This window comes from Oncorhynchus mykiss, unplaced genomic scaffold, assembly GCF_013265735.2.
Source record: "Oncorhynchus mykiss isolate Arlee unplaced genomic scaffold, USDA_OmykA_1.1 un_scaffold_161, whole genome shotgun sequence".
Classification (NCBI taxonomy): domain Eukaryota; kingdom Metazoa; phylum Chordata; class Actinopteri; order Salmoniformes; family Salmonidae; genus Oncorhynchus; species Oncorhynchus mykiss.
In genome coordinates, this window is record NW_023493667.1 from 891,094 (window position 1) to 962,283 (window position 71,190).

Below are 71,190 nucleotides of genomic sequence, written 5' to 3' on the forward strand. Positions count from 1 at the left end.
GCCATCAATACCAGCAGAGTGGGAGACCTATACCAGCCATCAACACCAGCAGAGTGGGAGACCTATACCAGCCATCAATACCAGCAGAGTGGGAGACCTATACCATCCATCAATACCAGCAGAGTGAGACCTATACCAGCCATCAATACCAGCAGAGTGGGAGACCAATACCATCCATCAATACCAGCAGAATGAGACCTATACCAGCCATCAATACCAGCAGAGTGTGAGACCTATACCATCCATCAATACCAGCAGAGTGTGAGACCTATATCATCCATCAATACCAGCAGGGTGAGACCTATACCATCCATCGATACCAGCAGAGTGAGACCTATACCATCCATCAATACCAGCAGAGTGTGAGACCTGTACCATCCATCAATACCAGCAGTGTGAGACCTATACCAGCCATCAATACCAGCAAAGTGTGAGACCTATACCATCCATCAATACCAGCAGAGTGAGACCTATACCATCCATCAATACCAGCAGAGTGTGAGACCTGTACCATCCATCAATACCAGCAGTGTGAGACCTATACCAGCCATCAATACCAGCAGAGAGTGAGACCTATACCATCCATCAATACCAGCAGAGTGAGACCTATACCATTCATCAATACCAGCAGAGTGAGACCTATACCATCCATCAATACCAGCAGAGTGAGACCTATACCATCCATCAATACCAGAAGAGTGTGAGACCTATACCATCCATCATTACCAGCAGAGTGTGAGACCTATACCACCCATCAATACCAGCAGAGAGTGAGACCTATACCATCCATCAATACCATCAGAGTGAGACCTATACCAGCCATCAATACCAGCAGAGAGTGAGACCTATACCAGCCATCAATACCAGCAGAGTGAGACCTATACCACCCATCAATACCAGCAGAGTGTGAGACCTATACCAGCCATCAATACCAGCAGTGTGAGACCTATACCATCCATCAATACCATCAGAGTGAGACCTATACCAGCCATCAATACCAGCAGAGTGTGAGACCTATACCATCCATCAATACCAGCAGTGAGAGACCTATACCATCCATCAATACCAGCAGAGAGTGAGACCTATACCAGCCATCAATACCAGCAGAGTGAGACCTATACCAGCCATCAATACCAGCAGAGTGAGACCTATACCATCCATCAATACCAGCAGAGTGAGACCTATACCAGCCATCAATACCAGCAGAGTGTGAGACCTATACCAGCCATCAATACCAGCAGAGTGAGACCTATACCATCCATCAATACCAGCAGAGTGAGACCTATACCATCCATCAATACCAGCAGAGTGAGACCTATACCATCCATCAATACCAGCAGAGTGAGACCTATACCATCCATCAATACCAGCAGAGTGTGAGACCTATACCATCCATCAATACCAGCAGAGTGAGACCTATACCATCCATCAATACCAGCAGAGTGAGACCTATACCAGCCATCAATACCAGCAGAGTGAGACCTATACCAGCCATCAATACCAGCAGAGTGGGAGACCTATACCAGCCATCAATACCAGCAGAGTGTGAGACCTATACCAGCCATCAATACCAGCAGAGTGGGAGACCTATACCAGCCATCAATACCAGCAGAGTGTGAGACCTATACCAGCCATCAATACCAGCAGAGTGGGAGACCTATACCATCCATCAATACCAGCAGAGTGAGACCTATACCAGCCATCAATACCAGCAGAGTGGGAGACCAATACCATCCATCAATACCAGCAGAATGAGACCTATACCAGCCATCAATACCAGCAGAGTGTGAGACCTATACCATCCATCAATACCAGCAGAGTGTGAGACCTATATCATCCATCAATACCAGCAGGGTGAGACCTATACCATCCATCGATACCAGCAGAGTGAGACCTATACCATCCATCAATACCAGCAGAGTGTGAGACCTGTACCATCCATCAATACCAGCAGTGTGAGACCTATACCAGCCATCAATACCAGCAAAGTGTGAGACCTATACCATCCATCAATACCAGCAGAGTGAGACCTATACCATCCATCAATACCAGCAGAGTGTGAGACCTGTACCATCCATCAATACCAGCAGTGTGAGACCTATACCAGCCATCAATACCAGCAGAGAGTGAGACCTATACCATCCATCAATACCAGCAGAGTGAGACCTATACCATTCATCAATACCAGCAGAGTGAGACCTATACCATTCATCAATACCAGCAGAGTGAGACCTATACCATTCATCAATACCAGCAGAGTGAGACCTATACCATTCATCATATGATAGGTTAGAGTTAGATAGACCTATACCATTCATCATATGATAGGTTAGAGTTAGATCGACCTATACCATCCATCAATACCAGCAGAGTGTGAGACCTATACCAGCCATCAATACCAGCAGAGTGGGAGACCTATACCAGCCATCAATACCAGCAGAGTGTGAGACCTATACCAGCCATCAATACCAGCAGAGTGGGAGACCTATACCATCCATCAATACCAGCAGAGTGAGACCTATACCAGCCATCAATACCAGCAGAGTGGGAGACCAATACCATCCATCAATACCAGCAGAATGAGACCTATACCAGCCATCAATACCAGCAGAGTGTGAGACCTATACCATCCATCAATACCAGCAGAGTGTGAGACCTATACCATCCATCAATACCAGCAGGGTGAGACCTATACCATCCATCGATACCAGCAGAGTGAGACCTATACCATCCATCAATACCAGCAGAGTGTGAGACCTGTACCATCCATCAATACCAGCAGTGTGAGACCTATACCAGCCATCAATACCAGCAAAGTGTGAGACCTATACCATCCATCAATACCAGCAGAGTGAGACCTATACCATCCATCAATACCAGCAGAGTGTGAGACCTGTACCATCCATCAATACCAGCAGTGTGAGACCTATACCAGCCATCAATACCAGCAGAGAGTGAGACCTATACCATCCATCAATACCAGCAGAGTGAGACCTATACCATTCATCAATACCAGCAGAGTGAGACCTATACCATTCATCATATGATAGGTTAGAGTTAGATAGACCTATACCATTCATCATATGATAGGTTAGAGTTAGATCGACCTATACCATCCATCAATACCAGCAGAGTGAGACCTATACCATTCATCAATACCAGCAGAGTGAGACCTATACCATTCATCATATGATAGGTTAAAGTTAGATAGACCTATACCATCCATCAATACCAGCAGAGTGAGACCTATACCACCCATCAATACCAGCAGAGTGAGACCTATACCATTCATCCTGTGATAGGTTAGAGTTAGATAGACCTATACCATTCATCCTGTGATAGGTTAGAGTTAGATAGACCTATACCATTCATGCTGTAATAGGTTAGAGTTAGATAGACCTAAACCATTCATCCTGTGATAGGTTAGAGTTAGATAGACCTATACCATTCATCCTGTGATAGGTTAGAGTTAGATAGACCTGTACCATTCATCCTGTGATAGGTTAGAGTTAGATAGACCTATACCATTCATCCTATGATAGGTTAGAGTTAGATAGACCTATGCACCATTACAGCAAGATTCTATTTCTATGGAATATTTTAAACTTCCAATCTCTCTCTCATGAAAATGAGACCTGAAAATGAGTCCTTAAAAAGAAAAGTTATTTTTTTTAATTTGTCTGTACCCTTTTGGTTAATGATAACATTATGGATTTTTAAAGGTGAAACCACCACATCTAATAGTACAACAACAAAATAAGTTACTGCAAACAACTGTTTTTTCCCCTCAAATGTCGTTGTTGGTGCGATGGAACAGCAGAGTACTGCATCGTTTATGTTCATGCTGCTCAACGCAACTCACCTTTCGACCACAAAACAAAAAAACTATAACAAACGTGTGGACAGTGGCGATGCGGATTCCAGTTTTTTTCCAAGTGTTGTTTTTAACCTTAAAAAGTTTCAATATTTTTTGGGGGGCATAAAAGCGGGGGGTCATTTTGGACCCCAAATTAGTATTGCAAAGGGACACTGTACGTCAAGCACCTACACTTGTTTTATTTAATTAACATTTTGTAACACAATTAAATGGTTTCAATTCCCCCTGAATAAGCCTTTTAATTAAATCACATTTCTAGTCTAATTTGATGTTTCAAAATATATGTTTTTTATTTTAGTTTTCATGTTTTGAACATTTCAGTTTCATCCAAAGTCACTTTGTTACGAACGTTTGTCTGTTGTTCATTCAAAAATGTTGTGTTTCTGTAGTACTCAGAGGCTGACTCACCGGTACGACCTAATATGGCCACCGATATAGGCCATACGTGCGCCGGGGCCATACGTGCTCCGGGGCCATACGTGCGCCGGGGCCATACGTGCGCCGGGGCCATACGTGCGCTGGGGTGGCTCTATACCTTTTCAGGTACATACAAAGATACATACATCTACAGGTAATTGCGAAAATAAAGGAAACACCAACACAAAGTGTTTTAATAGGGCGCGCATAAGGTTCCAATAGTTTTTATGCTCCTCGAACCCTTCAGTAGCCAATGCTTTCAGTAAGACTTTTGTATTCCCCATTTACTCAAATGTTTCCATTATTTTGGTACCTTTGGTACCTCTGTACCAAATGTGGTGCTTTTATCACAAACTGTACCATCGAGTTGAGTTTCTTCTTAGTCTGAAGAAGAAAACATGACTGAAAAAGCGTAGCTGCACCACCAGGAAACAAAAGAGAGATTATTTTCCCTTCCTCCATATTAACACAGAAATCATCAGGTAAATTGTGTTTGTCGTTAACTAGGTGCTTGACAAAGTTCTACAATTTTAGGATGAAAAAAAATGGGTTCGAAATTCAGATTTTTTTTTACCCATTGGGGTCAAAATGTACACTTTTTGGGTTAAACTCAGGGAATATGATTAAATAGCTCTTGTTATCGTTTTAAATGTAACTGTTGTTATTTCATTGGAATAATTTTTTTATATTGTATTGATGTTTTAATGAATAAACATTGATTTCGTTAGATTTAAAAAAAAATGTTATTATTTCACTGCTTGTCCTATGTGCTCTTCCACTTCCAGGTCATGCCAATCAGTCAGCAACCTTTCAGAGAGGTTGGTGTTAAGGGGTGTGGAGGGCGTGGCTTGATATAAAGAGGGTGTGTCTTGGATGCCCAGAGGGTGTGTCTTGAGAGGAAGACGAGGTCATGCTATTTGGTTTGACAAATGCTCCAGCAGCCTGTCAGAGGTTTCTATTTGAGCGTGTGGCTAAGAGGCCAGGGGTGTGTCTTTTTGAACGTGAAGTGGGTGTGGTTTAGATACTAAGGGGTGTGTTTTGGAGGAAAATGGGTGCGGTATGGATGCTGAAAGGGTGTGGCTTTAGAGGAAGACAGAGATGCTGAACAGAACAACAGCAGTTTCCATGGTTTCATACAAACACCTAGCCTATTGTTAAAGTTTACTGAAAGTAGCTCAGTAAAGCTTTCAACCACATTCTCAAAAGAGTTACACAATGAAGTCAAGTTAATTATACCACAGAACAATATAATATTTGATTAAAAAATATATTTATTTCAGGTATATTCACCAAATACATCAGTAGCTGAATCTAAAATAGAAAATCCATTTGCTCTGGAGGCCACCATCTAGCGGGCTCAGGGATCCGAACCAGCAACCCTTCGGTTACTGGCCCAACGCTCTCCACCTGATCTGGATCCTGGTGTTGATCTCCAGAGCTCTGTTTCTGCTCCTGATTCCTGCTGTCTTCTGGTTGGGAAATACACGGTGTGACAGAACTAGTCTGCTACTCAGATCAGTTTGTGTTTTAACTCATCAACCAGTACACTGTCATCTCTGTCACCATCTAAACCACACCCTCTTAGCCTCTGCAACACACCCTTTGTGTGTGTGCGTGCCTGCGTGTGTGTGTGCGTACCTGTGTGTGTGTGTGTGTGTGTCTATGTGTGTGTGTGTGTGTGTGTGTGTGTGTGTGTGTGTGTGTGTGTGTGTGTGTGTTTGCAAAGTGCATGCTTAGGTGAGTCTGTGGTTGATTCAGCTCTGCTGCTGCTCAGTGTGGGCTGGAGGCTGCAGGCTGGAGGCTGGAGGCGTAGGAGGCCTGCAGAAAACCACAACTGTTTCCACTGACTTTATGACCTGTTTGATCTTAGCAAGTGATTAGATGAGACAGTGCATCAATACCATTCAATGTCCCCAGTAGAAGTACTATTAAAGGGAATGTCCCCAGTAGAAGTTGTATTAAAGGGAATGTATGAAGGGTAACCAGGCAACCAGATAGCAACTTAAACACGTTGTCTTGAGTGGGACATCGTCCAGCACCAATCTCCACCTATTCTGTATGTGGTATGAACAGACATGGGTTCAAATACTATTTGAAATCATTTCAAATAGTTAAATTGGTGCTTGATTGAGCATGCCTGGCTAAACAGACCAATAGAAGGGTCTCAAACCGCAACCATCTGGCACTCCAGGCAGGCCAGAGCAAACGATCAAGGTATTTGAAAGATTTCAAATAGTATCTGAACCCAGGTGTGGTGTGAGCTTCCTACACGAATGACTAAACGAGCATCAAGAGGTTCTACAAAGGTGTTAAATGATGACGGCCTCCTACCCATAGAGATGGGTAGAGGGCGCTTGTTGACACAAAGCATGTTGTAGCATGGGCAGTATCATTGAAGAAGTCCACGGAAACCTTGATGGCAGAAGCTAGGGGAGGGCCCTCTTTCTAACTCTATGCTCCTACGCTGGAGTGGAAATACCCCTCTGCTGTGCTACTCTCAGACAGTCTCCACCAGACCCTAGGATGAGAAGGCTGTTTATCGCTCTGATCACACTGTTAAGTGAGTAAACGTTTACATTAGTGGTCTATATTGATCAATTTGAGATGATAACATATGGTTCTCCATTATTTCAAGGTAAAAATGAGATGTATTAGTTATTTTGACAGAGTACAATCTGTGGTCTATTCTGTGTATTGCATAGCAGAGCATGTGTATTGTAAAGGGGCCTGTTTTTTAGTCTTTAACATTGTTGTAGCTACATAGCGTTGATCCTAACACTGTTCCTCTGCTACCTGTAGGTGCTGTGTCCTCCAGTCAGTTCATCCTAACACTGTTCCTCTGCTACCTGTAGGTGCTGTTTCCTCCAGTCAGTTCATCCTAACACTGTTCCTCTGCTACCTGTAGGTGCTGTTTCCTCCAGTCAGTTCATCCTAACACTGTTCCTCTGCTACCTGTAGGTGCTGTTTCCTCCAGTCAGTTCATCCTAACACTGTTCCTCTGCTACCTGTAGGTGCTGTTCCCTCCAGTCAGTTCATCCTAACACTGTTCCTCTGCTACCTGTAGGTGCTGTTTCCTCCAGTCAGTTCATCCTAACACTGTTCCTCTGCTACCTGTAGGTGCTGTTCCCTCCAGTCAGTTCATCCTAACACTGTTCCTCTGCTACCTGTAGGTGCTGTTTCCTCCAGTCAGTTGATCCTAACACTGTTCCTCTGCTACCTGTAGGTGCTGTTTCCTCAGGTCAGTTCATCCTAACACTGTTCCTCTGCTACCTGTAGGTGCTGTTTCCTCGGGTCAGTTCATCCTAACACTGTTCCTCTGCTACCTGTAGGTGCTGTGTCCTCCAGTCAGTTCATCCTAACACTGTTCCTCTGCTACCTGTAGGTGCTGTTTCCTCCAGTCAGGATGGGATCTCTGCAGCAGAGTTGGAGCTGAGAGTCAGACCAGGAGACAACGTCGTTCTTCACTGTGACGTCAGACACAACGTAGAAACAGTCTGGATCAGAAACTGTTCTGGTGGGAGTGAAACGTGTGAGGTGTCTGTCTTCAAGTCTCTACAGATCCCTGTCCCACGCTTCACCTTCCTACGGAGACGGTCTCTGAGATCCTATGACTTGCTGATTGAGAACATCACTGAGTCTGACCTGGGACTGTACTCCTGCAGCACCATGGGGAGAGAAGAGCAGAAGAGATCTGACGAGGTTGTGTATTACCTGGAGGTCTACCTCTATGGAAACATCACCACTCGGATTTCCTTTGGTGAGAACAGACTCCTTCTTCTTTACATGTTTCTGTTTAAACGGTTTTATTTGGAAAAAAGTCTATAAAAAGTGTATAAATGTTTTTTAAGTGACTAAAATTGATGGAAGAACATTTGTTTAACCTTTGTATCATCATACGATTTTTTAATGTCAACAATATCAGTGTAAACACAATATTTCCATTTACCTTGGTGCAATGTGTAAAGGGACACACTGATTGGTCGGTCTGAAAAGAACATAGAAAGTTGCCCAGTGATGATGTACCTCACCATTAAAACAGAGAACAACCAGGACACCCCTGAATGTGGTCTGAGCTGGGTCCTGGTACTGACCTCCAAATCTCTGTTCCTGCTCCTCATTCCTGCTGCCTTCTGGGTCGGAAAAATACACAGTGAGTCACGAGGACATTAGGGGGAGGGGGGGCTCCATTTCTACTGTTATCAGTTCGTTTTGTTACGTATCAAGGTGTTTGTCGTGTCAGCAGTTGATGTTATCCTTCAGGAACACAAACCCCAAAGCAAATCAGGGGGAGAAAAAAAAGTGGTTTATTCAAAGAGAACGAATCATAGATGTTATGCTGAGAAGTAGATGGTCGATGTTCCTTCTTCCCTGTCCTCAGTGATTCTCTCCTCAGTGATTCTCTCCTCAGTGATTCTCTCCTCAGTGATACTCTCCTCGGTGATTCCTCCACAGAACAAAGGGACAGGGTGTCATGTATAACCCTAGCCTGTGGTCGACCAATTAGAATTCCTTGCAGTAAAATTGGGCCAATGGCCAAAAAACAAGTATCCTGTTACAGGCTCAACGTATAGACGATTTGGACCAATGAAAGCTCGACGTGTAGACGATTTGGACCAATGAAAGCTCGCCGTGTAGCTATGAGTCCAGGACTGAAATTCCTTCAGATGTTGAACTGAAAAACAACTTATTGCCATTGATCATTAATGCCCTATTGACCTCTAGTCCTCTGTGTTGTGTTTTATCTGAAAATATTGTTACAGTCCCTTACTGAATGACATGTCTGTTCTTCTTCCCTACTGATTACGACGACTATCTGTTGACATGTGTACTAGTTTTAATGTTTGTTTTTGTTGTATTAGGAGCCAGAAGGAATGCCTGAAAATAACCAGAGACCAGTCAGTCTCCATGACACCACTGCAGTTGTTATTTTAATTAAATGGATATGCAGTGGGGCAAAAAAGTATTTAGTCAGCCACCAATTGTCCAAGTTCTCCCACTTAAAAAGACGAGAGAGGCCTGTAATTTTCATCATAGGTACACTTCAACTATGACAGACAAAATGAGAAAAAAAATCCAGAAAATCACATTGTAGGATTTTTAATGAATTTATTTGCAAATTATGGTGGAAAATAAGTATTTGGTCAATAACAAAAGTTTATCTCAATACTTTGTTATATACCCTTTGTTGGCAATGACAGAGGTCAAACATTTTCTGTAAGTCTTCACAAGGTTTTCACACACTGTTGCTGGTATTTTGGCCCATTCCTCTATGCAGATCTCCTCTAGAGCAGTGATGTTTTGGGGCTGTTGCTGGGCAACACGGACTTTCAACTCCCTCCAAAGATTTTCTATGGGGTTGAGATCTGGAGACTGGCTAGGCCACTCCAGGACCTTGAAATGCTTCTTACGAAGCCACTCCTTCGTTGCCCGGGCGGTGTGTTTGGGATCATTGTCATGCTGAAAGACCCAGCCACGTTTCATCTTCAGTGCCCTTGCTGATGGAAGGAGGTTTTCACTCAAAATCAGTGCTGTTTTTCTAGAAAATCGTGCAATACGTTTTGTTAATGGAGCCTTTAGGCTTTATGTCTTTTTTATTAAAGTTGTGTGTCACCCACTACCCAAGGTGTTTTAGAACAATTACATTTATTCCCTTCTCAATTATGTAAAAAGGTTATCTTTACTTTTATCTGTAGCGATGTTTTAGCATTTTATTTGAGAATATACTGCCACCAAGCAATAAATACTTACAAAACAATGAAACATTTGAAATGTTGTTAAAATTATTTTTAAAATTCATCATTATCAATGCATACAAAGTTTCCTTTCAATTAAGTATTTTAGTCCTTTTCTGGGACCTTGACTTGGTCAAGACTTTCTTTAGATATAGTTGACTCTATCCTAGACACCCAAGACTTTCTTTAGATATAGTTGACTCTATCCTAGACACCCAAGACTTTCTTTAGATATAGTTGACTCTATCCTAGACACCCAAGACTTTCTTTAGCTATAGTTGACTCTATCCTAGACACCCAAGACTTTCTTTAGATATAGTTGACTCTATCCTAGACACCCAAGACTTTCTTTAGATATAGTTGACTCTATCCTAGACACCCAAGACTGTAAAACAGTCAATAAAATACATTTTATTTAATTACCAAACAAGTAAAAGATGTCATGAAAAAACATTTTTACATAAAGGTTTTGAGAAACTATCCCCCCAAAGTATCCCCCCTTCAAACCCAGTAAACCAATCACCTTGAAAAGAAAAACTGGACTTCCACAAAGACGAAGAACAGAACAATTCTCAAAAAACAAGCTAATTTAAATTAGATACATTTTGTTTAAAAAAAGCTCAGTTACAAAAGAAACCAAAAGCAACAGGTCTGGTGGTTAGAGTGTTGGGACACTAACCGAAAGGTTGCTAGATCAAATCCCCGAGCTGACAAGGTAAACAACCTGTCGTTCTGCCCCTGAACAAGGCAGTTAATCCACTGTTCCTAGGCCGTCATTGTAAATAATAATTTGTTCTTAACTGACTTGCCTAGTGAAAAAAAAATGTAAACACACTTTTCAACTAATTTCCAGATTTTCCCTCTTGATTCTGGGAATCTTCTTACCAGGATTCAAGGAAAACCTGGGAAACCTAAATGTTGCAACCGTGCACATACTAGAAATCTCCCCCCAAGCAAAGCTCTGTGACTGCACTGAGAACAAGGTGTAGGAACCATTGAACAGCACTGTGACTGCACTGAGGAAAAAAGTCAAGGAACCACTGAACAGCACTCCCCCAATCCAAATAAACTACAGTTGCTTCTATCGTACAGGAGAAGAGCTCCAAAGAAATGCTCCCTAGTCAAGAAATAAATATCTCAGCTCTTAAACACCCAACGCTGAACATAGGAGGCGATCAAACATGGTATGGGATCACACTGCTTCCAAACGAAGCTGAAAACGGGACACCCATCATTGGTCTACTTATTAAGACTTCCTTGCAGAGACAACATTTGGGCACCATGGGTTATCTTACACACTTCATCCTCTTTGTCCCTCTGAGGACAATACTATAAAAGCAGGATCAATGAGTTAGCCAGCTAACTTGCCTAAACGTTATGAAAATAGCTTTAAGCTTGAAATGGGCATTGTCTAATTGACTAAACAACCAAAGACACACGTATCTAAGTTTAGCTTTTCTTAAATGAACCAGAAAATTAATAGTTATTTCTGGTTATTTATCAAAGTTAGATGGTTAACTACGGTTGATTAAAAGATAGCTGGTTAATTGATTCTGCTTTGTAGTACCAAAATAGTACCGAAACTATAGCATCGACTGTGTTCCTGTTTTCAGAGTATTCAGTCTAGTACGAGATTAATCCGTTTTAGAGACTGCTATGTCAACTCAAGAGTTTGGTACCTGCCCGTTGACTGCCAAAATAACATGTTGTCCGGCAATCTGCGCGTTATCGGCCAGAACACTATTTTTCTGGGTTTCAAAAATCAGTCTTTGTTGGCTTTGAAAAAAAATTAGCAATCCTATTGCTCATGTTTTTTTCTTTCAAACATGTAATCCCAGCCAAACAGTCCGTGTCGTTTTTTTTGAAAAATCAAATCTATAAGACTAATGTTCATGTTTCCTCTCAGCTTTTCCTGGCTGAGGTCTTATCCAGAGTTTCATAGCCTCAAGAAACTTCCTGGTTAAAGAATTTACATTAAAGTGTTTAAATTCCAGTTACCGGTCAGAGATTGTTCAGGCCCCCTTGTGGCAGTTCTGGGGTATGATCTTTCCTCTTCTTAAAAAGGCTCTTGAGTTTGGACGACTTCGTGCTTTTGTCTTTGTCCTTTTGGTGCCTCTCGCCTCTCATCTCCGGGGGCAACGTGTTTAGGGACCGGCTGCTCCTCGGGGGCGGCACAGGAGGATTCCCTTCTCGCTCTCTTCCTTCCGTGATCCTCTGGGGCAGGTCAGGGGTCGTTGCTGGGGTGATACAGGACTTCTCCAGAATACCGTCATACACCAGTTCGGTCAGGTGGTCGGAGGTATAAGGGTCAGGTGTCTGGGTTTGTTTCCATGGTGTGGACAAGGTGAGGTCAGGTTGTCCGAACTGACCCCAATCCAAAACCTGGGGATCGTGAACCACCTGGGACGACACCGTATACTCCTCCCTGGATATCCTCCGTTTGGGGATTTCTGGGGTACTGTCGACCCTGTCCGGGTAGATCTTCCCAGTGGGAGTGTCTATGGATCTGTCAACCTTATCGCTGTTTGTTCGTCTGCTAGTGTGAGAGCACATCTCATGGTGTTCGTCTATCGATATCTTCCTCGTGGCGGCAGATGGTGGTTCCACTGGGAACTCCATCTTCTTACTGAGCATCTTGTGAGAAGAGTTGCTGTCCAGATGAAGGGTCAGTTTGTCTCTGGCCATCGCCATCCTCCTCTGAGCGCCGTCGGCTAAGAAGTCCACCTCCTCTCGGGATATCCTTCTCGTTGGGGTTCCAACGGCCGCCACCATTTCTTCTCTGGGTCTTCCTCTCATGGAGTTGTTGAATGAGGCTTCTCCCCAGCTCTCTCTCATCATCTGCCTGGAGCCGGTGTCCAGAGACACACCGATCACGTCTCTAGATAGAAGAGACCTCTTCTTTGAGACGTGAGTCTCCAACGGAACCTCGTGACACTCGTCTCTGAATGACTTCCTTGAGACGTTGTCTATCGAACGACCCAAGACCTTTGTGGCTGCTGCGTCGGCGGGGGGGTCCATGGAAGTCTCACTTTTGACTCTTTGCATTTTCCTTGGAGCACTGTTGTCCACAGAAGAATAGTCCGGCTCGTCTTTAGATGATGTCTTCAATGTGGCTTCATCCAAGGAAGCTTCCAGTTCTTCTCTAGATATCTTACAAACGGGGGATTCCGTTCCGGAAGGTTCTGATGACCTTCTGCTGACAGGAGGGGTCCTGTCAGAATAAATTACCTGAGAATCTCTGTAGAGAGAAGGAGAGAGAGAGGGGGAGAGAGAGAGGGGGAGATGGGGAGAGGGGGAGAGGGGGAGGGAGAAGGAGAGACAGGAACATATATAGAGAGACAAAGATTCCATAAAGGTTCACAAAGTTTCAATCATACATTGAAAATACTGTAAGTGTCACCATGAGTCACCTTGTAATCTGTGGACACAGAGAAGCATTGTAGAAAATTGGAATCCGAATTGAAACTTCAGTTTATTTCCTAAATTGACTGAATTGAAATTGTGCGACTCACCCCCTCCACTGGGCGTTGATGAAGATCTGCTCCTCTTCCTCGAAGCAGGGGAGCGTGGTGTGGATAGGGATCAGGATATCGGGGTCAGAGTAGGAGGATGAGGAAGAGGAAGGGGAGGCGTGTCCAGAACGCCGTTGACGACACACGGTGGAGGTAGAGCCACGAGAGCGAGGGGAGCGCTTCATTGGTGGAACTAGGGTTGCAAAGGGAAGGGAACATACCCCATAACTTTTTAACTAAATCTCTGAAAAATGTGGGACAAATTTTGGGGACAATTTTGGTGAATTTTTTTTATTTTGTTAATTTTATGGAAAACCTATTAATGGAAAACCTCGCAAAAATAAAACTAAACCTGATTCAACTAAGCAGCTAATCACTTAAACCTTGAATCAGATATGGCAGTGGTTCTCCAACCTCTCCTCAGGACTCCCAGCTGTTCCCAACCTCTCCTCAGGACAACTAGCTGTTCCCAACCTCTCCTCAGGACTCCCAGCTGTTCCCAACCTCTCCTCAGGACAACTAGCTGTTCCCAACCTCTCCTCAGGACTCCCAGCTGTTCCCAACCTCTCCTCAGGACAACTAGCTGTTCCCAACCTCTCCTCAGGAATCCCAGCTGTTCCCAACCTCTCCTCAGGACAACTAGCTGTTCCCAACCTCTCCTCAGGACTCCCAGCTGTTCCCAACCTCTCCTCAGGAATCCCAGCTGTTCCAAACCTCTCCTCAGAAACCCCAGCCATTCCAAACCTCTCCTCAGAAACCCCAGCTGTTCCAAACCTCTCCTCAGGACTCCCAGCTGTTCCAAACCTCTCCTCAGAAACCCCAGCCGTTCCAAACCTCTCCTCAGGACTCCCAGCTGTTCCAAACCTCTCCTCAGAAACCCCAGCCGTTCCAAACCTCTCCTCAGGACTCCCAGCTGTTCCAAACCTCTCCTCAGAAACCCCAGCCGTTCCAAACCTCTCCTCAGGACTCCCAGCTGTTCCAAACCTCTCCTCAGAAACCCCAGCCGTTCCAAACCTCTCCTCAGGACTCCCAGCTGTTCCAAACCTCTCCTCAGAAACCCCAGCCGTTCCAAACCTCTCCTCAGAAACCCCAGCCATTCCAAACCTCTCCTCAGGACTCCCAGCCATTCCAAACCTCTCCTCAGGACTCCCAGCCATTCCAAACCTCTCCTCAGGACTCCCAGTCGTTCCAAACCTCTCCTCAGGACCCCCAGCCGTTCCAAACTTCTCCTCAGGACCCCCAGCCGTGCCAAACCTCCCCTCAGGACCCCCAGCCGTACCATGTGTTTGATCTATTCCAGAGCTAGCACCTGATTCAACGTGTGAACTAATCGTCAGGCCCTTGACTAGGTATGGGCATGAGATTGATTACCACGGTGTTTCCCATAAACATACACTCACCGTGCTGTAAATCTGTTTGCATAAACATGTCTCCTTAATAATGACCATATTATATTCTCATTATATTGACCAACTGAGCGACTGATTGCTATAACCTACCTAAGATGGATGCTGAGGGGTCTTCCATCAGATCCTCCAGAGAGCCTTGTATTGTTTCATGACAGGAAGGGAAGGCGGGTACAGACACCCTGGGCATCGCCACCCAGTTAGAGTCTGAATACAGTGTGGCTGTCAGGCTGGCCAGGCCAGAGTTCCTGAGGAGAGGGAAACCACACAGACGCTCTATCTGTTGCCAGCGGTGGAGACGCTCCCGTAGGCAGGCCGTGACTTCTGATAGGGCGTTCCTGTGAGGGATGACAAATGCACAGTTTATGTCAGCTAGTTAACGTCTGGTAGGGCGTTCCTGTGATCCAACACACAGGTGCAGACTGTTATAATATAGTAACATGTCAGCTATGTCAACACAACAGACATTAGTTTAGTATGTTACCGTGACACAACGAAGTCAAATCTGTTACAAAAACTCCGTCACAAAACCACGTCGGCTCCGTCCCAAAACCCACGTCAACTCCGTCACAAAAACCCACGTCAACTCTGTCACAAAAACACGAGAACACCAACTGCAACTCACAGTTGTGGACCGTTGGCACAGATGAATGAACAACAGCACAACATGGGAAAATTGAGCTTCTGATGTAATCAAATCAGAAAATAGCCTCCATGTAAGTAAGAGAGTAAACAAGGTTTCTAGTTGAGGTTAGTTACAATGTAAGTAAGAGAGTAAACAAGGTTTCTAGTTGAGGTTAGTTACAAGTCCAGTGTCTTGGCTTCACATCAGTTCAAAAGACTGAAGAGTGACTGAAGAGACTGCCTGGGAGCTGTGTGGGAGAGCCAGGCAGATCAGCTCAATCAGATCACACAACTTTAATTCTGCCAATGAGAGGCCTACATTAAAACATATTCTGCATGCATGGTTAGGATTGGACAAAACGGATGAAAAGTAGATTCATGTCAAATTAAAATGTCCATTAGTCTAACGTGGAATTCTCGTCTCGTCACATTTCCATCGACTGAAATTCAAAGTAATGTGTTACAGTTATGGGTTTTTTCTCCAGGCCATCTGGTCTCGTTATCTTCATAGTTTCAGGCAGGAAAAATAGGTTGCTGACAAGTATTTTTTGTCATAGTTATTGTTGACTAAATTAACACTGTGTGTGTGTGTGTGTGTGTGTGTGTGTGTGTGTGTGTGTGTGTGTGTGTGTGTGTGTGATCTTGTTCTTCTATCCTCGTGGGGACCTGCTATTTTAAGCTTAGGGGTTAAGGGTTAGGGTTAGGGGTTAGGGTTAGGGTTAGGGGTTAAGGTTAGGAAAAAGATGATGTTGAATGGAAATCCATTTTTAGGTCCCCACGAGGATAGAAAAATGTGTGTGTGTGTCTCTCTCTCTCTCACTTGGCCTCCAGGATCTTGGTGTCAACATCGTCCAGTGAGGAGCTGTGAGCCACGTGGAATGTCCCCATGAGGGAACTCCTCTTCTTCTTGATCTTTTCTGCCTGGACAGGATATACACAGACCAAGGGGTTAATATGAGGTCACATCCTCCTGGTCATGTCCACACCAAGGGTTAATATGGAGGATAGATGACTTGTTTAATGCATTATCCTGGTCATGTCCACACCAAGGGTTAATATGGAGGATAGATGACTAGTTTAATGCATTATCCTGGTCATGTCCACACCAAGGGTTAATATGGAGGACAGATGACTTGTTTAATGCATTGTCCTGGTCATGTCCACACCAGGGGTTAATTACAGCCCCTATGTTCTTTCTTCCTACGTGAAGTCAGTGAAAGGAAATCAATCAGTTGATGAATCAATAAACTGATTGATTGGTTTACGTCTCTCTCCTACCTCCTCCTCAGCAGTGGCCAGCTGCAGCTCAGCACTGTGTTTCTTGACGTTGTAGTATTGGACCAATCAACCAACTAATCCACCAACCAACCAACTAATCCACCAACCAACCAACCGAACCAACCAATCAACTAATCCACCAACCAACCAACCGAACCAACCAATCAACTAATCCACCAACCAATCAACCAATCAACCAACCAACTAATCCACCAACCAACTAATCCACCAACCAACCAATTAATCCACCAACCAACCAACCAATCCACCAACCAATCAACTAATCCACCAACCAACCAATCAACCAACCGACCAACCAACTAATCCACCAACCAACCAATTAATCCACCAACCAACCAACCAATCCACCAACCAATCAACTAATCCACCAACCAACCAATCAACCAACCGACCAACCAACTAATCCACCAACCAACCAACTAATCCACCAACCAACCAACCAACCAACCAACCAACCAACCAACCAACCAACCAACCAACCAACTAATCCACCAACCAACCAACCAACTAATCCACCAACCAAACAATCAACTAATCCACCAACCAACCAATCAACTAATCCACCAACCAACCAAACAACTAATCCACCAACCAACTAATCCACCAACCAATCAACCAACCAACAAACTAATCCACCAACCAACCAATCAACTAATCCACCAACCATCTAATCAACTAATCCACCAAGCAACTAATCAACTTATCCACCAAACAATCAACCAGCCAACCAACAAACTAATCCACCAACCAACCAATCAAGTAATCCACCAGCCAACCAATCAAGTAATCCACCAACCAACCAACCAATCAACTAATCCACCAACCAACCAATCAACTAATCCACCAACCAACCAACCAACCAATCAACCAACCAACCAACCAACCAATCCACCAACCAACCAACCAACCAACCAACTAACCAACTAATTCAACAACAAATCAACCACCCACTCAACTAATCCACCAACCAACCAACCAACTAATCAGTCTCCTACCTCTTCCTTGGCTGTGTTGAGCTGCAGCTCAGCGCTGTGCTTCTTGATGTTGTAGTACTGCACCTCCACCTCGTGGGTCAGCTGTAGCCAGAGCTGTAGGGCCTCCGGGACAGACCAGTACGCCATCATGTCCTTCTCTGCCTTCTTTAATGCTCCCCGAACCTAGATACACACACGCACACACAGGGTTAGGTAGTGTTAGGTAGTGTTAGGTTAGGTAGGGTTAGGTAGGGTAAGGTTAGGTAGGGTAAGGTTAGGTTAGGTAGGGTAAGGTTAGGTAGGGTAAGGTTAGGTATGGTAAGGTATGTTAGGTATGGTATGTTAGGTATGTTAGGTATGGTAAGGTTAGGTAGGTAAGGTTAGGTTAGGTATGGTAGGGTTAGGTTAGGTAGGGTTAGGTACGGTAGGGTTAGGTAGGGTAAGGTTAGGTAGGGTAAGGTTAGGTAGGGTTATGCTAGGTTAGGTAGTGTTAGGTTAGGTAGTGTTCGGTTAGGTAGTGTTCGGTTAGGTAGTGTTAGGTAGGGTTAGGTTAGGTAGGGTTATGTTAGGTTAGGTTAGGTAGTGTTAGGTAGTGTTAGGTAGGGTTAGGTTAGGTAGGGTTAGGTAGTGTTAGGTTAGGTAGGGTTAGGTTAGGTAGGGTTAGGTAGTGTTAGGTAGGGTAGGGTTAGGTTAGGTTAGGTAGGTAAGGTTAGGTAGGGTAAGTTTAGGTAGGGTAAGGTTAGGTAGTGTTAGGTTAGGTAGAGTTAGGTAGGGTAAGGTTAGGTAGGGTTAGGTTAGGTTAGGTAGGGTAAGGTTAGGTTAGGTAGGGTAAGGTTAGGTAGGGTTGGGTTAGGTAGGGTAAGGTTAGGTAGGGTAAGGTTAGGTAGGGTTAGGTTGGGTTAGGTAGGGTAAGGTTAGGTAGGGTAAGGTTAGGTAGGGTTGGGTTAGGTAGGGTAAGGTTAGGTTAGGAAGGGATGTTAGGTTAGGTTAGGTAGGGTAAGGTTAGGTAGGGTTGGGTTAGGTAGGGTAAGGTTAGGCTAGGTAGGGTTGTTAGGTTAGGTTAGGTAGGGTAAGGTTAGGTAGGTAAGGTAAGGTAAGGTAAGGTTAGGTTAGGTTAGGTAGGGTAGGGTAAGGTTAGGTTAGGTATGTAAGGTAAGGTAAGGTTAGGTAGGGTTACGTTAGGTAGGGTAAGGTGAGGTAAGGTAAGATAGGGTAAGGTGAGGTAGGGAAAGATAGGGTAAGGTTAGGTAAAGTAAGATAGGGTAAGGTAGGGTAAGGTTAGGTAAAGTAAGATAGGGTAAGGTTAGGTCAAGTAAGATAGGGTAAGGTTAGGTAAACTAAGATAGGGTAAGGTTAGGTAGGGTAAGGCTAAGTAGGGTATGGTTAGGTAAAGTAAGATAGAGTAAGGTTAGGTCAAGTAAGATAGGGTAAGGTTAGGTAGGGTAAGGTTAGGTAGGGTAAGGTTAAGTAGGGTAAGGTTAGGTAAAGTAAGATAGGGTAAGGTTAGGTAAAGTAAGATAGGGTAAGGTAGGGTAAGGTTAGGTAAAGTAAGATAGGGTAAGGTTAGGTAAAGTAAGATAGAGTAAGGTTAGGTAAAGTAAGATAGGGTAAGGTTAGGTAAAGTAAGATAGGGTAAGGTAGGGTAAGGTAAGGTAAAGTAAGATAGGGTAAGGTTAGGTAGGGTAAGGTTAAGTAGGGTATGGTTAGGTAAAGTAAGATAGAGTAAGGTTAGGTCAAGTAAGATAGGGTAAGTTTAGGTAGGGTAAGGTTAGGTAGGGTAAGGTTAAGTAGGGTAAGGTTAGGTAAAGTAAGATAGGGTAAGGTTAGGTAAAGTAAGATAGGGTAAGGTAGGGTAAGGTTAGGTAAAGTAAGATAGAGTAAGGTTAGGTAAAGTAAGATAGGGTAAGGTTAGGTAAAGTAAGATAGGGTAAGGTAGGGTAAGGTTAGGTAAAGTAAGATAGGGTAAGGTAGGGTAAGGTTAGGTAAAGTAAGATAGGGTAAGGTTAGGTCAAGTAAGATAGGGTAAGGTTAGGTAAAGTAAGATAGGGTAAGGTTAGGTAGGGTAAGGCTAAGTAGGGTATGGTTAGGTAAAGTAAGATAGAGTAAGGTTAGGTCAAGTAAGATAGGGTAAGGTAGGGTAAGGTTAGGTAGGGTAAGGTTAAGTAGGGTAAGGTTAGGTCAAGTAAGATAGAGTTAGGTTAGGTCAAGTAAGATAGGGTAAGTTTAGGTAGGGTAAGGTTAGGTAGGGTAAGGTTAAGTAGGGTAAGGTTAGGTAAAGTAAGATAGGGTAAGGTTAGGTAAAGTAAGATAGGGTAAGGTAGGGTAAGGTTAGGTAAAGTAAGATAGGGTAAGGTTAGGTAAAGTAAGATAGAGTAAGGTTAGGTAAAGTAAGATAGGGTAAGGTTAGGTAAAGTAAGATAGGGTAAGGTAGGTAAGGTTAGGTAAAGTAAGATAGGGTAAGGTTAGGTAGGGTAAGGTTAAGTAGGGTATGGTTAGGTAAAGTAAGATAGAGTAAGGTTAGGTCAAGTAAGATAGGGTAAGTTTAGGTAGGGTAAGGTTAGGTAGGGTAAGGTTAAGTAGGGTAAGGTTAGGTAAAGTAAGATAGGGTAAGGTTAGGTAAAGTAAGATAGGGTAAGGTAGGGTAAGGTTAGGTAAAGTAAGATAGAGTAAGGTTAGGTAAAGTAAGATAGGGTAAGGTTAGGTAAAGTAAGATAGGGTAAGGTAGGGTAAGGTTAGGTAAAGTAAGATAGGGTAAGGTAGGGTAAGGTTAGGTAAAGTAAGATAGGGTAAGGTTAGGTAAAGTAAGATAGGGTAAGGTAGGGTAAGGTTAGGTAAAGTAAGATAGGGTAAGGTTAGGTAAAGTAAGATAGGGTAAGGTTAGGTAAAGTAAGATAGGGTAAGGTAGGGTAAGGTTAGGTAAAGTAAGATAGAGTAAGGTTAGGTAAAGTAAAATAGGGTAAGGTTAGGTAAAGTAAGATAGCGTAAGGTTAGGTAGGGTAAGGTTAGGTAGGGTAAGGTTAGGTTAAGTAAGATAGGGTAAGGTTAGGTAAAGTAAGATAGGGTAAGGTTAGATAGGGTAAGGTTAGGTAGGGTAAGGTTAAGTAGGGCAAGGTTAGGTAAAGTAAGATAGGGTAAGGTTAGATAAAGTAAGATACGGTATGGTAAGATAGGGTAAGGTAAGGTTAGGTAAAGTAAGATAGGGTAAGGTTAGGTAAAGTAAGATAGGGTAAGATTAGGTTAGGTAAAGTAAGGTAGGGTAAGGTTAGTCTGCTCAGTTGTTTGGTAGGGTAAGGTTAGGTAAGGTTCTCTACCTGCTCCAGCTCTTCCTCTGCGTATCTCAGTCTGCTCAGTTGTTAGGTAGGGTATGGTTAGGTAGGGTATGGTTAGGTAGGGTATGGTTAGGCAGGGTAAGGTAAGGTAAGGTTCTCTACCTGCTCCAGCTCCTCCTCTGCGTATCTCATTCTGCTCAGTTGTTAGGTAGGGTATGGTTAGGTAGGGTAAGGTAAGGTTCTCTACCTGCTCCAGCTCCTCCTCTGCGTATCTCAGTCTGCTCAGTTGTTAGGTTGGGTATGGTTAGGCAGGGTAAGGTAAGGTAAGGTTCTCTACCTGCTCCAGCTCCTCCTCTGCGTATCTCATTCTGCTCAGTTGTTAGGTTGGGTATGGTTAGGCAGGGTAAGGTAAGGTTCTCTACCTGCTCCAGCTCCTCCTCTGCGTATCTCAGTCTACTCAGTTGACTGACGGCTCCAGCTCTGAGCCGATGGAGTCTGTGCGCCTCCTCCTGGGCTCCCATGATCTCATCCCTCATCTTCTCCTCCAGGTTCTGTTTCTCCTCTGCCACGCTACGCTTCTCCTCCTGGGCCTGCTCCAGCCTGGTATCATAGCAACAGCCTGGTGTCATAGCAACAACCACATACTGGGCCTGCTCCAGCCTGGTGTCATAGCAACAGCCTGGTATCATAGCAACAACCTGGTGTCATAGCAACAGCCTGGTGTCATAGCAACAACCACATACTGGGCCTGCTCCAGCCTGGTGTCATAGCAACAGCCTGGTATCATAGCAACAGCCTGGTATCATAGCAACAACCACATACTGGGCCTGCTCCAGCCTGGTGTCATAGCAACTACCACATACTGGGCCTGCTCCAGCCTGGTGTCATAGCAACAGCCTGGTATCATAGCAACAACCACATACTGGGCCTGCTCCAGCCTGGTGTCATAGCAACAGCCTGGTATCATAGCAACAACCACATACTGGGCATGCTCCAGCCTGGTATCATAGCAACAGCCTGGTATCATAGCAACAACCTGGTGTCATAGCAACAGCCTGGTGTCATAGCAACAACCACATACTGGGCCTGCTCCAGCCTGGTGTCATAGCAACAGCCTGGTATCATAGCAACAACCTGGTGTCATAGCAACAGCCTGGTGTCATAGCAACAACCACATACTGGGCCTGCTCCAGCCTGGTGTCATAGCAACAGCCTGGTATCATAGCAACAACCACATACTGGGCCTGCTCCAGCCTGGTGTCATAGCAACAGCCGGGTATCATAGCAACAACCACATACTGGGCCTGCTCCAGCCTGGTGTCATAGCAACAGCCTGGTATCATAGCAACAACCTGGTGTCATAGCAACAGCCTGGTGTCATAGCAACAACCACATACTGGGCCTGCTCCAGCCTGGTGTCATAGCAACAGCCTGGTATCATAGCAACAACCACATACTGGGCCTGCTCCAGCCTGGTGTCATAGCAACAGCCGGGTATCATAGCAACAACCACATACTGGGCCTGCTCCAGCCTGGTGTCATAGCAACAGCCTGGTATCATAGCAACAACCTGGTGTCATAGCAACAGCCTGGTGTCATAGCAACAACCACATACTGGGCCTGCTCCAGCCTGGTGTCATAGCAACAGCCTGGTATCATAGCAACAACCACATACTGGGCCTGCTCCAGCCTGGTGTCATAGCAACAGCCGGGTATCATAGCAACAACCACATACTGGGCCTGCTCCAGCCTGGTGTCATAGCAACAGCCTGGTATCATAGCAACAACCTGGTGTCATAGCAACAGCCTGGTGTCATAGCAACAACCACATACTGGGCCTGCTCCAGCCTGGTGTCATAGCAACAGCCTGGTATCATAGCAACAACCACATACTGGGCCTGCTCCAGCCTGGTATCATAGCAACAACCACATACTGGGCCTGCTCCAGCCTGGTATCATAGCAACAGCCTGGTATCATAGCAACAACCACATACTGGGCCTGCTCCAGCCTGGTATCATAGCAACAGCCTGGTATCATAGCAACAGCCTGGTGTCATAGCAACAGTCTGGTATCATAGCAACAACCACATACTGGGCCTGCTCCAGCCTGGTGTCATAGCAACAACCACATACTGGGCCTGCTCCAGCCTGGTATCAGGACGAGGACACGCGTTAGCAACAAACACACACACATGTTAGGAACAAACACACATACAGGTTAGCAACAAACACACATACAGGTTAGCAACAAACACACACACACACACCCCTCAATACACACACAGTCATAGAGACTCACTGTTCCTGTAGTTCTCTGAGGCTGAGCTCAGCACTCTGTAGACTCTCCAGGTCCTTCATCATCTTGGAGATGTGGACTTTGGAAGCTTTGTTCTGGACCTGAGAGAACCAGCAGCCTCCTACACCCATCATCACAGAAACTATCAGCAACAAGTCCTTCATGTAGTTATGGGGTGGGCCTGAAGGAGGAGAGGAGGAGGAGGAAAGGAAGGAGGAGGAGGAGGAGGAGGAGGAGGAGAGAGAAGGAGGAGAGAGAAGGAGGAGAGGAAGGGGCAGAAGAGAGGGGGAGGAGAGGAGGAGCAGGAGAGAGGAGGAGGAGAGAGGAAGAGGAGAGAAAAGAGCAGGAGAGGGGAGGAAGAGAGAGAAGGAAGAGAGGAAGGAGCAGGAGAGAGAAGGAGGAGAGGGGAGGAGGAGAGGAAGGAGCAGAAGAGAGGAGAAGGAGAGAGAATGAGGAGAGAGGAGGAGAGAGGAGGAGGAGAGAGAATAGGAAGGAGGAGGATGAGGATAATGATGATGACAGTCATGATGAAAGTGGAGGAGGAAGAGGGGGAGGAGGAAGAGGAGGAGGAGAGGGGAGGAGGAGGAAGATTATTTCATTTGTTTAGCGCTTCTCAATATAATCAGTGGACATGAGCAAATGCACAAAGTGTGTGTGTGTGGTGTGTGTGTGTGGTGTGTGTGTGTGTGTGTGGTGTGTGTGTGTGTGTGTGTGTGTGTGTGTGTGTGTGTGTGTGTGTGTGTGTGTGTGTGTGTGTGTGTGTGTGTGTGTGTGTGTGTGTGTGTGTGGTGTGTTGTGTGTGTGTGTGTGTGTGTGTACTGTCTACACACGTATAGGAGCACCAAACAGCACCGCGTCCAGAGCCTTGATGTTGAGTTTCTGTTTGTCTCTCTGGTCCACGATCTTCAGCTGGCCACTCAGGAACGACGGCTCATTGGCTGCTATCCTGCACGCATCACAATAACACCAGCTCTGAGTGTTCTGATTGGATCTTTCTCCATCTGATTGGACTGTGTTTCTCTTTCTGTTCTGATATTATTCAGCGTTTTAATTAGACAAATTGAGCTGCTTCGGATTTCTTTGTAATTGTATAGTGATGACTCAAAATCTACCAAATGGACATTGTAACTAGGGTGTGTTACCTGATTGGCCAGTAACGTTCAGTAAGAAGCTTTCTGATTGGCTGTGCCCACCAGGAAGTGCCTCTCTGAGGTTTCTGATTGGCCGTTCTCACCTGGGGAGGGTGTTGCCGTTGACTCTGAAGTCTTTAAAGTTCTTCTCGTACTGGGGCAGCTCTACAAACTCCCTGAGCCACCTCAACACCTCATCCTGAGTCCAGTTATGGACTGATAGAGAGAGGAGGAGGGGGAGAGAGGGAGGGGGAGAGAGGGGGAGAGAAGGAGGGGGGAGGAGGGGGAGAGAGGAAGGGGGAGGAGAGAGGGGGAGAGAGGGGGAAGGAAAGGAGAGAGGGGGAGGTCAGATGGGGATAGAGAGAGGAGGAGGGGGAGGAAGGGAGAGAGAGAGTAGGAAGGGAGAGAAGGGGGAGAGGTGGAGGAAGGGAGAGAGAGGGGAGGTCAGATGGGGATAGAGAGAGGAGGAGGGGGAGGAAGGGAGAGAGAGGGGGAGGTCAGATGGGGATAGAGAGAGGAGGAGGGGGAGGAAGGGAGAGAGGGGGAGGGGTAGAGAGGGGAGGAGGGGGAGGAAGGGAGAGAGAGGGGGAGGTCAGATGGGGATAGAGAGAGGAGGAGGGGGAGGAAGGGAGAGAGAGGGGGAGGTCAGATGGGGATAGAGATAGGAGGAGGAGGAGGAGGAGGAAGGGAGAGAGAGGGGGAGGAAGGGAGAGAGAGGGGGAGGTCAGATGGGGATAGAGATAGGAGGAGGAGGAGGAGGAGGAGGAGGAGGAGGAGGAAGGGAGAGAGAGAGAGGGGGAGGAAGGGAGAGAGAGGGGGAGGAAGGGAGAGTAGGGGGAGGAAGGGAGAGAGAGGGGGAGGTCAGATGGGGATAGAGATAGGAGGAGGAGGAAGGGAGAGAGAGGGGGAGGAAGGGAGAGAGAGGGGGAGGAAGGGAGAGAAGCGGGAGGAAGGGGAGAGGTGGAGGAAGGGAGAGAGGGGGAGGGGATAAAGAGAGGAGGAGGGGGATAAAGGGAGGGAGAAGGAGAGGAAGGGAGAGAGAGGGTAGGAAGGGAGAGATAAGGGGAGTAAGGGAGAGAGGGGGAGGTCAGATGGGGATAGAGAGAGGAGGAGGGGGAGGAAGGGAGAGAGAGGGGAGGAAGGGAGAGAAGGGGGAGGAAGGGAGAGAGGGGGGGAGGAAGGGAGAGAGAGGGGAGGTCAGGTGGGGATAAAGAGAGGAGGAGGGGGAGGAAGGGAGAGAGGGGGAGGGGATAGAGAGAGGGGGGGGAGGTCAGATGGGGATAGAGAGAGAGGAAGGGATAGAGAGAGGGGGATAGAGAGAGAGGGATAGAGAGAGGAAGGGAGAGAAAGGGAGGGGATAGAGAGAGTGGGGGGGGATAGAGAGAGGGGAAGGGATAGAGAGAGGGGGATAGAGAGAGAGGAATAGAGAGAGGTCAGATGGAGATAGAGAGAGTGGGAGGGGATAGAGAGAGTGGGAGGGGATAGAGAGAGGGGGATAGAGAGAGAGGGATAGAGAGAGAGAGCACGAGGGAGAGAGGTGGGAGGGGATAGAGAGAGAGGGATAGAGAGAGAGAGGGGAGGTCAGATGGGGATAGAGAGAGTGGAAGGGGATAGAGAGAGTGGGAGGGGATAGAGAGAGGGGAGTTCAGATGGGGACAGAGAGAGTGGGAGGGGATAGAGAGAGGGGAGGTCAGATGGGGACAGAGAGAGTGGGAGGGGATAGAGAGAGTGGGAGGGGATAGAGAGAGGGGGATAGAGAGAGAGGGATAGAGAGAGAGAGCACGAGGGAGAGAGGGGAGAGGGTTTGGTAATGAAGAAACTGTGAATGTAATAACAGATTGCGTAATCACACACACAGCGTACCTTCTGAGAACTTCCAGCCCCTCCACAGTTCCTCTATGGTGATGTGCTGGTCCTCTCTGTGAAGACGGCTGTGTTTGTTGGTCGGCTGCTGTTTCATGTCTTCGATGATGAACTACACACACACACACACACACACACACACACACACACACACACACACACACACACACACACACACACACACACACACACAAGATTATGAAAAGTTTACAGCTTAATGTCAAAAGGTAAACGTCTAACACACACTAAGCCAACGACACACAACCACGCATGTCTAATAAACAGTTCACACATCCTTAACCTTTCTAAGTTTCCACATTAGTTTGACGACTGTCAACTGCACCGGTGATAAGGACCAAGACGTTTTAGTTTAGAGATAAAATAGACTGCGTGTCTGTGTGTGTGTGTGTGTGTGTGTGCGTGTGTGTGTGTGTGTGTGTGTGTGTGTGTGTGTGCGTGCGTGCGTGTGTGTGCGTTCCACCATCTTGGAATCTATCCTTGGCTGTAATTGGATTCTTCATGTGATGGGAACAGGAATGTCAGCCACCCTCCCCTCCCGTCTCCACGGTAACAGCAACCCAATCCCATGGATCATCTAGCCCTGGACGACATTCTGATGAGTTCTGGAGTTCTGGGACAAACAGTCCAACATTCTACACTTCTAATCTGGACTCACTTAAAGGGGTTCTAGTGTCTGTGGCTTAAACAAACTGACAGGACAGGAATCACGAGACAGACAGACTGACTGACTGGTCGACGAGGACATACACACAGCATGTCACTGAATTAAAGACCCCTACCATCGGTTGTCCAATCAAAACACACCTGAATCCCTCCTCCGTGGTTACGTACCTCCACGCTCTCCTCCACCTCTATCCCTCCATCCTGGTCGTCATCCATCTCTCTGTGGATGTTCCTCAGTCCCTCCAGACTGTATCGGTCGGCCTCGTTCATACAGGGAGGTGACACCACCAGGCATGGGTCTATAGAGATGGTCAATCAACACATGTATCAATGTGTCAGGAAGCCCTTTCCTGCAGTCAATTGACCAATCAGCGCCCTCTAGTGGCCTCGTGGTGGAATGTTATTCAGATTTTTTCAGTATTAGTTTTAAAACAAAATTAACTGACAAAAAAAATTGGTGTTTCTGTCAAACTGTTTGGTTATATTTCAGTCTTCTGTGATGTATATAAAGTGTAAATGTGGTGTTTCTATGTCTAACAGTTTGGTTATATTTCAGTCTTCTGTGATGTATATAAAGTGTACATCTGGTGTTTCTATGTCTAACAGTTTGGTTATATTTCAGTCTTCTGTGATGTATATAAACTGTAATATTGGTGTTTCTATGTCTAACAGTTTGGTTGTATTTCAGTCTTCTGTGATGTATATGAAGTGTAAATATTGTGATGCAAACTCTAAATGTAATACATTTCAACTCTATATCTGACATGGTGCAGGTGTCTTCTTTTGTTTAAGCCCAGAACCATGTGTGTGAGGTGGATACTTTGTGACCCTGATTTAGGTCACTGCAGTACAAGGTTTATCAATACACACTACATGACCAAAGGTATGTGGACACCCTGCTCGTCTAACATCTCATTCCAAAATCGTGGGTATTAATATGGGGTTGGTACCCCCTTTGCTGCTATAACAGCCTCTACTCTTCTGGGAAGGTTTTTCACTAGATGTTGGAACATTTCTGCGGGGACTTGCTTCCATTCAGCCACAATAGTATTAGTGAGGTCGGGTACTGATGCTGGACGATTAGGCCTGGCTCGCAGTCGGCGTTCCAATACAATCCCAAAGATGTCAGACGGGGTTGAGGTCAGGGCTCTGTGCAGGCCAGTCAAGTTCTTCCACACCGATCTCGACAAACCATTTCTGTACGGATCTCGCTTTTTGCACAGAGGCATTATCGTGCTGAAACAGGACAGAATCGTCTAGAATGTCATTGTTTGCTGTAGTTTCCCTTCACTGGAACTAAGGGGCCCAAACCATGAAGAACAGCCCCAGACCAGTATTCCTCCTCCACCAAACTTTACAGTTGGCACTACGCATTCGGGGTAGGTAGCGTTCTCCTGGCATCCGCCAAACCCAGATTAGTCCGTCAGACTGCCAGAGAACGAGTTTCCACTGCTTCAGAGTCCAATGTAAGAGAGCTTTACACACCACTCCAGCCAACTCTTGGCATTTCCCATGGTGATCTTAGGCTTGTGTGCGGCTGCTCGGGCCATGGAAACCCATTTCATTAATAAACTCCCAATGAACAGTTCTTGTGCTGATTGTTGCTTCCAGAGGCTGTTTGTAATTCAGTATTAATAAGTTCTGCAACCCGACGGACGGAGGATTTTTTACGTTTTACGTGCTTCGGCGCTCTTGACAACCCGCTCTGTGAGCTTGTGTGGCCTACCAGTTCGCGGCTGAGCCGTTGTTGCTCCTAAAACTTTATTTCACTGTAACCTGCCGTTCTTAGTCACTGAGCACCGACCGACACTGGATGTTCGTGGATGTTGAAAAGTAGTTGAAATGTGGCCAGTCGGCCTTCTGTCCACAGAATAGTTTTTGTTTTTTGGTACGGTCTGGACCAGGTATATATTTCAACATCCACAGATGTCATTTTTTTAGGTTTGGTCCAGACTTGATTTGGCCCAAACATAGACGTCCATGATTGGTTCAGTCCTACACTGTACTGTACACTTGAGTATAATACACACTAGAGTTACTGTACTGTAATGAACCAAACTGTACTCTATAGTACTCTCCTGTTCAGTAATATCCTGCACAGTACTCTCCTGCACAGTGCTCTCCTGTACTGTAATGAACCAAACTGTACTCTACAGTACTCTCCAGCACAGTACTCTCCTGCACAGTTCTCTCCTGTACAGTACTCTCCTGCACAGTACTCTCCTGCACAGTACTCTCCTGTACAGTACTCTCCTGCACAGTACTCGCCTGTACAGTACTCTGCTGCACAGTACTCTCCTGCACAGTACTCTCCTGCACAGTACTCTCCTGTACAGTACTCTCCTGCACAGTACTCACCTGTACAGTACTCTCCTGTACAGTACTCTCCTGCACAGTACTCACCTGTACAGTACTCACCTGTACAGTACTCTCCTGCACAGTACTCTCCTGCACAGTACTCTCCTGTACAGTACAGTATTCTACTGTATTGTGCTCTACTGTACTGTAATGTATTCTACTCTACTCTATTATATTCTACTCTATTCTACTGTAGCGTATTCTACTCTACTCTGTACTGTACTCTCCTCTAATGTACTGTACTCTCCTCTAATGTACTGTACTCTCCTCTAATGTACTGTACTCTCCTCTAACGTGCTGTACTCTCCTCTAATGTACTGTACTGTACTCTAATGTACTGTACTCTCCTCTAACGTGCTGTACTCTCCTCTAATGTACTGTACTCTCCTCTAATGTACTGTACTCTCCTCTAATGTACTGTACTCTCCTCTAATGTACTGTACTGTACTCTCCTCTAATGTACTGTACTGTACTCTCCTCTAATGTACTGTACTCTCCTCTAATGTACTGTACTCTCCTCTAATGTACTGTACTCTCCTCTAATGTACTGTACTGTACTCTCCTCTAATGTACTGTACTCTCCTCTAATGTACTGTACTCTCCTCTAATGTACTGTACTCTCCTCTAATGTACTGTACTCTCCTCTAATGTACTGTACTGTACTCTCCTCTAATGTACTGTACTCTCCTCTAATGTACTGTACTCTCCTCTAATGTACTGTACTCTCCTCTAATGTACTGTACTCTCCTCTAATGTACTGTACTGTACTCTCCTCTAATGTACTGTAGTCTCCTCTAATGTACTGTAGTCTCCTCTAATGTACTGTACTCTCCTCTAATGTACTGTACTGTACTCTCCTCTAATGTACTGTACTCTCCTCTAATTTACTGTACTGTACTCTCCTCTAATGTACTGTACTGTACTCTCCTCTTGATCGTTTGTCTGAAGTAACCTACTGTGTCTTTTATCTGTGATTGAAATTCCCTGTATACACAATCGTGTAGTGCGCACGAAAAAAAGACACTTGTAATTATAGAGTGACATGGTTTGTTAAATTCTAAAGTGACGCATCTAAATCGCAACGGAATTCCGTCATCATGGAATTGCCCCACTCCAAAGCACATCTCTGGTCCTTGCCCTGCCGAAGTGCTCATCTCCAATTCTCAATGCCCAGTGGTTCCCTGCGTCTGAATGTGTCAATTACGATGAACCATCCCGCATCTAAACTATGTTTGGCTACAAGCAGCTGCGAGAGTACCATGCCACGCAACACCTGCGCCCATCTCCAATGCCCAAATGTCCTGCGAACTCAATGTGTCCCCAACTCCATGTGTCCCAGCGACTATAGAATGATAGGACCAGTCACCGAAGAGGTGTTGTTAAAACGGTACATTTCCACCATGCCAGTTTGTTTCTCAACATTGATGACTCCTCCTTAACACGGAGCTCAGATAACCGCTGAGTGAGCAAAACACGTGCATAACAGTTAACGGTTGTCACTCCCCTGTCTCCGCGAGATCCTGCTTCAGGACCCCGTGGTTGGAATAACTTATCTTGATTAATCAAAGATCTGCAGACCCTGGGCCAAACAAATGTAGCTAGTTTAGTTGCGCCTGGATTTACTTTTGGGGATATTCCACAGGTTCCACTACACCGGGCAAACTACGCACAGCTCAAGGATAAGAAAGTGTTGATGCTATTTGACCCAGATCTGCACTGATCTGACTCAAGTGGTTGTGTTTCAACTACATGTGTGGACCCATTGATTTTCACCTATCCAATCGTTGCTAGATCCATGTTGGAGCAGGGTTTACTTCAGGGTAATGAGGGTGTATGGACCCATTTTTAACCTACGGCTATCCACGCTTACTGTCACCGTCAGTCATTCGGGGGTCATTTTTTACCTGTCGAGTCGAACACCGTTCTTTGGCCGGCAAATGTGAGTCCGAATTCCGGGTCATTGTGGTGATAGTAGCCGCTGTCCTGGATGATTCCCTGCGAAGCCTCGAATAAGACCACGCGGAACAGAAGGAGGAGAACCGGGGAAAGGAGCAACATCATGGGGTTAAGAGAAACTCTCACCCCGGTGGGAGCGAGAGAACCGGGAGAAGATCCACAAAACAGATGTCGGCTACACAAACCGAGACCCGGTTGGTTAACGATGTCAACTGCCAGCACTCACATGCACCACCGTGCGCAAGTGTTCGGCGATCAGATTGAGCTATTAACAGAACCGTTATTCAGAGATGTGAGGCTAATGATTGGGTTCGGGTTGAGAAACTAACCAAGGGGATATGGTGAAATATTCGATAACATTATAAAACAACTCAACCGTTACATTAAAACTCCAGAAAGGGTTACAATTCCAACGGCTGCCAACAAGTTTTTATCCAAAAAAAGAAAATGGAATTGTCCCTAAATAACCTAGGCCTATGGGGTGTTAAAGTTAAATCATTATTTTAACCCTTATCATGAGTTACAACAAGAATGGTTTGAATCCAAGATTATTATATCCGATAAGAATGTCCAATAGAAACTTCGACAGCAAGGAAATCTGAGTGAGACCGAAGCTCTCTCTCCGCAAAATAAATCCACGGGTTGAATTTGATCGGGATTATGGAGATAAAAAAATCGAGCGTTCCAAAATTCAAAATCCAGTTCCAAAGTTCTAAATCCAGTTCCAAAGCTCTAAATCCAGTTCCAAAGTTCTAAATCCAGTTCCAAAGTTCTAAATCCAGTTCCAAAGTTCCAGTTCCAAAGTTCTAAATCCAGTTCCAAAGTTCTAAATCCAGGACCAAAACTCTAAATCCAGTTCCAAAGTTCTAAATTCAGTTCCAAAGCTCTAAATCCAGTTCCAAAGTTATAAATCCAGTTCCAAAGTTCTAAATCCAGTTCCAAAGCTCTAATTCCAGTTCCAAAATTCTAAATCCAGTTCCAAAGCTCTAAATCCAGTTCCAAAATTCTAAATCCAGTTCCAAAGCTCTAAATCCAGTTCCAAAATTCTAAATCCAGTTCCAAAACTCTAAATCCAGTTCCAACGCTCTAAATGCAGTTCCAGTGTGCACTGAAAGTTCTTTGATCACACAGTTCAATATCCTGTCAAATACTGCAGTCATATACAATACCACGTTATAGAGATGGCAACTCTCCAGAGTTTTCCATGTAAATATATATTTTCTCTCTCTCTCTTGTCGTGACGATCTTGTGCGAAACTGTCACACACACACACAGAGAGAGATTAAATGACACTAAGGGTAGCTGTCCCAGCAACTTGCACAAATACTCCGGCACACAATTTTTCCGGTCAACACTTGACTGCGTGTCCGTTGGATCCGTTTGTGCACGCGTGTATGCCTGCGTCAAGGCTAATTCCCGACTGTTTAGTCATGTTTCCCAGACCCGAGGGTCATGTCATGTGGATGGGATTAACCAGTGTTTGGACACCTGTTAAAAGGCCTTCTTTGATGACGTCTATATCAGACACAGTAGGCTATTCGATGGAGTTAGAAATACTTGTAAATGGCTGCGTTCTACACACGCGCGCACGGACGTGGAGACACTGATGAACAGAGCAAGCGGACGAGGACGTCTCTCTCTCTCTGATTAGAGAAACAGGGTGTCGTCTTTCGCCCCGGCAACCCCCCTGAGAACCTAAAAATAAAAAAGGGGGCCGGCTTTGGAGCTGACCTTTACCCTGTGCGCATGTGCAGGTGACAGTTGTCCATCCCTGGGAGTCAGCGGGCTCCGAAGAGCGTGGGGGGTTTGGGAGAGGGCATTGTTACTGCGTGTGAACATTGTCACAAAGTATGTGTTTGAGACTATCAGGAAGCAGGGTGGGTGATTATAAAATATAATGTAGGGTGTTACGACATCACAGTAAACATCACAGACATGTGCATGACCATTGTAAAGTATATGATTATAAAATATAATGTAGGGTGTTACGACATCCCAGTAAACATCAGACATGTGCATGACCATTGTAAAGTATATGAAAGACCTTGCGCGTATTTGAGTTGGTTTACAAAAGCAGAGGATTTCAGATGGAAGTCAACGATAGCAGTCAGGAGGGCGAGGAGGTGCATCTTCGACCATTCTAAAGTCACGACGCTGTAATGGTTTTCCAACGCGTTTAACCGCTAGGCTTCTGCCACCCCGTAATCACGAAACATCTAATTATGTACACTGGAAGTCACACAATTAAATCAAAACATATTTAGTTAGGCTAACGAAAACTCTAGAACCGGATTTATTCATAGCAGATTGTGAATAAATGTATTTGTCATCTTTCGATCTGTAAAATACTAAAGAAAAGGTAGGCTATATTTATATATCTATATTTAGCGAACAGTTGAAGACAAGTACACCGAATTTAGACTACGAAACACCGAGACCCAATTACCATCTCTTCAAATGAACGTTCTACATATAGTCCAGTTAACATTATGTATGAAATCGGCGTTGAATTGGTGTTTCAATGAGCATTGAAATGATGGACGCCATGTCCGCTTAAAGTGGTAACAATTCACGAAGTGTTGATGATAGTAGTAGGATAAACTAAACGAACATTATACAAATGATCAACTTCCACATTTTTATTAAAAGAAAATACTAATATTAAAATGTTTCAAATAAAATAAAAAACTCGATGCAATAATGTAATTGAACGCTTTGGTGCCTGGCCTTGAATTGAAGAGGAATGGGACCCCCGACCCTAGTGTCAACATGGCCGGGTGGAGGAGAAATCAACATGATGAATTGATGGATCAAACCAAGTACAGGAAAGAAAACAGAGAGACATGAAGCCAACTCCCAACTTTTATTTCTTGACCTTTTCTTTCTCCAATGCTGTCAGACCTGCCTTTTTTTTTTTTTTAGAGTGACGCGCTCAACCGAGAGAGCCTGAAGGCATAAAGACATTTTATTCAGAGACATTTAAAATAAAATAAAAAACTCAATGCATTTTATTTATATGTTGTTCTGCCTTCTTTATGTGGTGTAAAAAAAAAAAAAGAAGCTGGCTTTCAAGAGGTCCAAATGCAGGAAAAACACAGACTTTGTCTGAACTGGCAACCTATCCCCTACATAGATACTTTTGACTCTGTAGATGACCTGTTATATGGACTAGGGTCCCAGTTCAGAATTGCAGACACAAAGTTAAAAACGGGGGAAATGTTGATTCATTTGGCATGTTAAGAGTATTGTTTATCGTTTCAGTTCTCAGGAAAGCAAAAAAACAACAAAAACACTTGATTCACAACTATCAAGGGCCAAACCAGAGCTGTACTGAACTGGTCAAGCCTCCATTTCGTGTGAATTAGGGCATCAGATCAGTGTCTTCAACCCAGACAACCACAGAGTGGTGGCTATTTCTGCGTTAGGTTCATCTACACTGTAGATAAGGCCGGGGGAAACACAACTCTCGTCTTAAAAGAGTTGTGTGTGTGTGTGCAGGTATTTGTCCCGACCCTGCTCAAACACAACTGAAAATGAATCCACTACTCCTGGTCTTGAATTGATTTGTTGACCACGATTAAATTGGGTATGTTAAGAGCTGGAACAAAATCCTGCAATCACACTACGGCCCACCAGAACCAGCGATGGCTCACTCCATAGGCTGAGCTAAGGCAATACGAGTGGTTTAGCTGTAACAGGGAAGGGAGGAAAAATGTTTTTTTGGGGGGGGGGCAGGGTTGTATTCATTAGTGCAAATCACGCAGAATGTTTTGCAATGGGAAAAACAAGCGTTTCTTATTGAGACAAGTTCAGGTCGTTGCCTGCAGAGTTCGATTCCGTTTTAGTGTCCTAGTGAATAACGACCCAAGAGACACCACCAATATGAAGGGAGGAAAGAAAAAATCATCACGTAAAGAAATGATCCCAGGCCAGTTTCATAGTTGTGTTAGCTTATACTGGTTAGGGTTTGAGTGGGGACCACAGATTTGAGAACAGTCATATTGTTCCTCGTACTTGTTAAGAGGAGGCAAGGCACCACAATTAAAGCAGAGCAGAACAAAGAGAATTTTCTTCCAAGAAAGTCAACAAAAACTGGTGACCTGTATTTGAGAACCGATTGCCAACGAAATAACTTCCACAGGGTTTTTTTTCATCAATGAATAACACACAAAAAAACAGCCATACGAGCATTGATCCAAGACGAAAACCCGTCAAAATAATAAAAACTGTTACAACTCGAATGAAATCAGTTAGAGCCAGTTACAGTACGCGTTATCATATAACCTGTTCCCATAGTAACAGAGCAACCATCCCTTTCGACGTAGTACAGCACCAATGACAGGTAAGCGACAGGTCCACCGACACCTGACCCCACAAGAAAGTTGGGAAAACACATATTTTGGCAAATCGTTTCCAAAACCGTTTTTTTTTTTTCTACAGCGGAGGGAAAACATTGTAGTTGTTATGCTGAACATAGGGGAAAATGGTTCCCTCATGATGAACAAAAATTTTTTAAAAATGAAAATATAAAAAAAACACCGACTGGTAGGCTACCTAAAAATGTGACGCGTGAAACGCTTAAGCTACAAGAAGAGGCTACTTTGTGAGAAAACACTGTGGCGAGACAGAAAACAGTCTCTCGCTAGGGAGTGTTTTTTTAAAAATAAAAAAAAAGGCATTGTGATTTCAATTAAGTTTAGCCGTAGAGCCAAGTGACATGAATTACATATTAGCATTAGCTTCACTACTAGACTTACATTGTAGCTTAGCTTAGCGTTAGCTTAGCTTCACTAAAATAGAACTACATAGTAGCATTAGCTTCAGCTTAGATTCACTAAAATAGAACTACATAGTAGCATTAGCTTCAGCTTAGCTTCACTAAATAGAACTACATAGTAGCATTAGCTTCAGCTTAGATTCACTAAAATAGAACTACATAGTAGCATTAGCTTCAGCTTAGCTTCACTAAAATAGAACTACAAGGTAGCATTAGCTTCAGCTTAGCTTCACTAAAATAGAACTACATAGTAGCATTAGCTTCAGCTTAGCTTCACTAAAATAGAACTACAAGGTAGCATTAGCTTCAGCTTAGCTTCACTAAATAGAACTACATAGTAGCATTAGCTTCAGCTTAGCTTCACTAAAATAGAACTACATAGTAGCATTAGCTTCAGCTTAGATTCACTAAAATAGAACTACATAGTAGCATTAGCTTCAGCTTAGCTTCACTAAAATAGAACTACAAGGTAGCATTAGCTTCAGCTTAGCTTCACTAAATAGAACTACATAGTAGCATTAGCTTCAGCTTAGCTTCACTAAATAGAACTGCATAGTAGCATTAGCCATTAGCTTAGCTTCACTAAATATAATTACATTGTAGCATTAGCCATTAGCTTAGCCAATTGAATTCCAATGAAGCTTTAGCGAATTACATGTACAGTGTAGTGGGGCTATCAGCTTAGCGACGCAAGTGATTTTCTGTTTGATGCTACGGCTTCATTAGATAGATAAGAGGGGGAGCTGCTTGAAAGTGTTACAAGCTAAAAAGGCAGTTGTGGCATTTTTAAAGCTCTTCGTTAAAATAAAAAGACTTCTGCCCAGTCCCAAACCAATCCCTAGCCCCTAGATAGCGTGCAATAGGTAAGCAAATGACCCCTAGATAGTATACACTAAGTAATCAAAAAATGGCACAAATTACCCGAAGCCTAGAAGGCCACCGGGGCGATTACCATATTGGTAATACTTGTACAATCCTCTCAGATTTACACAAACGTCTACTAGGGGCTAGGAGCCGATTTGGGAACGAGGCCGAACGGTAGTGTAAAAACCAACTTCTGCATCCCAAACAGCACTCCAATCCCTATTTTAGGATCCCTCATAGGAGAGCCCTGGTCTAAAGTAGTGCCCTATTTAGGATGCCCTATAGGAGAGCCCTGGTCTAAAGTAGTGCACTATTTTAGGATCCCCTCATAGGAGAGCCCTGGCCTAAAGTAGTGCACTATTTAGGATCCCCTATAGGAGAGCCCTGGCCTAAAGTAGTGCACTATTTAGGATCCCTTATAGGAGAGCCCTTGCCTAAAGTAGTGCACTATTTAGGATTCCCTATAGGGAGGGCCCTGGTCTAAAGTAGTGCACTATTTAGGAAATCAGGTGTCATTTGAGAGACAGAGACCAACGACATGATGAGACATTCCCAGGCCGTGGCTTGACGAGTGTCGACCAAACACTCTTAAGACAGTTTCAGAAAACGACAACCTTATATACACACACAACATAAAAAATAAAATAAAAAGTATATCTTTCTTTCGTTTCTTCTAAAAAGGTCTGGTGAGAGACTGATCAATTTAAGGCGATTGGCCAGGAAGATTTAAGGTTGCTATAGAAACTGGCTGAGATTATGGGGTGCATGTCAACCGTCTAAAAATGGCTTCCTTCCTCTCCCTTTTACCACCAAGCCTAATTTCCTCTCCTTAATCCGGAACAGACAGAGAAGGTGAAAGAGAGAGAGAGAGAACCTACTTTCGAGTTTGCTTTCAGTTGTTCAACTCTTCAGATAACTACAACCCTGACCTTTTCTAGACTTTAAGACTTGCACAAAGCACCCCGAGGTCGCGTCACTCTTTCACACTAATAAAAAGGGAGGAATCCAGTTTTTAGGCCGATTGAGACGCAGCCTGAATCACGTTATTCAATCTCCTCAGAGTTCTCTCTCTCTCTCTCGCTCTCAAATGGAGAGAAAAAAACTATTTGGTAACAAAAAGTGTACTCCCTAAAACGTTATAATACAACAACAAAAACACATTTGAAAATGTACCTCGGCTAAAGCTTATAAAATATCATAAAGAATAAAAATAACAATAATATTCCTTGGTCCGTAAAAATTGTTACTATAATAAAATGTTTCACCCATAAAACAATAATGAAGTTTCTCTGCACACGAGTGACATCTCCATCATTACCAATAATGATTACCAATGATAATGACAACATCATTACCAAGCCCTTTGTTGTGGGTCCAAAAAAAAAAAAAATCTAAACTTTGTAGAAAGTGTGAGTGTTGAAAATAAAAAATAGTTGTTCTCCAACAAATGTATAAAAAGGGCTCCTAGTTATTGTGTCATCCTGGAGGTGAAACCTCTCCCAGACTGAATGACCCAGGCTGCAGTGTCATGTCCACAACCGACCACACGGGGGCGCCAGAGAGAGGGGATCCCCCCCCTCCTTCCAGGTCTGTCTTTCATCAGAACCTCATCTCTCTTCTTCCCTTCTCCTCTTCAACGTCAAATCGCTCTCTTTCCAAAGAGTCCTTGAGCGAGCGGGCGAGCGTGGTTTCAAAGCAGGTCCATGAGCCTCTCGCCCCCCGCCCCCCCCCCCCCCCCCCCCCACACACACACTTCCCCGCTGCTATGATGAAACTGACATCACCGATGAACCCGACAACAACCCAACGCTATTGCTTGACCCTCCCCCTTGGCCAATCCCGTAGCCCGTCTGTCCTTCCGCCAAACCCCCTAAACCTCCCATCCCCAGACTCCCCGAGGAAGGTGAGGATGAGGACGAAGAGGAGATACTGTGACTGTGGGTCTGGAGGATGGCCCCGGCAGCGCTGCAGTGAAGACGAGGGCCTGGTTCTGGGGTATAGGTGAAGGTGAGGGCCGTGGAGTAGATGACTCCGTCGTTGCGGACCAAGGTGACGGGGACCTGGACGGGCTGACGGACCCAGCGCCACCCCTCTCTGAAGGCGGAGATGTCAGGCACCACGCAGAGCACGCTCTCTCCACACCTGGGACAGAAGGGGTTAGACAAAAGACAAGATTCACCACGAGATCCGAAAACGTTGTGGAGTCCGCGTTACCACGGAAACGGACTCGACCGCAGGTCATCCATCTTCAGTCGGCCGTTCGTTAACTTAACAACAATTTAAAAATGGGTCAGGTTAGCCTCCTCTGGTCTCTCCGGATATCAGTTGTGACTGTGGTTGGTACCTCACTTTTAAATTTTACTGCTTTTGGGTCAAGTCTGTCCTCTTAAAAATTGAGTTCATAGAAAAATAAAATAACTGTTTTTTAATAATTGTATTTTCATGACAGTCTTCATCCATAATCTTCAATTACGCGATTATACAGTTACCACGGTAACACGATACCCGCGTTACCATGCCAGCCATCTCTCTGTCACTCACACACACAGCTTACCTGTACATGGTGTCAGACTCGATATCTCCAAACCAGACTCGGAGATCTGGAGCAAAGTTCTGTCCCGTCAGCTCCAACATGGCCACATCACCTCCACCATTCAACTAGAGAGACAACAGAGGGGTTAGTGTGGGTCCTGTCACCTCCACCATTCAACTAGAGACAACAGAGGGGTTAGTGTGGGTCCTGTCACCTCCACCATTCAACTAGAGACAACAGAGGGGTTAGTGTGGGTCCTGTCACCTCCACCATTCAACTAGAGACAACAGAGGGGTTAGTGTGGGTCCTGTCCCCTCCACCATTCAACTAGAGACAACAGAGGGGTTAGTGTGGGTCCTGTCCCCTCCACCATTCAACTAGAGACAACAGAGGGGTTAGTGTGGGTCCTGTCACCTCCACCATTCAACTAGAGACAACAGAGGGGTTAGTGTGGGTCCTGTCAGCTCCACCATTCAACTAGAGAGACAACAGAGGGGTTAGTGTGGGTCCTGTCACCTCCACCATTCAACTAGAGACAACAGAGGGGTTAGTGTGGGTCCTGTCACCTCCACCATTCAACTAGAGACAACAGAGGGGTTAGTGTGGGTCCTGTCACCTCCACCATTCAACTAGAGACAACAGAGGGGTTAGTGTGGGTCCTGTCAGCTCCACCATTCAACTAGAGACAACAGAGGGGTTAGTGTGGGTCCTGTCACCTCCACCATTCAACTAGAGACAACAGAGGGGTTAGTGTGGGTCCTGTCACCTCCACCATTCAACTAGAGACAACAGAGGGGTTAGTGTGGGTCCTGTCACCTCCACCATTCAACTAGAGACAACAGAGGGGTTAGTGTGGGTCCTGTCACCTCCACCATTCAACTAGAGACAACAGAGGGGTTAGTGTGGGTCCTGTCACCTCCACCATTCAACTAGAGACAACAGAGGGGGGGGGGGGGTCACTTTCTCCAGTCATGAAAGTTAGCATGTCTCTCAGTAGAGAATATACTGTTTGTGTGTATTAAGGTGTGTGTTTAGGTGTGTGTGTGTAGGTGTGTGTGTTTAGGTATATGTTAATGTGTGTGTAGGTGTGTGTGTGTGTTTAGGTATATGTTAATGTGTGTGTGTAGGTGTGTGTGAGTAGGTGTGTGTGTACCTGCAGACTCTCCACCACAGGGACCGGTGTAACAGGACAGGGTACAGGACCCATCCCCTGGTAGAAGGTGTACTCTGCCTTGTCTGTACTGATGATGGTCCAGGAGGCTCCATCGTTTATCATCTCCTTACTGGGCTCTTTGGGGCAGGGTGTGGCCTGGGGGAGGAGTTATGTTAATTTGTCATTTACCTCCGTACTGGTCTTTTGGGGAAAGGCGTGGCCTGGGGGAGGAGATATGTTAGTGGGTAACAGTGGGTTAACTGCCTGTTCAGGGGCAGAACGACAGATTTGTACCTTGTCAGCTCGGGGGTTTGAACTGTGGGGAGGTGTTGCTTGAAGAAATGAGTGGAGCAATTTAAAAAAGGGGAGTGACCATGCTGACAGCATTCCCCAACCCACAACCCCTCACGTTTAAAAACAAACTGGTCATTCAGTACAACGTCCTGAACGTTCCACAACGTCCTGAACGTTCCACAACGTCCTGAACGTTCCACAACGTCCTGAACGTTCCACAACGTCCTGAACGTTCCACAACGTCCTGAACGCAGACCTGGTCTCTTTGGGGCAAGGCGTGGCCTGGGGGAGGAGATATGCAAATCTGTCATTTATCATCTCCTTACTGGTCTTTTTTGGGGGGCAGGGTGTGGGTGTATGCAAATTAGATGCAAATAACGATGCCATCTGAGCAGGGTGGAATTTCACTAGAAACCAACCAGAAGACCAATGGTCCAATAAAAAAACTCTCATTAAACAGGGAGGGACTAGATGAACTAGTGGTCCAATAAGAAACCCTCATTAAACAGGGAGGGACTAGATGAACTAGTGGTCCAATAAGAAACCCTCATTAAACAGGGAGGGACTAGATGAACTAGTGGTCCAATAAGAGACTCTCATTAAACAGGGAGGGACTAGTTGAACTAGTGGTCCAATAAGAGACTCTCATTAAACAGGGAGGGACTAGATGAACTAGTGGTCCAATAAGAAACCCTCATTAAACAGGGAGGGACTAGATGAACTAGTGGTCCAATAAGGAACTCTGATTTTAGCTGAACAGACTGGTGGGAAAAGCTATTACCAGATACCACAAACCTGGCTCCGATCTACAAGGGGCTAGGAGTGTGTGTGTGTGTGTGTGTGTGTGTGTGTGTACCTGGAACTGAATGATTCTCTCCTGTGAGAGACAGAGGTACATTCTCTCGGTGTCTTTCAGGTAGAAGGAACACTTGTGGAGCTGAGACACTGGGTCGTCTGCATCCATCAACGCTGTCTGCTTGTCCACCTTACGGATCACCTGGGGAGGAGGTGAGAGACACCCTGATTATCACACATCACCTGGGGATGAGGTGAGAGACACCCTGATTATCTATCAGACATCACCTGGGGAGGAGGTGAGACACCCTGATTATCTATCACACATCACCTGAGAATAGAGAACAGACCTGTAGGTAGAGAGGTGTATATGTAGGAACAGGAGACAGACAGACAGACAGACAGACAGACAGACAGACATACCTGTAGGTAGAGAGGTGTATATATAGGAACAGGAGACAGACAGACAGACAGACCTGTAGGTAGAGAGGTGAATATATAGGAACAGGAGACAGACAGACAGACCTGTAGGTAGAGAGGTGAATATATAGGAACAGGAGACAGACAGACAGACAGACCTGTAGGTAGAGAGGTGAATATGTAGGAACAGGAGACAGACAGACAGACAGACCTGTAGGTAGAGAGGTGAATATATAGGAACAGGAGACAGACAGACAGACAGACAGACCTGTAGGTAGAGAGGTGAATATGTAGAAACAGGAGACAGACAGACAGACAGACCTGTAGGTAGAGAGGTGTATATGTAGGAACAGGAGACAGACAGACAGACAGACAGACCTGTAGGTAGAGAGGTGAATATATAGGAACAGGAGACAGACAGACAGACCTGTAGGTAGAGAGGTGTATATGTAGGAACAGGAGACAGACAGACAGACAGACCTGTATGTAGAGAGGTGTATATGTAGGAACAGGAGACAGACAGACAGACAGACAGACAGACAGACCTGTAGGTAGAGAGGTGAACATCTAGGAACAGGAGACAGACAGACAGACCTGTAGGTAGAGAGGTGTATATGTAGGAACAGGAGACAGACAGACAGACAGACCTGTATGTAGGAACAGGAGACAGACAGACAGAGACAGACCTGTAGGTAGAGAGGTGAATATATAGGAACAGGAGACAGACAGACAGACAGACCTGTAGGTAGAGAGGTGTATATGTAGGAACAGGAGACAGACAGACAGACAGACCTGTAGGTAGAGAGGTGAATATGTAGGAACAGGAGACAGACAGACAGACAGACAGACAGACAGACAGACAGACCTGTAGGTAGAGAGGTGTATATATAGGAACAGGAGACAGACAGACAGACAGACAGACCTGTAGGTAGAGAGGTGTATATATAGGAACAGGAGACAGACAGACAGACCTGTAGGTAGAGAGGTGAATATATAGGAACAGGAGACAGACAGACAGACCTGTAGGTAGAGAGGTGAATATATAGGAACAGGAGACAGACAGACAGACCTGTAGGTAGAGAGGTGAATATATAGGAACAGACAGACAGACAGACAGACCTGTAGGTAGAGAGGTGAATATATAGGAACAGGAGACAGACAGACAGAGACAGACCTGTAGGTAGAGAGGTGAATATATAGGAACAGGAGACAGACAGACAGACAGACAGACAGACCTGTAGGTAGAGAGGTGTATATATAGGAACAGGAGACAGACAGACAGACAGACCTGTAGGTAGAGAGGTGAATATGTAGGAACAGGAGACAGACAGACAGACAGACAGACCTGTAGGTAGAGAGGTGAATATGTAGGAACAGGAGACAGACAGACAGACCTGTAGGTAGAGAGGTGAATATATAGGAACAGGAGACAGACAGACAGACCTGTAGGTAGAGAGGTGAATATATAGGAACAGGAGACAGACAGACAGACAGACCTGTAGGTAGAGAGGTGAATATGTAGAAACAGGAGACAGACAGACAGACAGACCTGTAGGTAGAGAGGTGTATATGTAGGAACAGGAGACAGACAGACAGACAGACCTGTAGGTAGAGAGGTGAATATATAGGAACAGGAGACAGACAGACAGACCTGTATGTAGAGAGGTGTATATGTAGGAACAGGAGACAGACAGACAGACAGACAGACAGACAGACCTGTAGGTAGAGAGGTGAACATCTAGGAACAGGAGACAGACAGACAGACCTGTAGGTAGAGAGGTGTATATGTAGGAACAGGAGACAGACAGACAGACAGACCTGTATGTAGGAACAGGAGACAGACAGACAGAGACAGACCTGTAGGTAGAGAGGTGAATATGTAGGAACAGGAGACAGACAGACAGACAGACAGACAGACAGACCTGTAGGTAGAGAGGTGTATATATAGGAACAGGAGACAGACAGACAGACAGACCTGTAGGTAGAGAGGTGAATATATAGGAACAGGAGACAGACAGACAGACCTGTAGGTAGAGAGGTGTATATGTAGGAACAGGAGACAGACAGACAGACAGACCTGTAGGTAGAGAGGTGTATATGTAGGAACAGGAGACAGACAGACAGACCTGTAGGTAGAGAGGTGAACATCTAGGAACAGGAGACAGACAGACCTGTAGGTAGAGAGGTGAATATATAGGAACAGGAGACAGACAGACAGACAGACCTGTATGTAGAGAGGTGTATATGTAGGAACAGGAGACAGACAGACAGACAGACCTGTATGTAGAGAGGTGTATATGTAGGAACAGGAGACAGACAGACAGACAGACCTGTATGTAGAGAGGTGAACATCTAGGAACAGGAGACAGACAGACAGACCTGTAGGTAGAGAGGTGTATATGTAGGAACAGGAGACAGACAGACAGACCTGTAGGTAGAGAGGTGAATATGTAGGAACAGACAGACAGACAGACCTGTAGGTAGAGAGGTGAATATATAGGAACAGGAGACAGACAGACAGACCTGTAGGTATAGGTGAGACACGTTGGTACGTACCAGTCTAGGCAGCGCCATACCAGTGACAGAACAGACCAGTTTGACAGTCTGACCATAGTGGATGTATCCATCCCTCACCGCAAACTCCTCCCCTTCTGGCTCTTCCTCCTCCACTACAGGGAGAGAGTCATAGATATTACTGTAGGAAACACATGTAATAACTGATATAGTTACTATAACAACCCTCTATATATAGTTACTATAACGACCCTCTATATATAGTTACTATAACTCCTCCCCTTCCGGCTCTTCCTCCTCCACTACAGGGGAGAGAGTCATAGATATTACTGTAGGAAACACATGTAATAACTGATATAGTTACTATAACGACCCTCTATATATAGTTACTATAACAACCCTCTATATATAGTTACTATAACTCCTCCCCTTCCGGCTCTTCCTCCTCCACTACAGGGAGAGAGTCATAGATATTACTGTAGGAAACACATGTAATAACTGATATAGTTACTATAACAACCCTCTATATATAGTTACTATAACGACCCTCTATATATAGTTACTATAACGACCCTCTATATATAGTTACTATAACGACCCTCTATATATAGTTACTATAACAACCGTCTATATATAGTTACTATAACAACCCTCTATATATAGTTACTATAACAACCCTCTATATATAGTTACTATAACGACCCTCTATATATAGTTACTATAACGACCCTCTATATATAGTTACTATAACGACCCTCTATATATAGTTACTATAACAACCGTCTATATATAGTTACTATAACAACCCTCTATATATAGTTACTATAACGACCCTCTATATATAGTTACTATAACGACCCTCTATATATAGTTACTATAACAACCGTCTATATATAGTTACTATAACAACCCTCTATATATAGTTACTATAACAACCCTCTATATATAGTTACTATAACGACCCTCTATATATAGTTACTATAACGACCCTCTATATATAGTTACTATAACGACCCTCTATATATAGTTACTATAACAACCCTCTATATATAGTTACTATAACGACCCTCTATATATAGTTACTATAACAACCCTCTATATATAGTTACTATAACGACCCTCTATATATAGTTACTATAACAACCGTCTATATATAGTTACTATAACAACCCTCTATATATAGTTACTATAACAACCCTCTATATATAGTTACTATAACGACCCTCTATATATAGTTACTATAACAACCCTCTATATATATATATAGTTACTATAACGACCCTCTATATATAGTTACTATAACAACCCTCTATATATAGTTACTATAACAACCCTCTATATATAGTTACTATAACAACCGTCTATATATAGTTACTATAACGACCCTCTATATATAGTTACTATAACAACCCTCTATATATATATATAGTTACTATAACGACCCTCTATATATAGTTACTATAACAACCGTCTATATATAGTTACTATAACAACCCTCTATATATAGTTACTATAACGACCCTCTATATATAGTTACTATAACAACCCTCTATATATAGTTACTATAACGACCCTCTATATATAGTTACTATAACAACCGTCTATATATAGTTACTATAACAACCCTCTATATATAGTTACTATAACGACCCTCTATATATAGTTACTATAACAACCCTCTATATATAGTTACTATAACGACCCTCTATATATAGTTACTATAACGACCCTCTATATATAGTTACTATAACAACCCTCTATATATAGTTACTATAACGACCCTCTATATATAGTTACTATAACAACCGTCTATATATAGTTACTATAACAACCCTCTATATATAGTTACTATAACGACCCTCTATATATAGTTACTATAACAACCGTCTATATATAGTTACTATAACAACCCTCTATATATAGTTACTATAACGACCCTCTATATATAGTTACTATAACGACCCTCTATATATAGTTACTATAACGACCCTCTATATATAGTTACTATAACAACCGTCTATATATAGTTACTATAACGACCCTCTATATATAGTTACTATAACAACCGTCTATATATAGTTACTATAACAACCCTCTATATATAGTTACTATAACGACCCTCTATATATAGTTACTATAACAACCGTCTATATATAGTTACTATAACAACCCTCTATATATAGTTACTATAACGACCCTCTATATATAGTTACTATAACGACCCTCTATATATAGTTACTATAACGACCCTCTATATATAGTTACTATAACAACCGTCTATATATAGTTACTATAACGACCCTCTATATATAGTTACTATAACAACCGTCTATATATAGTTACTATAACAACCGTCTATATATAGTTACTATAACGACCCTCTATATATAGTTACTATAACAACCGTCTATACATAGTTACTATAACAACCCTCTATATATAGTTACTATAACGACCCTCTATATATAGTTACTATAACAACCGTCTATATATAGTTACTATAACAACCCTCTATATATAGTTACTATAACGACCCTCTATATATAGTTACTATAACGACCCTCTATATATAGTTACTATAACGACCCTCTATATATAGTTACTATAACAACCCTCTATATATATATATATAGTTACTATAACGACCCTCTATATATAGTTACTATAACAACCCTCTATATATAGTTACTATAACGACCCTCTATATATAGTTACTATAACGACCCTCTATATATAGTTACTATAACGACCCTCTATATATAGTTACTATAACGACCCTCTATATATAGTTACTATAACAACCCTCTATATATAGTTACTATAACGACCCTCTATATATAGTTACTATAACAACCCTCTATATATAGTTACTATAACAACCCTCTATATATATATATAGTTACTATAACGACCCTCTATATATAGTTACTATAACAACCCTCTATATATAGTTACTATAACGACCCTCTATATATAGTTACTATAACAACCCCCTATATATCTATATACAGTTACTATAACAACTCTATAAGATGCTATATATACACAGTGCCTTGCGAAAGTGTTCGGCCCCCTTAAACTTTGCGACCTTTTGGCACATTTCAGGCTTCAAACATAAAGATATAAAACTGTATTTTTTTGTGAAGAATCAACAACAAGTGGGACACAATCATGAAGTGGAACGACATTTATTGGATATTTCAAACTTTAACAAATCAAAAACTGAAAAATTGGGCGTGCAAAATTATTCAGCCCCTTTACTTTCAGTGCAGCAAACTCTCTCCAGAAGTTCAGTGAGGATCTCTGAATGATCCAATGTTGACCTAAATGACTAATGATGATAAATACAATCCACCTGTGTGTAATCAAGTCTCCGTATAAATGCACCTGCACTGTGATAGTCTCAGAGGTCCGTTAAAAGCGCAGAGAGCATCATGAAGAACAAGGAACACACCAGGCAGGTCCGAGATACTGTTGTGAAGAAGTTTAAAGCCGGATTTGGATACAAAAAGATTTCCCAAGCTTTAAACATCCCAAGGAGCACTGTGCAAGCGATAATATTGAAATGGAAGGAGTATCAGACCACTGCAAGTCTACCAAGACCTGGCCGTCCCTCTAAACTTTCAGTTCATACAAGGAGAAGACTGATCAGAGATGCAGCCAAGAGGCCCATGATCACTCTCGATGAACTGCAGAGATCTACAGCTGAGGTGGGAAACTCTGTCCATAGGACAACAATCAGTCGTATATTGCACAAATCTGGCCTTTATGGAAGAGTGGCAAGAAGAAAGCCATTTCTTAAAGATATCCATAAAAAGTGTAGTTTAAAGTTTGCCACAAGCCACCTGGGAGACACACCAAACATGTGGGAGAAGGTGCTCTGGTCAGATGAAACCAAAATTGAACTTTTTGGCAACAATGCAAAACGTTATGTTTGGCGTAAAAGTAACACAGCTGAACACACCATCCCCACTGTCAAACATGGTGGTGGCAGCATCATGGTTTGGGCCTGCTTTTCTTCAGCAGGGACAGGGAAAATGGTTAAAATTGATGGGAAGATGGATGGAGCCAAATACAAAAATATGGTTTTATATCTTTATGTTTGAAGCCTGAAATGTGGCAAAAGGTCGCAAAGTTCAAGGGGGCCGAATACTTTCGCAAGGCACTGTAGTTACTATAACAACCCTTTATATGATGCTACACATCTTTATCTGAAGTCTTGTCTTGGTGGCATTGACTTCGACATCACCATGGCAATGCAGCATAATTAACAGAGAAACAACATGATTGGCTGAAACAGAGGAGGAGAGAGAGTTCAACAGACGGAAGACAGAGGAAGCTATTAGAGGAAAGTGAAGATATTAAGGAAATAGAAGGGAAGAGAGGGGCGGGGCCAGAGGGACGAGAGGGGCGGGGCCGAAGGGACGAGAGGGGCGGGGCAGAAGGGACGAGAGGGGCGGGGCCGAAGGGACGAGAGGGGCGGGGCCGAAGGGACGAGAGGGGCGGGGCCGAAGGGACGAGAGGGGCGGGGCCGAAGGGAAGAGAGGGGCGGGGCCGAAGGGACGAGAGGGGCAGGGCCGAAGGGACGAGAGGGGCGGGGCCGAAGGGAAGAGAGGAGAGGAGGGTAACTTACAGAGGTGTATGTAGAAGGCTCCCCACTGTTGTGAACTGGCATGGAGGGAAGAGAGGGGCGGGGCTGAAGAGAAGAGAGGGACGGGGCTGAAGGAGAGGAGGGAGGGGTAACTTACTGAGGTGTATGTAGAAGGCTCCCCACTGTTGTGAACTGGCATGGAGGGAAGAGAGGGGCGGGGCTGAAGGGGAGGAGGGAGGGGTAACTTACAGAGGTGTATGTAGAAGGCTCCCCACTGTTGTGAACTGGCATGGAGGGAAGAGAGGGGCGGGGCTGAAGGGAAGAGAGGGGCGGGGCTGAAGGGAAGAGAGGGGCGGGGCTGAAGGGAAGAGAGGGGCGGGGCTGAAGGAGAGGAGGGAGGGGTAACTTACAGAGGTGTATGTAGAAGGCTCCCCACTGTTGTGAACTGGCATGGAAGTTCCCTCCCTCCACGTGTAGATAGCGGGTACTGACAGTCTGAGAACGCAACCGGTTAAACAACGCAACCTTGGTGCCTGACGCTATACACACTAGAGAGAGAAAGAGAGTAGGGAGAGAGAAAGGAAGGGAGAGATGGGAGAGGGTAGGGAGTGAGTGAGGGAGAAAGAAAGGAAGGGAGAGGGTAGGGAGTGAGGGAGAGGGTAGGGAGTGAGGGAGAGGGTAGGGAGTGAGGGAGAGGGTAGGGAGTGAGTGGGGGAGAAAGAAAGGAAGGGAGAGGGTAGGGAGTGAGGGAGAGGGTAGGGAGTGAGGGAGAGGGTAGGGAGTGAGGGAGAGGGTAGGGAGTGAGGGAGAGGGTAGGGAGTGAGGAAGAGGGTAGGGAGTGAGGAAAAGGGTAGGGAGTGAGGAAGAAGGGAGAGAGTGAGGGAGAGAGTGAGGGAGAGAGTGAGGGAGAGAGTGAGGGAGAGAGTGAGGGAGAGAGTGAGGGAGAGAGTGAGGGAGAGAGTGAGGGAGAGAGTAGGGAGTGAGGGAGAGAGGAGAGAGTGAGGGAGAGAGGAGGGAGTGAGGGAGAGGGTGAGGGAGTGAGGGAGAGGGTGAGGGAGTGAGGGAGAGGGTAGGGAGTGAGGGAGAGGGTAGGGAGTGAGGGAGAGGGTAGGGAGTGAGGGAGAGGGTAGGGAGTGAGGGAGAGGGTAGGGAGTGAGGGCGAGGGTAGGGAGTGAGGGAGAGGGTAGGGAGTGAGGGAGAGGGTAGGGAGTGAGGGAGAGGGTAGGGAGTGAGGAAGAGGGTAGGGAGGGAGGGAGAGAGGAGAGAGTGAGGGAGAGAGTGAGGGAGAGAGTGAGGGAGAGAGTGAGGGAGAGAGTAGGGAGGGAGGGAGAGAGGAGGGAGGGAGGGAGAGAGGAGAGAGTGAGGGAGAGAGGAGAGAGTGAGGGAGAGGGTGAGGGAGTGAGGGAGAGGGTGAGGGTAGGGAGTGAGGGCGAGGGTAGGGAGTGAGGGAGAGGGTAGGGAGTGAGGGAGAAGGTTAGATATGCATTCATGAAGAGATCATGAAAGAGAGACCACACTTTGAAGTTGATCATTGTCAAATGAAAACGGCAGAGTTAAGACACAGCTCGTAAAAAAAGACCTTTGTCCCGAAACCACTCAGGAAAACCGCACCACTGCGCATCAAGCGTGTGTGTGTGTGTGTGTGTGTGTGTGTTCTGCATACTCAGTCAGCTCTATGTAACCGTAAATCTTCTCTAAATGTGGCATCCTGTGTGTGAGAGAGAGAGACGGATGGGTCCAAATACTATTTAAAACATTTCAGTCCCGTTCACATGCACTTAAAGGATTCAGATATATGTTTTATTTGAAATGAAAAGTAGTTGAATATTAATGTGTTTAAAAATCCTCTCAAATACTATTTTGTAGACTATTTGGACTTCTACAAATAACTATTAAAATTAAAACCAAATAAAAGTACTTGTTTTGGGCTCCCTATTCCCTATGTAGTGCACTACTTTAGACCAGAGCCCTATAGAACCCTATTCCCTATGTAGTGCACTACTTTAGACCAGAGCCCTATAGAACCCTATTCCCTATGCAGTGCACTACTTTAGACCAGAGCCCTATAGAACCCTATTCCCTATGTAGTGCACTACTTTAGACCAGAGCCCTATAGAACCCTATTCCCTATGTAGTGCACTACTTTAGACCAGAGCCCTATAGAACCCTATTCCCTATGTAGTGCACTACTTTAGACCAGAGCCCTATAGAACCCTATTCCCTATGTAGTGCACTACTTTAGACCAGAGCCCTATAGAACCCTATTCCCTATGTAGTGCACTACTTTAGACCAGAGCCCTATAGAACCCTATTCCCTATGCAGTGCACTACTTTAGACCAGAGCCCTATAGAACCCTATTCCCTATGTAGTGCACTACTTTAGACCAGAGCCCTATAGAACCCTATTCCCTATGTAGTGCACTACTTTAGACCAGAGCCCTATAGAACCCTATTCCCTATGTAGTGCACTACTTTAGACCAGAGCCCTATAGAACCCTATTCCCTATGTAGTGCACTACTTTAGACCAGAGCCCTATAGAACCCTATTCCCTATGTAGTGCACTACTTTAGACCAGAGCCCTATAGAACCCTATTCCCTATGCAGTGCACTACTTTAGACCAGAGCCCTATAGAACCCTATTCCCTATGTAGTGCACTACTTTAGACCAGAGCCCTATAGAACCCTATTCCCTATGTAGTGCACTACTTTAGACCAGAGCCCTATAGAACCCTATTCCCTATGTAGTGCACTACTTTAGACCAGAGCCCTATAGAACCCTATTCCCTATGTAGTGCACTACTTTAGACCAGAGACCTATAGAACCCTATTCCCTATGTAGTGCACTACTTTAGACCAGAACCCTATAGAACCCTATTCCCTATGTAGTGCACTACTTTAGACCAGAGCCCTATAGAACCCTATTCCCTATGTAGTGCACTACTTTAGACCAGAACCCTATTCCCTATGTAGTGCACTACTTTAGACCTGAGCCCTATAGAACCCTATTCCCTATGTAGTGCACTACTTTAGACCAGAGCCCTATAGAACCCTATTCCCTATGTAGTGCACTACTTTAGACCAGAGCCCTATAGAACCCTATTCCCTATGTAGTGCACTACTTTAGACCAGAGCCCTATAGAACCCTATTCCCTATGTAGTGCACTACTTTAGACCAGAGCCCTATAGAACCCTATTCCCTATGCAGTGCACTACTTTAGACCAGAGCCCTATATAACCCTATTCCCTATGTAGTGCACTACTTTAGACCAGAACCCTATAGAACCCTATTCCCTATGTAGTGCACTACTTTAGACCAGAGCCCTATAGAACCCTATTCCCTATGTAGTGCACTACTTTAGACCAGAGCCCTATAAAAAACAACAAAAACAGAAAAAACTATTTTATAATATCTGATACTCTAATACACATTTATTATCCATTACTGTGGAAATGTGTGTGTGTGTGTGTGTGTGGAAATGTGTGTGTGGAAATGTGTGTGTGGTCCTAGTCATGCGTGTTCCTCTCCATACTCACGGTCAGCGTTCTTCAGAGACTGTTTCTTCTTGGACGGTTTAGAGATAACTTTGATCCTCTTACTAAGGAAGACTCCTATGTCTGTACTGTTACCATAGAACATCTTGACTGACAGCATGAAGTGTTTCCTCTTGTCACTGTCACTGATGTATAGAGTCTTAGCTGTGCAGAAGTCCTGGAGGGAGAGAGGAAGAGAGGAGGGGGAGAGAGAAAGAGAGGAGGGGGAGAGAGAGAGAGAGGAGGGAGAGAGAGAGAGGAGGGAGAGAGAGAGAGGAGGGAGAGAGAGAAGGAGAGGAGGGAGAGAGAGGAGGGAGAGAAGGAGAGGAGGGAGAGAAAGAAGGCGAGGAGAGAGAAGGAGAGGAGAGAGAGAGGAGGGAGAGAGAGGAGGGAGAGAGAGGAGGGAGAGAGAGAGAGGAGGGAGAGAGAGAGAGGAGGGAGAGAGGAGGGAGAGAGAGGAGGAAGAGAGGAGGGAGAGAGAGGAGGGAGAGAGAGAGGAGGGAGAGAGAGAAAGAGGAGGGAGAGAGAGAAAGAGGAGGGAGAGAGAAGGAAGTATTTTGCGAGAAGAGAAGTTATTTGAGTGTGGAAACACAGGATGCAGAAGTTCTGTGGGGAAAGACTGAGGGAGGGGTGTGTTTCACTGTTCTGCCTGTGTGTGTGTGTGTGTGTGTGTGTAGACACACGGTTTTACCCTTGCAGAAATTCTGGGGAGAGAAAATGAGGAAATGTGGGTTTCAGTCAGCGTGTCTGTGTGTGTCAGTGTGTGTGTGTGTGTGTCAGTGTGACTCTCCCTCTGTGTGTGTGTGTGTGTGTGTTGTCCCTTACCTTCCCCTCTATGTTGAGCTGCTGCATCTCCTGGTCACTGTTTCCTATCCCTATAAAGGCACAGGGCTGAGCCTCCTGCTCTGAACAGCCCTCTCTCTCCATCTCCTCTGTCTTCTTCTTCCAGCCACAGCCCATCAGATAGATACAAGGAGGAGGGCAGAAGAACCTACAGGACAGATCAGCCCATCAGATAGATACAAGGAGGAGGGCAGAAGAACCTACAGGACAGATCAGCCCATCAGATAGATACAAGGAGGAGGGCAGAAGAACCTACAGGACAGATCAGCCCATCAGATAGATACAAGGAGGAGGGCAGAAGAACCTACAGGACAGACAGATCAGCCCATCAGATAGATACAAGGAGGAGGGCAGAAGAACCTACAGGACAGATCAGCCCATCAGATAGATACAAGGAGGGGGGCAGAAGAACCTACAGGACAGACAGATCAGCCCATCAGATAGATACAAGGAGGAGGGCAGAAGAACCTACAGGACAGATCAGCCCATCAGATAGATACAAGGAGGAGGGCAGAAGAACCTACAGGACAGACAGATCAGCCCATCAGATAGATACAAGGAGGAGGGCAGAAGATCCTACAGGACAGACAGATCAGCCCATCAGATAGATACAAGGAGGGGGGCAGAAGAACCTACAGGACAGATCAGCCCATCAGATAGATACAAGGAGGGGGGCAGAAGAACCTACAGGACAGATCAGCCCATCAGATAGATACAAGGAGGGGGGGCAGAAGAACCTACAGGACAGATCTGCCCATCAGATAGATACAAGGAGGGGGGCAGAAGAACCTACAGGACAGATCAGCCCATCAGATAGATACAAGGAGGGGGGGCAGAAGAACCTACAGGACAGATCAGCCCATCAGATAGATACAAGGAGGAGGGCAGAAGAACCTACAGGACAGACAGATCAGCCCATCAGATAGATACAAGGAGGAGGGCAGAAGAACCTACAGGACAGACAGATCAGCCCATCAGATAGATACAAGGAGGGGGGCAGAAGAACCTACAGGACAGATCAGCCCATCAGATAGATACAAGGAGGGGGGCAGAAGAACCTACAGGACAGATCAGCCCATCAGATAGATACAAGGAGGGGGGGCAGAAGAACCTACAGGACAGATCAGCCCATCACAAGGAGGAGGGCAGAATAACCTACAGGACAGATCAGCCCATCAGATAGATACAAGGAGGAGGGCAGAATAACCTAAAGGACAGACAGACTATCAACTATAGAGACACCATGAATCCCGTTCTCTCTCTCATACAGAGACACCATGAATCCCGTTCTCTCTCTCTCACAGAAACACCATGAATACCGTTCTCTCTCTCACACAGAGACACCATGAATCCCGTTCTCTCTCTCTCTCACAGAGACACCATGAATCCCGTTCTCTCTCTCTCTCTCTCACAGAGACACCATGAATCCCGTTCTCTCTCTCTCTCTCTCACAGAGACACCATGAATCCCGTTCTCTCTCTCTCTCACAGAGACACCATGAATCCCGTTCTCTCTCTCACACAGAGACACCATGAATCCCGTTCTCTCTCTCACACAGAGACACCATGAATCCCGTTCTCTCTCTCTCACAGAGACACCATGAATCCCGTTCTCTCTCTCATACAGAGACACCATGAATACCGTTCTCTCTCTCACACAGAGACACCATGAATCCCGTTCTCTCTCTCACAGAGACACCATGAATCCCGTTCTCTCTCTCTCACAGAAACACCATGAATACCGTTCTCTCTCTCACACAGAGACACCATGAATCCCGTTCTCTCTCTCTCTCACAGAGACACCATGAATCCCGTTCTCTCTCTCTCTCTCTCACAGAGACACCATGAATCCCGTTCTCTCTCTCTCTCACAGAGACACCATGAATCCCGTTCTCTCTCTCTCACAGAGACACCATGAATCCCGTTCTCTCTCATACAGAGACACCATGAATCCCGTTCTCTCTCTCATACAGAGACACCATGAATCCCGTTCTCTCTCTCACACAGAGACACCATGAATCCCGTTCTCTCTCTCTCACAGAGACACCATGAATCCCGTTCTCTCTCTCACAGAGACACCATGAATACCGTTCTCTCTCTCACACAGAGACACCATGAATCCCGTTCTCTCTCACACAGAGACACCATGAATCCCGTTTTCTCTGTCATACAGAGACACCATGAATCCCGTTCTCTCTCTCACACAGAGACACCATGAATCCCGTTCTCTCTCTCTCACAGAGACACCATGAATCCCGTTCTCTCTCTCATACAGAGACACCATGAATCCCGTTCTCTCTCTCATACAGAGACACCATGAATCCCGTTCTCTCTCTCACACAGAGACACCATGAATCCCGTTCTCTCTCTCTCACAGAGACACCATGAATCCCGTTCTCTCTCTCACAGAGACACCATGAATACCGTTCTCTCTCTCACACAGAGACACCATGAATCCCGTTCTCTCTCACACAGAGACACCATGAATCCCGTTTTCTCTGTCATACAGAGACACCATGAATACCGTTCTCTCTCTCACACAGAGACACCATGAATCCCGTTCTCTCGCTCATACAGACCTCTTCTCGTTGCCGTAAGACTTCTGTGCCACTTTAGCGTGTAGTATGAGTAAGGTCTGGTCTCCCCTCTCCTTCAGGTAGTTTCTCATGGCCTCTCTATAGGGGGAAAAACACAACGTTCAGACAACATTTATTGAACATAATCAAACAACAATGTTCTGTCGACAGCGTCACAGAGATGCACCGGGGTACAGAGCTACATAGAGGCACCGGGGTACAGAGCCACACAGAGGCACCGGGGTACAGAGCCACACAGAGGCACCGGGGTACAGAGCCACACAGAGGCACCGGGGTACAGAGCCACACAGAGGCACTGAGGTACAGAGCCACACAGAGGCACCGGGGTACAGAGCCACACAGAGGCACAGATCCACATAGAGGCACTGGGGTACAGCGCTACATAGATGCACCAGGGTACAGAGCCACACAGAGGCACCGGGGTACAGATCCACATAGAGGCACCGGGGTACAGATCCACATAGAGGCACCAGGGTACAGATCCACATAGAGGCACCGGGGGACAGCGCTATATAGAGGCACCGGGGTACAGATCCACATAGAGGCACCGGGGTACAGATCCACATAGAGGCACCGGGGTACAGCGCTATATAGAGGCACCGGGGTACAGCGCTACATAGATGCACCGGGGTACAGATCCACATAGATGCACCGGGGTACAGATCCACATAGAGGCACCAGGGTACAGATCCACATAGAGGCACCAGGGTACAGCGCTATATAGAGGCACCGGGGTACAGCGCTATATAGAGGCACCGGGGTACAGATCCACATAGAGGCACCGGGGTACAGATCCACATAGAGGCACCGGGGTACAGATCCACATAGAGGCACCAGGGTACAGATCCACATAGAGGCACCGGGGTACAGATCCACATAGAGGCACCGGGGTACAGATCCACATAGATGCACCAGGGTACAGATCCACATAGAGGCACCAGGGTACAGATCCACATAGATGCACCAGGGTACAGATCCACATAGAGGCACCGGGGTACAGATCCACATAGAGGCACCAGGGTACAGATCCACATAGAGGCACCGGGGTACAGCGCTATATAGAGGCACCGGGGTACAGCGCTACATAGATGCACCAGGGTACAGATCCACATAGAGGCACCAGGGTACAGCGCTATATAGAGGCACCGGGGTACAGATCCACATAGAGGCACCAGGGTACAGATCCACATAGAGGCACCGGGGTACAGCGCTATATAGAGGCACCGGGGTACAGCGCTACATAGATGCACCAGGGTACAGCGCTATATAGAGGCACCGGGGTACAGCGCTACATAGATGCACCAGGGTACAGATCCACATAGAGGCACCGGGGTACAGCGCTATATAGAGGCACCGGGGTACAGCGCTACATAGATGCACCGGGGTACAGCGCTATATAGAGGCACCGGGGTACAGCGCTACATAGAGGCACCGGGGTACAGCGCTACATAGAGGCACCGGGGTACAGCGCTACACAGAGGAACCAGGGTACAGAGCTACATAGAGGCACCGGGGTACAGCGCTACACAGAGGAACCAGGGTACAGAGCTACATAGATGCACCGGGGTACAGCGCCACATAGAGGCACATAGAGCAAAATGTTAATTAAAGGTTACATTTAAATAAAAAATATATATAATAAGCGTTCAGACAAAGCTTATTCAAGGTAATATCACAACTATGCAAAGATACATAGAACTGGGTGAAATAACAAGGGTGTATACGCCATCGGTCAAATACAACGGTGAATTTGGGGAGGCAGGTAGCCTGGTGGTTAGAGCGTTGGGCAGGTAACCGAAAGGTTGCTAGATCGAATCCCCGAGCTGACAAGGTAAAAAGATCCGTGGTTCTGCCCCCTGAACAAGGCAGTTATCCCCGGTAGGCCGTCATTGTAAATAAGAATTTATTCTTAACTGACTGGCCTGGTTAAATAAAATAAATAAATGCTCTTAGACACTTGAGTTGCAGTATGAATGGTGTGTATATAGAAACGGGTGTAAAATAAATCTTATGGCAAAGTGGAAGAAATGAATGTGGATAAGTGGTTCTACACCTTAGTAATACAAACGCTGTGGAGGTGGAAGCTAGACGTTTCTCACGTTTAAATGAGACTGACGAGTTATGAAACATGTGGTGGGAACGTTTCCCTTACCTCGTCAGGCGCTGCGGTGGAGCTTGCTCACCAAACTTCCTGTTTAAGAAAACAAAACAAGGTACTTTTCTATCAGCTCCACATTATACTAGATAAAGTTAAATTATAAAGTTGTCACAATTCTAGCAATCTGAAAACATCATGACTATTAACAGGTGAGTGTTACCATGAAAAAAAACATTATACTAAACAGTATATTTGAATTATGCTGCAGGTGGCAAGTGAACGATTCAAATCAGTGAAGTTAAAAACAAACTTTGTTGCCCGTTTTTTGTCGGACAAATGCGACTAATATACTGTCTTTGCTACTTTACATGATTAGTAAAAATGAAATAGGCAACATTGAACAAATATAAAAACATTGTTTAATTGAACTCAGCAAATACATAATGGCTAGGTGATCTGGATATAAAATGTAGCTAAAATAAATAAAATAGTTAGGTATATTATTACTGGCGGATAAAAAGAGGTAGTTAGTTGGCTAGCTTTTCGTTGTGGCTAGCGAACACCGCACTAACATTGACACAAAAGTAGCAATAAGTGCGCGACGCCAATTTAATAAAGCACTTTCAAAGCTATCTGGTAAACAAAAACGAGTGTAACAAAGTGGTTAGGAAACTCAAGTTACCCAAAAACAAAAGAAAATGAACTTTTTAAACGGGTCTTTCCTTCATATATATATTTTTTTTGTTGCTCTGAATTTCAACACTTACCCCGTCACAACGGGCGCCATTTTCCACTGGAACTTCTAAAGTCCCAACAATCGCGAGATCTCAAATCCATTCCCACCGCCGCTGGGACAAACACAACGAACAGAAGAACCCCGACGGGAACAGATATAAACGAGAGTAGAAGAGAAAAAAAAAAGGGAGAGGAGAGGCGGACAGAGGGCAGACGCCACAACAGCCGTGGGAAAGTTGCGAAGTCGCGCGAGAATAGAAAAACTCTCACAATAGACAAGAATGGGGTTAGACTCGATCTATCGCGAGATTATGCTCGTTTTTTTTCTCTCCCACAAGGTGAAACTGTAACTCGATTCCCACGCTTTTATAAACCATAAACTACAGTAGAGTGGTTGCTTTAGGAGTGAAGTTACACCTCACAGCATAATTGTAGCCTAAACTGTAGATTAAAATGTTATTCACAAAGTGAAGATGATATTGGTTTGCATTTACCAGTGAAAGGGGATTGGAGTGCACAGAGCTAGTTAACCCCGTGAGCCGAGAATACAATTTGCTAGATTACAAAAAACAACTCACTGTTAAAACTATACCTAATTTCAAATTAAGCCAACTAGATTAATATTATTTTATTAATTGCGTTCACCAGATGGCACTCATATAACATAGACACCCAGTGCTTCACAATAAATCTCACTGGGTGTGCACATTTTGGTTCCAGCCCAGCACAAACACACCCGATTCAACTAAACAACGGCTTTTGTCACACGTTGATGGAAACGATGTTGTAAAGTAAGAACAAAACGGCACAAGGACTTTACGCAAAAAGATCACATGTAATAGATTATATTTTATTAAAATAAAATAATTTAATGGAATCACATGGGATATTCAAATGTCTAAAACAATAACAAAAGGGAAAGAATGTCAGGATGTAAATAGGGCTTTATTCACTATATAGAGTAGCCTGCTACTTCTGACCAGGACCAATAGGGCTTTATTCACTATATAGAGTAGCCTGCTACTTCTGACCAGAACCAATAGGGCTTTACTCACTATATAGAGTAGCCTGCTACTTCTGACCAGGACCAATAGGGCTTTATTCACTATATAGAGTAGCCTGCTACTTCTGACCAGAACCAATAGGGCTTTACTCACTATATAGAGTAGCCTGCTACTTCTGACCAGGACCAATAGGGCTTTATTCACTATATAGTGTAGCCTGCTACTTCTGACCAGGACCAATAGGGCTTTATTCACTATATAGAGTAGCCTGCTACTTCTGACCAGGACCAATAGGGCTTTATTCACTATATAGAGTAGCCTGCTACTTCTGACCAGGACCAATAGGGCTTTATTCACTATATAGTGTAGCCTTCTACTTCTGACCAGAACCAATAGGGCTTTATTCACTATAAAGTGTAGCCTGCTACTTCTGACCAGGACCAATAGGGCTTTATTCACTATATAGAGTAGCCTGCTACTTCTGACCAGGACCAATAGGGCTTTATTCACTATATAGTGTAGCCTGCTACTTCTGACCAGGACCAATAGGGCTTTATTCACTATATAGAGTAGCCTGCTACTTCTGACCAGGACCAATAGGGCTTTATTCACTATATAGTGTAGCCTTCTACTTCTGACCAGAACCAATAGGGCTTTATTCACTATATAGAGTAGCCTGCTACTTCTGACCAGGACCAATAGGGCTTTATTCACTATATAGTGTAGCCTGCTACTTCTGACCAGGACCAATAGGGCTTTATTCACTATATAGTGTAGCCTGCTACTTCTGACCAGGACCAATAGGGCTTTATTCACTATATAGTGTAGCCTGCTACTTCTGACCAGGACCAATAGGGCTTTATTCACTATATAGAGTAGCCTGCTACTTCTGACCAGGACCAATAGGGCTTTATTCACTATATAGTGTAGCCTTCTACTTCTGACCAGAACCAATAGGGCTTTATTCACTATATAGTGTAGCCTGCTACTTCTGACCAGGACCAATAGGGCTTTATTCACTATATAGTGTAGCCTGCTACTTCTGACCAGGACCAATAGGGCTTTATTCACTATATAGAGTAGCCTGCTACTTCTGACCAGGACCAATAGGGCTTTATTCACTATATAGTGTAGCCTGCTACTTCTGACCAGGACCAATAGGGCTTTATTCACTATATAGAGTAGCCTGCTACTTATGACCAGGACCAATAGGGCTTTATTCACTATATAGAGTAGCCTGCTACTTCTTACCAGAACCAATAGGGCTTTATTCACTATATAGAGTAGCCTGCTACTTCTGACCAGGACCAATAGGGCTTTATTCACTATATAGTGTAGCCTGCTACTTCTGACCAGGACCAATAGGGCTTTATTCACTATATAGAGTAGCCTGCTACTTCTGACCAGGACCAATAGGGCTTTATTCACTATATAGTGTAGCCTGCTACTTCTGACCAGGACCAATAGGGCTTTATTCACTATATAGAGTAGCCTGCTACTTCTGACCAGGACCAATAGGGCTTTATTCACTATATAGAGTAGCCTGCTACTTCTTACCAGAACCAATAGGGCTTTATTCACTATATAGTGTAGCCTGCTACTTCTGACCAGGACCAATAGGGCTTTATTCACTATATAGTGTAGCCTGCTACTTCTGACCAGGACCAATAGGGCTCTGGTCTAAAGTAGTACACTATATAGGGAATACGGTGCCACAGGGCTCTGGTCTAAAGTAGTACACTATATAGGGAATAGGGTGCCACAGGGCTCTGGTCTAACGTAGTGCACTATATATAGGGAATAGGGTGCCATAGGGCTCTGGTCTAAAGTAGTGCACTAAATAGGGAATAGGGTGCCATTTGGCACAAGCCGAATTTCCATTTGAGTCATTCAGCAGACGCTCCCCACTGAGCACAGACAGTCTAATTCAACGCCTATTGCCCGTTGGTTCAAAGTAATTGAATTGAAATGACAACATTGATCCAACCAGTGTATGGCCAGTGGGTCTTGCCCTGAGTGAATAACAACATTGATCCAACCAGTGTATGGCCAGTGGGTCTTACCCTGAGTGAATAACAACATTGATCCAACCAGTGTATGCCCAGTGGGTCTTACCCTGAGTGAATAACAACATTGATCCAACCAGTGTATGGCCAGTGGGTCTTACCCTGAGTGAATAACAACATTGATCCAACCAGTGTATGCCCAGTGGGTCTTACCCTGAGTGAATAACAACATTGATCCAACCAGTGTATGGCCAGTGGGTCTTACCCTGAGTGAATAACAACATTGATCCAACCAGTGTATGGCCAGTGGGTCTTACCCTGAGTGAATAACAACATTGATCCAACCAGTGTATGGCCAGTGGGTCTTACCCTGAGTGAATAACAACATTGATCCAACCAGTGTATGCCCAGTGGGTCTTACCCTGAGTGAATGACAACATTGATCCAACCAGTGTATGCCCAGTGGGTCTTACCCTGAGTGAATAACAACATTGATCCAACCAGTGTATGCCCAGTGGGTCTTACCCTGAGTGAATAACAACATTGATCCAACCAGTGTATGGCCAGTGGGTCTTACCCTGAGTGAATAACAACATTGATCCAACCAGTGTATGCCCAGTGGGTCTTACCCTGAGTGAATAACAACATTGATCCAACCAGTGTATGCCCAGTGGGTCTTACCCTGAGTGAATAACAACATTGATCCAACCAGTGTATGGCCAGTGGGTCTTACCCTGAGTGAATAACAACAGGGAGTGAATACATTTCCCTATTTATTTCATATGTTTGTTTGTTTTTGTTTGTTTGTTTGTACTGTATTATTAAATAGCACTGCTAGTCGTCTTTGGTCGCATTTAAAAGATACCGATACAATTTATTCACAATGATGAAATGTACACATATCACATTATTTGCATGAGCTTCAGGTCGATATATATATGTTCATTTTTTTTTACAGTTTAATTCATTAACCACACCGTTAAAAACACAAATACTAGTACTTGGGCGAAGGATTCAGTAACAGAAGTTGTCTGAATTTGGTATAAATCAATCAATCAGTGTTGCATGAATAGTTGTGCCCTGCCATTCTTTGTGCTCATTTACATATCATACAGTACAATTACCTAAACGAAAGTCCTAAATTACATCCTAAAATGGTACCCTTTGTAGTGCACTCCTTTCTGACCAGGACCCACGTGGCTCTGGTTAAAAGTAGTGCACTATAAAAAAAAGGGAATAAGGTGCTATTTGGGACTTAGACTTGTTTTTTTCTTCTGTAGAGTTTTTGACACAATGCTTGTATGTTCATATGGAGGGTCATTCCACGAAATAAGGTCCTTTTGCATCCCTTTTTTATTTTAAGTAGAAAAAAAAAAGCCTGTTATATTAAATGAAGCTCCCTTTTTAATATAGACCACATGGAAAATTCAATCAATCTGATTTTTTTGGGGGGGCAAAACAAACTAAATGTGTGGTGCCCCGCCCCCCACCTTCTGATTTTGACAGCTGGTGAGTTATGTCTACAATATTATACTTTTTTTTTACATGAATAAAGACTTGTTAAAGTGACATAATTCAGCATTTTGACCCCCCCCCCACACCCACTGCGACTTCTTCTAGGAAGATTTCAACCGTCTTAAAACCCCTAAAAAATGTCTCCCAAGTTTTCACCATCATTGTAAAGCCCTAGTTATTTTTTGTTATTATGACAAAAAAAGTCATTTTCTAAAGATTATTTATGGATTAAATGAACTGTCCCTCATTTTAAAGTCAACCCCTGTTACGTGAACTGAAGTCTCATTTTAATAGGGAAAAATTATTCATTTTTAAATATATATATATTTTTTCAAAAAGAGACATTGAACATCTAATAGTCAAATCAGGTGAGCTGGTTTTAGTTTTTATGGCCATTTTCTGGCGTTTTGTGGTGGAAAACTGAGCGTGTCGAGCATTACAAGTCAACCCTGTTACCCATAGACAAGACAGGCTAGAAATGTTTTAACAATTAAACATTTTTTGGGGTGATTCTTGCATTTAAAATTGCCACTCCCTGTTGCACACAAGCTTTCCTTCTCCCGTCACAAATGGGATTTACGGCAGATTTACGATGAGATCATCAACCCGGTTAGTTTAGTTGGCAGTGAATAGGCACCTACTGTAGTACTCTTGAGATGGGGAAAACATGTGATGAAGTTGAATATGTGCTCTTTATGACAGAATATTAAAATGAGGTGAAATCAAACGTTCTTTTTTTTTTTTTTTTTTTTTTACACTTCTGAAAAAGGCACTGAATTTGTGGAATGACCCATGAAATGTACACATACAGATAGGTTTGCGGGTTGGTTCAGCCGTCATTCATTTCCTCGAATGACTTTGGCAATAAAAATACAAACACAAAAGGACAATGTCATTAATTAGTACAAGTTATTTCAACTGTCTGGCATTGGTAGTTCCAGTCCCAAGAGAACTAACAGGTGCTCGTACTCGCACAAACGAGAATCAACACATTGGTATTATCCATGGTACACTATTCCATACCGGTTTGGCTGTACACTCCATTCTGACCTCTGACCTGTGTGTCCGTAGTTACAGTGTAGCGTAGACCAGAGCCTGTAGCATTGTTTCCATTAACTCCATTTTCTTGGAACTGTATTTTTGGTTACGGGCTCGTAAGTAAACATTTCACGGTAAGGTCCACCCACGCCTGTTGTATTCGGCATTTCACGGTAAGGTCCACCCACGCCTGTTGTATTCGGCATTTCACGGTAAGGTCCACCATGCCTGTTTTATTCAGCATTTCACGGTAAGGTCCACCACGCCTGTTGTATTCAGCATTTCACGGTAAGGTCCACCACGCCTGTTGTATTCGGCATTTCACGGTAAGGTCTACTACACCTGTTGTATTCAGCATTTCACGGTAAGGTCCACCACGCCTGTTGTATTCAGCATTTCACGGTAAGGTCCACCACGCCTGTTGTATTCGGCATTTCACGGTAAGGTCCACCACGCCTGTTGTATTCGGCATTTCACGGTAAGGTCCACCACGCCTGTTGTATTCAGCATTTCACGGTAAGGTCCACCACGCCTGTTGTATTCGGCATTTCACGGTAAGGTCCACCACGCCTGTTGTATTCGGCATTTCACGGTAAGGTCCACGCCTGTTGTATTCGGAGCATGGGACTAATAACATTTGATTTGATGAGCAGAAAAATGGTAATCATGCTTTCTAGAGTTTCCGTGTCTCTTGTATACAATCCCAGACCAGCCTTTTCCTGAGTGATTATGTTCCCTTCTCAAAAACATCAGCGTCAAGCAAGGAGAGCACACGAGGAAAGGAAACAAGGAGAGGAAACGCTTTACACTATTCCCTTTTTTTTAAAAGGAAGCTGGAGAAAGGATACAAGGAATTGATGAAAGACAAGTGAAATGCAACCCAGACAAAAGATATTCAAAAGACACAAGGAGTTGAGGAGACTATTGAGATACGGCCCAGCTCGACATCTCACAGTGAGTGGATCGTTGGTTAAAGGACACAAGGAGTTGAGGAGACTATTGAGATACGGCCCAGCTCGACATCTCCCAGTGAGTGGATCGTTGGTTAAAGGACACAAGGAATTGAGGAGACTATTGAGATACGGCCCAGCTCGACATCTCCCAGTGAGTGGATCGTTGATTAAAGGACACAAGGAATTGAGGAGAGTAGATCCTTCAGAAAGACTTGAGAAAATACTTATGAGACGCAGCCCGGCCCCTTCAGACCTTCCCCCTAAATCTTTAGAGGACTTGAAGAAAGACTATTTGAAACGCGTCCTGGCCCTCTAGATCTTCCAGAAGATGTTCTTCCTGTACAGCAGGAAGGAGATGAGGACCCAGCAGGAAGTGGCCAATAGGTTCTGGGTCAGGTGCTCTGCGTGGGATTGGCTGTCCGTCATGCGCCAGCGGAACGGGAAGTACTCCTCCAGGACCTCGTGGCCCACGTACACCAGGATGGAGTTCATACCTGGGGGGTCAAAGGTCAGGATTAGAGCACAGGGGTCAAAGGTCAGGATTAGAGCACAGGGGTCAAAGGTCAGGATTAGAGCACAGGGGTCAAAGGTCAGGCTTAGTGCACAAGGGGTCAAAGGTCAGGCTTAGTGCACAAGGGGTCAAAGGTCAGGATTAGAGCACAAGGGGTCAAAGGTCAGGATTAGAGCACAGGGGTCAAAGGTCAGGATTAGAGCACAGGGGTCAAAGGTCAGGATTAGAGCACAGGGGTCAAAGGTCAGGATTAGAGCACAGGGGTCAAAGGTCAGGATTAGAGCACAGGGGTCAAAGGTCAGGATTAGAGCACAGGGGTCAAAGGTCAGGATTAGAGCACAGGGGTCAAAGGGATTGTTCAGGGAGTTGCGTAAACAATTTTAAGATAGAAATGTATAGTTTAGAACAGACGTGATTCTCCCGTCACGCAGAATAGGGATCGTTGTCAGATCTACGCGTTACATTTCTATATAAGCAGATTGAAATAAATATATATATATATATTTTTTAAATGTACAAAGCAGAGGTGCTGACACAGAACTAGTTCTCACCGGGGTAGTAGAAGGGCGCCCCAGACCACCACCTCTTCACATCTACTGTGTAGTAGATCAACACCAGGAGCAGCAAGGCAAAACACGCCAGGGTGGTCACGTAGGAGAGAGACCTGACAGACAACTCAGAGGTCGGTTATTCCACACCATTAACACGGATGATTCCAGTATCGCCATGGTAACTAAATAAAAAAAAACACAAAGCTAAAACTGTTTGGTGCTTTAAAAACCTGCCGGATGTAAAATATGGGGTGCTGTAGCTTGGAGAATAAATACAATGTGACTACGGATAACATAATGATGTTTTGTTTTCCAACATCAGGGCTGTTTGTTTCCAACATCAGGGCTGTTTCCAACATCAGGGCTGTTTTCCAACATCAGGGCTGTTTTCCAACATCAGGGCTGTTTTCCAACATCAGGGCTGTTTTCCAACATAATGATGTTTGTTTCCAACATCAGGGCTGTTTTCCATCATAATGATGTTTGTTTCCAGCATCAGGGCTGTTTTCCAACATCAGGGCTGTTTTCCAACATCAGGGCTGTTTTCCAACATCAGGGCTGTTTTCCAACATAATGATGTTTGTTTCCAACATCAGGGCTGTTTTCCAACATCAGGGCTGTTTTCCAACATCAGGGCTGTTTTCCAACATAATGTTTGTTTCCAACATCAGGGCTGTTTTCCAACATCAGGGCTGTTTTCCATCATAATGATGTTTGTTTCCAACATCAGGGCTGTTTTCCAACATCAGGGCTGTTTTCCAACATCAGGGCTGTTTTCCAACATCAGGGCTGTTTTCCAACATCAGGGCTGTTTTCCAACATCAGGGCTGTTTTCCAACATCAGGGCTGTTTTCCAACATAATGATGTTTGTTTCCAACATCAGGGCTGTTTTCCAACATAATGTTTGTTTCCAACATCAGGGCTGTTTTCCAACATCAGGGCTGTTTTCCATCATAATGATGTTTGTTTCCAACATCAGGGCTGTTTGTTTCCAACATCAGGGCTGATTTCCAACATCAGGGCTGTTTGTTTCCAACATCAGGGCTGTTTGTTTCCAACATCAGGGCTGATTTCCAACATCAGGGCTGATTTCCAACATCAGGGCTGTTTTCCAACATCAGGGCTGTTTTCCAACATCAGGGCTGTTTTCCATCATAATGATGTTTGTTTCCAACATCAGGGCTGTTTTCCATCATAATGATGTTTGTTTCCAACATCAGGGCTGTTTTCCAGCATCAGGGCTGTTTTCCATCATAATGATGTTTGTTTCCAACATCAGGGCTGTTTTCCAACATCAGGGCTGTTTTCCAACATAATGATGTTTGTTTCCAACATCAGGGCTGTTTCCCAACATCAGGGCTGTTTCCCAACATCAGGGCTGTTTCCCAACATCAGGGCTGTTTTCCAACATCAGGGCTGTTTTCCAACATCAGGGCTGTTTCCCAACATCAGGGCTGTTTTCCAACATCAGGGCTGTTTTCCAACATCAGGGCTGTTTTCCAACATAATGTTTGTTTCCAACATCAGGGCTGTTTTCCAACATAATGATGTTTGTTTCCCAACATCAGGGCTGTTTTCCAACATCAGGGCTGTTTCCCAACATCAGGACTGTTTTCCAACATCAGGACTGTTTTCCAACATCAGGACTGTTTCCCAACATCAGGGCTGTTTCCCAACATCAGGGCTGTTTCCCAACATCAGGGCTGTTTCCCAACATCAGGGCTGTTTTCCAACATCAGGACTGTTTCCCAACATCAGGACTGTTTCCCAACATCAGGACTGTTTCCCAACATCAGGACTGTTTCCCAACATCAGGGCTGTTTCCCAACATCAGGGCTGTTTTCCAACATCAGGGCTGTTTCCCAACATCAGGGCTGTTTCCCAACATCAGGACTGTTTCCCAACATTAGGGCTGTTTCCCAACATTAGGGCTGTTTTCCAACATCAGGGCTGTTTCCCAACATCAGGGCTGTTTCCCAACATCAGGACTGTTTCCCAACATCAGGACTGTTTCCCAACATCAGGGCTGTTTCCCAACATCAGGGCTGTTTCCCAACGTCAGGGCTGTTTCCCAACGTCAGGGCTGTTTCCCAACGTCAGGGCTGTTTTCCTAAAGAAGGTAAATCAGCTTTGTTTTCTGTTTTCTTGCCACGACAGTAAAGAGTCCCGGCCCTACTAGGAAATACCAAGGGCCAGTTTCCCGCACACAGATTAGCCTAAAACTAGTCCTGGACCAAGAAACATGCTCAATGAAAAGTCTTCATTCAAAGTGCTCTTTAGTCCAGGACTAGATGTAAATCAGTGTCCAGGAAACTGGCCCTGAGAGTGTTAAACTGCATTATAAGAGGTATGGTCTCCTTACCATAGATTCTTGTTGATGGGGATGAAGCCTTCATTTAGTGAACATTTGGTCAGAACGGCTGATATGATTCCCTGGAGAGATAAACATTTCGATACATCATCACGCTGACCGGGAACATACAGGCACGGTGAGGACGGAAATACTATGTTACTATGTCTCAGTGTTGTCATATGGAGACATATGGAGAGGTTTAGTCTGATAAAAGATGCAATATACCAAGGCTGCCCGATAGACCAAGGCTGTACCAAGGCTGCGCGACAGACCGAGGCTGTACCAAGGCTGCCCGATAGACCGAGGCTGTACCAAGGCTGCCCGATAGACCGAGGCTTACGTGACAGACCAAGGCTGTACCAAGGCTGCGTGACAGACCAAGGCTGCGTGACAGACCAAGGCTGCCCGACAGACCAAGGCTGCCCGACAGACCAAGGCTGCGTGACAGACCAAGGCTGACGCGACAGACCAAGGCTGCCCGACAGACCAAGGCTGCCCGACAGACCAAGGCTGCCCGACAGACCAAGGCTGCGTGACAGACCAAGGCTGACGCGACAGACCAAGGCTGCGTGATAGACCAAGGCTGTACGACAGACCAAGGCTTGGGCGACAGACCAAGGCTGCCCGACAGACCAAGGCTTACGCGACAGACCAAGGCTTACGCGACAGACCAAGGCTTACGCGACAGACCAAGGCTATATACTAAACAGCTAATACAGTAATGACAAACAGCAACGTGGTCGTCTCACCAGAACCAGGCTCCATATGAGGAACCGGGCCATTATACTGGAATGCTGATCCTTGTAGTGGAGGAGAATCTTTCCTGCCTGGATTCAGATATCAGGGACAAAAAAAAAATGGACCCTCAAAGTTAATCCCATTTATTACATTAGACGGATCCATTCAGTTAGGCTGAAACATGCAACTCCACGTCTGCAACTCCACACATCGGTCTGGTAGTGTAGAAACAGAACCACTGGAAAGAGAAGGAACAAGGGAAGGAATGTGTGAGAGAAACACAGATTAGTTTGGATGCAGAGAAGGAGTGTTGAGACAGACAGACAAGACAGACAGACAGACAGAGACAGACAGATTAGTTTGGATGCAGAGAAGGAGTGTTGAGACAGACAGACAGACAGACAGACAGAAACAGAGAGACAGAAACAGAGAGACAGAAACAGAGAGACAGAGACAGACAGACAGATTAGTTTGGATGCAGAGAAGGAGTGTTGAGACAGACAGACAGACAGACTAGTTTGGATGCAGAGAAGGAGTGTTGAGACAGACACAGACAGACAGACAGACAGACAGACAGACAGACAGATTAGTTTGGATGCAGAGAAGGAGTGTTGAGACAGACAGACAGACAGCAAAAGAAAGAGACAAGAGAGACAGCTGACAGAGCGAGATAGTGAATGATAATTGCAGTGACCTGTAGTCCCAGGAAAGCCATGAGGACAGAGTTGATGCTGCCAAGGACTCCCTCTGGATCAAAGGGCAGGTGAGACTTGTAGATCACCTGAAAAATGAACACGCCACGTTACGAGAGAACCCACCCACCTGCAGAAAGTGTTTTTTTTATCTTTGTTGCCTGAAACAAGTCGGCGTTTCACTCACCCGTGAGGAAGGGGTTTGGTAGATGTGGTTCTCTCCCAGTAGCCAACGGTCTACATATCCAGCTGCTCCCCCAGTGCAGTTTGGGTACTGGCCCATGTCCCCAATACCACCCGGGCCCAAATAACCACTAAGGAGAGAGAGAAGATGATGGTTAGTGGAGGATTTATCTCCTACTTCCGATCACCTCCGGCCACCCTCAGACACATGGCCATGGATTAAATCATATATGAACTATATCATTGTCCGTCAACAGTACAACTCAAGGCAACTACCTGTCAGACGAGGCGTATGTAAATACTGGAAAATCATCTCCGTTGTGTTGGATTCGATATTAATTCGATTCGATATTGATTCGATTCGATATTGATTCGATATTGATTCGATTCGATATTGATACGATTCGATATTGATACGATTCGATATTGATTCGATATTGATTCGATATCGATTCGATACGATATTGATTCGATATCGATTCGATACGATATTGATTCGATAT

General features: G+C 44.9%; 4 protein-coding genes across 12 annotated transcripts in view; all 4 read right to left on the reverse strand.

Moving 5' to 3' along the window:
- Positions 1-10,143: 10,143 nt before the first annotated feature.
- Positions 10,144-32,987, reverse strand: LOC110517426 (stromal interaction molecule 2). Its single transcript, XM_036972449.1, has 12 exons — positions 31,346-32,987; positions 27,252-27,382; positions 26,400-26,511; positions 24,641-24,752; positions 24,237-24,352; positions 23,410-23,587; positions 21,533-21,710; positions 17,863-18,024; positions 16,389-16,489; positions 15,038-15,282; positions 13,539-13,731; positions 10,144-13,264 (listed from the first exon to the last, which is right to left on the reverse strand). The coding sequence occupies exons 1-12, from the start codon at positions 31,500-31,502 to the stop codon at positions 12,028-12,030; spliced, it is 2,922 nt and encodes a 973-aa protein (XP_036828344.1). The 5' UTR covers positions 31,503-32,987; the 3' UTR covers positions 10,144-12,027.
- On the reverse strand, positions 21,896-23,383 carry LOC118947553. Of its 4 annotated transcripts, none has more exons than XM_036972457.1 (5): positions 22,937-23,383; positions 22,779-22,898; positions 22,501-22,680; positions 22,283-22,462; positions 21,896-22,244 (listed from the first exon to the last, which is right to left on the reverse strand). In XM_036972457.1, the coding sequence occupies exons 1-5, from the start codon at positions 22,985-22,987 to the stop codon at positions 22,134-22,136; spliced, it is 642 nt and encodes a 213-aa protein (XP_036828352.1). In that variant the 5' UTR covers positions 22,988-23,383; the 3' UTR covers positions 21,896-22,133. The 4 variants fall into 4 exon arrangements, with proteins under 4 accessions (XP_036828352.1, XP_036828351.1, XP_036828348.1 ...); XM_036972456.1 differs by having other exon boundaries at positions 22,561-22,680; positions 22,719-22,898; positions 22,937-23,382; XM_036972453.1 differs by having other exon boundaries at positions 22,719-22,898; positions 22,937-23,378.
- A 1,258-nt stretch (positions 32,988-34,245) lies between the features above and the next one.
- Positions 34,246-59,311, reverse strand: LOC110517428 (recombining binding protein suppressor of hairless). Of its 3 annotated transcripts, none has more exons than XM_036972450.1 (11): positions 59,175-59,311; positions 58,462-58,500; positions 56,292-56,387; positions 53,696-53,861; positions 52,874-53,048; positions 49,749-49,886; positions 44,790-44,902; positions 41,875-42,015; positions 40,725-40,880; positions 39,593-39,696; positions 34,246-39,180 (listed from the first exon to the last, which is right to left on the reverse strand). In XM_036972450.1, the coding sequence occupies exons 1-11, from the start codon at positions 59,192-59,194 to the stop codon at positions 38,802-38,804; spliced, it is 1,527 nt and encodes a 508-aa protein (XP_036828345.1). In that variant the 5' UTR covers positions 59,195-59,311; the 3' UTR covers positions 34,246-38,801. The 3 variants fall into 3 exon arrangements, with proteins under 3 accessions (XP_036828345.1, XP_036828346.1, XP_036828347.1); XM_036972451.1 differs by having other exon boundaries at positions 59,090-59,178; XM_036972452.1 differs by lacking the exon at positions 59,175-59,311 and adding an exon at positions 58,915-59,048.
- A 5,904-nt stretch (positions 59,312-65,215) lies between these two features.
- The window catches only part of hgsnat (heparan-alpha-glucosaminide N-acetyltransferase), a 13,879-nt gene continuing 7,904 nt past the window's right edge, over positions 65,216-71,190 (reverse strand). For 3 of the 4 annotated variants that reach the window (XM_036972439.1, XM_036972437.1, XM_036972438.1), the window contains exons 12-17: positions 70,692-70,818; positions 70,507-70,593; positions 69,824-69,901; positions 69,084-69,154; positions 66,721-66,833; positions 65,216-66,152 (exon numbers count right to left, since the gene is read on the reverse strand). In XM_036972439.1, coding sequence (XP_036828334.1) covers positions 65,971-66,152; positions 66,721-66,833; positions 69,084-69,154; positions 69,824-69,901; positions 70,507-70,593; positions 70,692-70,818 — 658 coding nt within the window. In that variant the 3' untranslated portion in view covers positions 65,216-65,970. Of the gene's footprint in view, positions 66,153-66,720; positions 66,903-69,083; positions 69,155-69,823; positions 69,902-70,506; positions 70,594-70,691; positions 70,819-71,190 lie in introns of those variants that run through there. The other variant, XM_036972440.1, reaches the window with a different exon arrangement.

Excerpts from the sequence above, each read along its gene's own strand:
- LOC118947553 (XM_036972453.1), bottom strand. The coding sequence starts at position 22,987 with ATGATACCAGGCTGTTGCTATGACACCAGGCTGGAGCAGGCCCAGTAT. Across the intron at positions 22,899-22,936 it reads TGGAGCAGGCCCAGTATGTG|GTTGTTGCTATGATACCAGG; the intron begins GTTGTTGCTATG and ends CTATGACACCAG. Across the intron at positions 22,681-22,718 it reads TGGAGCAGGCCCAGTATGTG|GTTGTTGCTATGATACCAGG; the intron begins GTTGTTGCTATG and ends CTATGACACCAG.
- LOC110517426 (XM_036972449.1), bottom strand. The coding sequence starts at position 31,502 with ATGATGTTGCTCCTTTCCCCGGTTCTCCTCCTTCTGTTCCGCGTGGTC. Across the intron at positions 26,512-27,251 it reads AGGTGGAGGAGAGCGTGGAG|TTCATCATCGAAGACATGAA; the intron begins GTACGTAACCAC and ends GTGTGTGTGTAG. Across the intron at positions 18,025-21,532 it reads CAGAGGAGGAGCTGGAGCAG|GTTCGGGGAGCATTAAAGAA; the intron begins GTAGAGAACCTT and ends GTGTGTATCTAG.
- LOC110517428 (XM_036972450.1), bottom strand. The coding sequence starts at position 59,194 with ATGGCGCCCGTTGTGACGGG. Across the intron at positions 56,388-58,461 it reads CCACCGCAGCGCCTGACGAG|AGAGGCCATGAGAAACTACC; the intron begins GTAAGGGAAACG and ends TTCCCCCTATAG. Across the intron at positions 40,881-41,874 it reads AGAGAATCATTCAGTTCCAG|GCCACACCCTGCCCCAAAGA; the intron begins GTACACACACAC and ends CTCCTCCCCCAG.